Raw genomic sequence first — 72,089 nt, 5'->3', positions numbered from 1 at the left:
TTCATGAATAAAAAATTCATATTTTTCAATTATGGCTTTTAATAGTTCAAAACTTGGTCAGAATGTTTTAAATTACATTTAGAAATTTTTTTAACCTTCGGAGGGTAGAAAGGTGTAGCGAGAAAGTGGGAAGGAAATATCGAATATTTACAAATATACCTTAGTGGGGTATCAAATAAAAGAGCATGACGTGTACATTACAAAACTGTTATCCAACGCAAGGAAATGTGGAGGGAGGGGTGCAAGTGGGGATGTTGCCCAGCAAAGCGGGTAGTTCCCAGCTAGTACAATATATAATAGGTACCTGTGTACATACTATACAATGTTTCTAACATAATTTGCGTCCTCACGGGTAAATAGTGAGGCTTACATAAAACTGTTTCAAATAAAAGTTGTTTATTCTTTGATAATCAACAATTTTTACATTTAAACTTTTGTTATATCTCTAGCCATTTACAAGATAACCTAAGTTCCAATTGACCTATACTGCTCATTCACGCTATTAAAATTTCAGCTTGATATCTCTTTTCGTTTTTGAGTATCGTGTCGACATATTGCATATTTAGTCTTTTTGTTGCAGCTTAGCTTGGCCTGACTCTTGCAAGATTCTTTTTCAAAAAAAAGTACACAAGCCATCTTTGAATTTTGAATTTTAAAGGCCCTAGAACTCTTATATAGAGAAAAAATTTATATTTGTTATGTTTTCGCCTTAATTGGTAATTTGTTTGTTACTGCCAATTCGGCTGAAATGAAATTGTAGAGATATTTAATTCAAATAATTAGAACAATTAGCCTCGTTATGGCGAGCCTTGGTATAAATCTTGGTATACAATAAAACTTAAATTTTTTATGTTTTTCCGTATTTAATATTATTCAAATTAAGAATTCAAGTTCAAATAATCTTATTTATTATATTTATCTAGCCAGTTTTCTGTCCCATGGCGATATATTCCATATTTTTCTATAAAATTCCATGATAAAAAAGTACAACTTCTCTTAAAGAATTTTAAATCTCAAATCCGCCATACCAAATAAACTAAGAGTATTTAATTTTGAATAGGCGAACTTGTTTCGAATGTAACAGTTTTTAATTATGTTCTCCTAATACTGAATGCAACAACTAGCAAACTAAAAAGTAATGTTTATTAGGAGAATATATATATTTCAAATTGAACTATTTTTAAAACATGTTCTCTATGATAAAAAGAGATAATAAACAAAAAGTTGAAAAAATATTGCGCAACAGGTCTCGCAAAACTGTGCCCAATTGCTTTGATCTCGGGTACCAACTGAAAAAGTACCCCAAAATATGTTTTAAGAAGATTTATTAGGATTAAAAAAATATTTTTTGTATTCATTGAAATTGATCAGATCTAAGAACTTCGTCTGATATTCTGAGAAAGATCCCGTGAGATAGGAGGCCGCTTTCCAATGTATATTTAAATTATAAGGATTTACCCGTATCTTCATAATACAGATAAATGTACATCGATCCATCTGTTGTACCTATACAATTCTTCTTACCTTGAATATGATTTCCATGCCTCCTTTTTAAATATGTAGGTACAGGTATATCGCGGTGGCATGCAAATGATTATGTTAAGATGATGATTCTATATGTATGTCTACATTAAACCGCCACCCGCAGTCACAAAATATAACAAGCTGTTGTGCATAAGACCTTCCTGGAACAATACCATCAACTTTCTGGGCCAGTATATTATTGCTTTGATTGAAGTTTTATTTTTTTCTACAACTTCGCTTATGATAAATATTTCCGTTTATTACTGGAAACTTATGCTAAAAATTTATTTATTAATTATAAACCCTTCTGCAATCTCTGTAATTGGCCAAAAGCCTTCTCCCAATCGAATCCATTCAGTTTCGTACCTATATGGAAAACTGCTACCTTCCACCCTCAATTGCAGTCAGATTATCTTTCCAAAGTCAAGTTGGCGATCTTTTTTTGTTTTGTATAAGAAATTCAAAGAGGACGGAATTTTCCCAATAATTTGCTAACTGACGAAGTATGTGACCTACTTAAAATAGAAATAGTAGTACTTATTTAAATTTTATAAAATTTAAGAAGTATTCAAAGTATACTATTTTTTATTCTGGAGACGAAAAGTTTAACCTTTCTATCACAAAGGTAATAATACGTTCACATAGAATTATTGTGTACAAAATAATATTTAGACTCTGCTTGTCTGCCTTCGCCTCTCTGTGTTTAAATTCGTTGGTATTTATTATAAATTTGCATTTGTATGCTTTTTTAGGAACATTTTGTGTACCAAAAATTGTATTATTTGTTTGCGACTTTTTTTGTTCTTAAACTTCTCCCCAACACATACAGTTTTTTTTATTCAAAGAAGGAGTTATCTGTTAAGAACGAAGTTTACAGTTTTTTTTGTTGTAAACAAAGTTGTAATAATTGCTACATTTTATCATCTCATGAGCTTTCTAATTGTGGTCGAAGTGTTGAAAACATTCAATGTTTTAAGAGCTAACTGTTCCCCTTCTCTTAGACACTTTTTTAGCGTCCTGATTTTAGCTATTAATATTAGAAGAGTCACTAGATAAATATCTTGAATGCGTCTATACAATCATATTAAGCACAAAAAGAAAAAAATTATACTCTAAAATTAATAAGTACTTTTATCACCAATATGTCAACTAAATTAACCCTTATTAACCCCAGAACTAAAAATAAAGGGGGTGTTATAAGTTTGACCGCTATGTGTGTCTGTCTGTCTGTCTGTGGCATAGTAGCGCCTGAACCGATTTTGATTGAATAATAATTTAATGGAGAGTGTTCTTAGCTATATTTCAAGTGCAAATTTAGGGCCCGAAAAAACTGAAAATTGGCGATGATCTTCCAAATCGGTTCGGTTTGGAAATTTAATGGTGAGTGTTCTTAGATATGTTTCAAATGCGAGTTTATGGTTCCGTACCTAAAAAATTTGTAGATTTCTAAACGGTTTATATAGTTTTCACTAAATTGCATTATTTCTTCGCGAACGGTCATCTTCTCTTGCGTGGCATAGTGGATCATTTATCACACGCAGCACTTTAGACTGAAAACACTGTTAAATCTCAATGCTGCTAACACTTGCAGTATTCTACAATTGAATACCGTATGCCTATTTAGATTTTAAAATGCTTTTATACTCGAAAAACGTATTTTTCAGCGACCATTTAGAGTTAAGATTTAGCAACCAGAAGTATGATATTGACACAAAAGTTTTTTTTGCTCTTGAAAAATGGGTCAAAAGGAATAAAAGTCTCCATTTCTCGATTTATCCTGATATATACTGGATCTATACCAGCAGACGTTTTAGTCACAATTTTTATGTAACTATTTATCACAAATGTTAAACATTCAAAGATTTGCAAATCGATAGAATCTAGATTCGTTACAAATTAACAGCTAATTGTAAAAAAGAAGAAGTTTTAAAACATATTATGATCCATTATTTATTACCTGCGTTTTTGTTTATAAATAACTCGTAAATATTCTATATTTACTGCAATCGAAAATAAAAAACGAAGGTTTGGAAAATTTTAAAATAAAACGATTACTAAGACAAAAAATTCAGCACTTAATTGAAAATATTAGTAGTAAGGTCAAATTTAATGATGACCTCTGAACAAAATGACTTCATTTGGTACAGTAGTTTTTCAACAACATACAACAACAAAAAACAAAAAGGTTAACACCCAAAAAATTGGTATACATATAATGAATGGAAATACATAAATAAGTTATCGAAATATTTAATGACACCCACGCAGACAAAATCATACCTATATATTATTAGTAATCACAATATTCTTGTATTAATAAATAATTTTCAATGTCAAGTTAATAATTGGTGACTATACTCTCAAAGTAGAAGTGATTTTGAACAATATATAAAAAAAAAAAAAAAACTATTTATAAACTTTTTAAATACTATAGGGTGCTTTAAAAAGTAGGATGATCGTCTGTGATTCAAACTGAGACCCTTTCGTATGTATTATGGTTAAAAAATAGTTATAGTTAATTAATTAATTATTCTTATTGTTGAATTTTTGTTTCCTCTATGTTTCCATTAAAATTAGTCTAACATTCTGCTGTAAATTTAGAGAACATTTTGAAATCTTCTAGAATATTCTGATTAATCTCGTAAACTTCGGTTCTAATATACAGCTGCTTCGCTAGCTGGATTCTTTCCTTTAATAACTTGTCTGTCTCTCCAAACTTCAACTTGGTCTTTAAGAAAAATGAAGGGCTACCATGCTGTTTAGGTGATGGAGGTTTGTTGCGTGATTTACAAAATTATTTTTTGAATTATTTATTCAGTTATCTTCTTATTTGAATGACGTTCTTATTTGGCTATTAATTTTTGTAGAGAAAAGAGGTAAGCCCTTTGATCAAAAGTTTGTCTACTTCCACCTACTTTTAAAACTTTACTTTTTACTAAATCTACCGCTCCTTATTACTTGAAAAATCATTGTGTTTGATTAAATGAACACTCTATATAGATAAATATGCATGGATATGGTTTGAAAATATATAATCCGTACACCTAACAATACAATTCATAACTTCGTCGGCAAAAATGATAATTGGATGGATGAAGTTACTTCATAACATATAATTTTCATATATACTCGTATACTGAGCCCTATCATGGTGTGTTTTTGGTTGATAGAAAGGAGTATTCACATACATTCATTCATGCAAGTATAGAGGCAATATTAAATATAATGGACCTTTAAAATACTTCAAAGTTGTAAACAAAAACTGATTTTATGTAAAAACAAATCTCAACAAAAAGTTTCTAATCGTTAAATTTGTTATTTACTGTGATACAGAATGTTCGATTTACATCTAGGGATATAAATATCACGAGTATGACAGAGTACATGCGTTAAGCAAATGAGCAACATGGGTAAATTGGGTCTTGGGTCCGTAGGACTCATCTTGTAAACCGTTAGAAATAGAACAAATGTTTAAACATAAAAAAATGTTCCTTATAAAAAAATTAACAAGTTTTGGGTTGGAACATTTTTTCGTAAACATCACTGTTTACCCGCGAGGGTGCAAATTAGGCGCAAATTGTAGTATTGTATGCTAATATCAGTTATGTATGTGTGACATGAATGTATGTGTAATGTGACAGATTAATCAACACTTCCTATACAAGGCATTTCAACAATCACTCAATTGTTAGTATTCACTTGTTTAATGTATGTTGCTATTTTCAAAGTATAAAATTCCTAATTTAAACATGAGCAAAATTTGAAAAGCAAAAAAGACTTTTATATTCAAATTTGTTTATTTCCATAAGTTTACTAAACTATGAAAGGCATGCAAAAATTTAGCTGAAACTTGAAACTGTTTCGATAAAATCAGGTATAAAATGAAAAAGAATCGGATCATCTATTTGGGAAGTGGAAGAAGATGTTTAAAACTTTTTGATGTTGAACAAGATATCATGAATGAAAAACATGAGTCATAATATAACGCATTTACTATAAATACATGTATAAAACCTACTTGTATATAGGTATATAAAACGTGATTAAAGTTCTGTTAATCTGGAGCGGCTGATCAGAACCTAACCAAAACAAAGCGCTTACGTTATTATTATTATTATATTTATTAACATGAATGTTATACGATGAACGGATTGTTATGTTGCTTTCATACATATTACTCCCATCAAATTAGATGAAATTCCCTATGATTTACTGAAGTTTTGGAGGCAGCCATGCTACCTATGAAGTTTTAGCTTTTAATCTGTAGAATAAAAGTTTTCATATGCGCAGAAAAAGAGGATAATTTCTAATTTCGAAAAAAACAATTTTCCACGTTTTCTACAATTTTTTGCTCGAAAAATATGCATTTTAGAGAAAAAATAGTAATTTTTAGAGATTAAAGCCAAAGTTCTCGGGTGTAAATTTCCGCTCGATTTGTAGGTATGTATAAACTTTTTCTTATATTTCATATATTTAAAAAAAATCTACATCAATGTACAATTTTTGTGGTTTTTGATTTGTCTTAAAAACTGTGCATTTTAGGGAAAGAATACTTGTAGTAAAAGTTCTTAAGCATAAAATTTCCTATCGATCTATATATTTTAATTGTTCTCAATCTCTCGCATTTTCGGAAAAATCGATAATTAAATAAATATATACAATTCATACATACTATATTTTTCCCTAAAGTGTATGATTTAATAAATTCTAAAACACTGTGGAAAAATGGGAAAAAATCGTATTTAAATATCGATTTTTCCGAAAAGGAGAAATATTGGTAACAATCAAACTGTATTTCAATCGGGAGGAAATTTTATACCTTACAATTTTATCAGCGATTTTTTCCCTAAAATGCACAGGTTTTTTAGGTACAGTTTTAAGATAATTTGAAAAATAAGAAAAAGTTTATGTAAACAAACCGATCGGAACTTGCGCCCGATAACCTACAGAGCTATTTTTTCGCTTAAATGCAATAGTTTCTGAATAAATTGCTAAAAATTGAGGAAAATCATTGATTTACCAAAATCACCCTGCAGATATGAAAATTTTTTTTCTACAGATAGAAAGTTAAAACTTGACATAAGTGGTATTGCTGCCTCTAATTTTTCACCTAATTTGATGGGAGTATATCCAATTCACATAATATTATAGCCTTTACTTCTATACCTATATAATATGGTAGGTTAGGCTTTTTTTTTTACTTTTTTTATAATTTAATTTCACTTTTTTTTCTGTTTTTACTAAAGTAAAAAATTGTTATTGTTTTAAAAATAAGTATGTTTTTTCTTTTTTTAATTAAATTTTTGTATATATATATGCCTTGGAGTTTCAAGTTAAGTAGTACATGAATGTATTTTTATTTTATTGGTTTCGAAAAAAGTTAATTTTCTCACGATGCATAATTTTTTTGGGTATTACTTTTAGAGAAATATTATCATTTTACTTAGGAGATTTGAGATTCTGGGTTTTCGACTCGTCCCAAAATATTTAAACTTAGAGCCCGCTAAACTTAATTTTCGTCAATTCTGAAAGATTAGAATGATGCCTACTACAATATGGCTTGATTCTACGTATTTATGACCTATTTTTCTATTGCCCTACTGACAAAGGAAACTTAAAAATAATTTGTTTTCCATTAATTCAATAACCTGTCTTGATTATCGTAAAAGTACTTCGAAACCGGTTGCGCTATAAATTTTGAGTGATTTGTACAAGCTTATACATAGAAAATGTAGATTTTAAGTTAAAAATTGTAAATTTTGTATAAGGTTATAAACAATACAGGATAAGGCTATGTACCAGATAGCATATCGGGTAAAATTAATGGCATATGGGCAAAATTTGATGGCTTTGTTGAGTGTATACAGAGCTTAATTTCCTCCTTCAAGACGTGGGTAATCGTTGGTTTGCACAAACCACAGATTAAAAAAATTCCCAACTAAAAAGTGAATTATCCTTTAATTATAACCAATCTGATCTAATCGCCTTGACTTTTTTAATATATTTATATATTTTCACGGATGACTTTAAATCACGGTTCCTGCTACCAGTTTGTAAAAAATTGTTTAATTGTCAATTATTAAAAAATTATTTTCAAAAATATAGATCAACAAGAAAGTGTTCTATATTTTGTACCTAAATCTAAACTTTTTGAAACGTGCTTCATTTCCGCCCAAAACTCTAAGACTTACAAATATATTTATTTCTCCATTTAATTAGTTTATTAAGTAAAATTTACAAAATTTAAAAAACCCTCGAGAAATTTTTCGGCTATGGATTCGGCTATGGAACCCAGAACTCGAACTGGAAACGTATCTTAGAACACTCTTTATTAAATTACCCTTCTTCAAACTGAACCGATTTTGAAGATCATTGCCTATATTTTAGTAGTTTCGGGTACGAAACCCTAAACTGGTACTTGAAATATAGCTAAAAAATTCATCCGTTTAGGCGCTACGATGTCACAGACACACACACAGACACACAGGCAGGCAGATAGACAAGACAGACACACATAGAAGTCAAACTATTATCACCCCTTTTTTGGTTTCGGGGGTTAAAAAGCTAGTAAATCATTTTGTATATTATTGAAGTATTCCATAAATATTTTAATAATTATATGGTATTTGTATAAAATTTAATTGATAATTATTTTTCATTTGGTTAAATAATGCATAATTAAATAGTAGATACAATTCATAATGTATATAAAAACTAACTGTTAATTAAATCAAGGAAGTTATGTTTTTTATTTTTAAATTAAATTATTCTAAATATCGATAATATAATTTTAAGTGATTATATGTTATTAGATAATTATATTTTAAATTACATAGATATAGTTTTTACACTTCTATGCAATCGCTTCTGTAGCATCTGAACACGCAATAATATTAGATACAATATTATCGATTCTAATATATATTGAAATACGGACGCGTTAAGAATTTATTAATGACTTGTTTCGTTAATGGGCTTATTTTGTTAACTTATTTTGGGTCATTTATTGATTTTAAAGTATACATTTTGAGATGAGTCTGTTTTTACTTAAAATAATCTTGACTCATTAACTAAAAAGTTGTCCTAAACTTATTCTCTTAATTCCGAAAAGTCCCTTCAATTTGAGTATGTTATTTAAAAAATTTTAAGGTCATGTCAAAACATTTTTTCGTTTATAAAATGAAAACAATAATTTTCTATTGGGAAGTAATGAAGCAATGTCTACGAGATATTGCTCACTGCCATATAATTTACAGGAATGGATAATATGGCAGTGTGGCCATTTTGATAGACGGGGAGGGAGAAATAATATTAGTAGTAAAAATTGAGAAAAATTTCTGCTTTTTATCAAATAAGCTTCTTAATCATTTCACAAACCCATTCTCCCCTTTTCTAAACGCCCGAAAAGGGATAACATGATAGTTGATATTGATTGATTGATATGTCCGGCAAGGGAAGGGGGGATATTTAGGGAACTTATTTGGCAAGGAGCAGAAAATTTTGTCATATTATACTCATTTTTTTTTTCACCTCCCCCTCCATCTCGAAAATGGCCGCTATGCTATATATATGTCCTATAAAAGAAAATGCTCCACATCGCCTCAGGGTTTTATTAACTAAGCGGCAGAAAGTAAGGGTTCATGGATTTTTTGACGCACCATATCCTAGAATATTAATAGCTTCAAATGGTCGTGTAAAAGATTTTCGAAAAAACTTCAAAATAAATAATAAAATTGTTTTGGCTTATTATACTTTTTTAATTTATTTAAAATAATGCAAACACTGAAATTCAACACTTTTTTTAAAGAGTATTTCAACAATTAACTCAGTTAATTGTTTGTTATCATTGACTTTTACCTATTGCTAACAGAAAAACATTTGCAATGTTTGGCAAACTAATCATCAATAAGTCAATCTGTTTTGGTTTGAAGTGATGAGAAAAAACAAATTATGGGCATCTTATTTATAATATCTTATCCGGAAATGTGTTAAGGAAGAAGGTGTAAATGGCATAAGAGGAGACTGCGATATAATGCTTCATATTTCGTTTAAGATGCTTTTAAATGTGTTTATGTCCAAACAATCTTAATATACCTACTCGCTGCGTGCATGAGTTTTATTTTATATCAGAAGTTTCCATGGTAATAACAAACTATTTTATTAATATAATTTTACGGATGGACATATTAGTCTATGGTTTGTATATGTATATGGTTTACATTGAAAATTTAATTCTATTTTCTAACAAAGTTATAATATTAATTTATATTTCAAAAATGTGCAATTTCGTATTTTTATTTTACAATTTATAATGCAACAAGTTTACTTAATTATTATTATTCAATAGTTTTTATTCGACATTTTTATTTGTCATAATTTAAATAAAACGTGTAAGTTGTTACAATTTTCATAATAGAGAAGCGCTGCGATCAATTCAGTTATTCTTTCCATCTATTTTGCACAAAACGAATCCAAGTGATATTTGGCTATGGCTTTATGATAGTGTCGTTATTTATTCAACGGATTTTCTAGTTCGTTCAAATCAAACATTATACATTAATTAATATAACTAGATAAACCTGATCGCAGATCAGACCACCACCATCATTAATTATTAATTTAAAACTTTTGATTACTATTAATATAATTTTGCGCCACTCATTCATCGTTATTCACACTATTAAGTACTTTGTTCATGATTGTCTTATAAAGCTCATAATATTTTTATTTAATGAACTATAAAAAAATTAGTTCCGAAGCTGTGGTAGGTTAACTTCGTTTAATTTTCCAGACCTTAGATAGACTTTAGATACGTATCATAGTGTTAATTCATTCCACCATGGATTTGATTACATGCTTTAATCAAAGTTCCCTACGAACTCACTTAATTAGAATATATGAAAGTCCGCCGATTCCAGGCGGAGTTGAGTAGTTTTCATTTGAATTGGCAAATAATTATTAATTTAGCCATTTTTGAATATTTTTAAAACTCCCCAACTGGATTAAGGCACGTACTGATTTATACAAGTTGTATTTTTAAAGGAACTATGTATTTTTTCTATGAAAAAAAATATTTCGTATAAAAATTGATTAAGTTGAGGGCGAAAATATATTACACAAATCTTTTTTTCCTAGAGGCTATCGAAATGTTTTAGTTACCACAATAGCCACGTCATTTTAGCATTTCAAATGGAATTTGTTGTACCTCGAACTATTAGCCCAATTTTTTTAAACGTCCAGAAACTTTAGCCATTGATATTGACTGCAAAGGCCAATTATTGGAATTAAATACTGAGGTGATTTTCGAAAATATTCAACAAAATTTAATCTGTTCCTCTTTCTGAGGTAATTCTCCCGCTGATCTAAAACAGTATTATTCTATAAATATTCAACAAAATGGGTAAAAAAAATATACTTGAGAGTATATCTACTTTATATTTTTGGGGGCTTTTTGGTGTTACTGTTCTTCCTCTCTTTTGTGGTAATTCACCCCCCCCCCGCTTGCCCAAAAAAGTATACGCTGGAGTTTTTGGGGTCGTTCATCACGATTCCGATGCCAGAATGTCGATATACTTCTGCTTTTCGTGGAGAAATTCGCCCCCCGTTGGCTCAAAAAATCATAATTCTGTAAATATTCAACAAATCGATTAAGAAGTTAGAATTCCGGTATATTCCTCCCCTCTTACGTAAATGACAAGTTCTGATTAATTATTATATAAAAAACTTTTTAGCGGCACATTCTGGCCAAACTTTCTAACGGCACCAAGTTAGATGTAGATTTGGATCTATGGAGCTTTCAGAACATTTAAAAAGAAATTGCTCAATAGGTTGAGGTACAAAATAAATTGCTCATTTTAGACGAAATAAGTCTACAGCTCCGGTACTAAATGTGCTTCAACTTATTAACTTATTATATTATAGTTGTAGACTGCTTTAACAAATATAGTGTTGATGTTGTCTATCTATCTACTGGAGTAAATCTAAGCAAAAAAAGGCTGTTATATGGATTAAAAGTTCGAGCAACGAAACTTTGGGGTTTTTCTTTTCACATCAAAATAAGTATTTTTTGAAATTTTTTACTTTCCCGGAGTGGTGCAACATGTTTAAAAAACAAAATGGCGTCAAAAATGGAATTTTTTTCAGAAATTTTATCATTTTTATTTTATATTCGCAAAAGGAGGCATCGGTGCATATCCAAATTTGGTAGGTTTGTAGTCCATGTTAAGAACTACTCCTCATAATTTTTTGGTGGGGTTTCGTCCCTTCCCCTCCCAGTTATATATATATGTATACATACATATGGTAAAACAGTTCATTTGACTATAACTTGAAAAATATTCGATTGATTTTAATGAAACTAATATCAATAGTAGGTTTTATTACTTACAACTTTCGGTTAAAATTTTAGCGAAATCCGTTAAATAGTTCGGCCAAAATTTCCAATTTAGGAAATTGTTTAAAATGGCTGCCATTTTATGCCATTTTGTCCTACGAGGTTAAATTTTTTTTTAAATTGTAGCATTTTTTATTATCTTTCGATTTTATAATAAGTGGCTTACCCGTAAAATGACTCCTTGATCCATATTTTTGCGAAAAACGGAAAATTTAGCACTTTCTGGAAATAATTGTTTGGGGGGTGTATGGACTGGCTTTGGGGGGTGTTTTTTGCTTTGGCATGAGAAAAATATTTTTAAAAGAGGTCTATATGGTTTAAAGCAAAATTTTTAAGTTTTAACCCCCGCGCTGTAAGGGGGAAGGGGTGTATGAAATAAATGTGTCTTAAAAGATTTTAAAAAGAGGTCAAAATAGCTTAAAATGCTAAAGTAACCCAAAATTTTAGATGCTTTTATTAATATAGCACTTTTTACAACATCCACCCCTTCCCCTCCCGCTTTCATATTTTTTGCAAATTCAAAATTTTTATGACGTATAAAGAGGTTTTGGGGGTCGCTGATCTCGAACTTTTGGCCCAAATAAGTACACACCCTAAAAATATTACAATTGTTTTTGATAATCTATTGCAAAATTCGAGATCAGCGACCCCAAAAACCCCTTTATACGTCATAAAAATTTTGAATTTGCAAAAAATATGAAAGCGGGAGGGGAAGGGGTGGATGTTGTAAAAAGTGCTTTATTAATAAAAGCATCTAAAATTTTGGGTTACTTTAGCATTTTAAGCTATTTTGACCTCTTTTTAAAATCTTTTAAGACACATTTATTTCATACACCCTTCCCCCTTACAGCGCGGGGGTTAAAACTTAAAAATTTTGCTTTAAACCATATAGACCTCTTTTAAAAATATTTTTCTCATGCCAAAGCAAAAAACACCCCCCAAAGCCAGTCCATACACCCCCCAAACAATTATTTCCAGAAAGTGCTAAATTTTCCGTTTTTCGCAAAAATATGGATCAAGGAGTCATTTTACGGGTAAGCCACTTATTATAAAATCGAAAGATAATAAAAAATGCTACAATTTAAAAAAAAATTTAACCTCGTAGGACAAAATGGCATAAAATGGCAGCCATTTTAAACAATTTCCTAAATTGGAAATTTTGGCCGAACTATTTAACGGATTTCGCTAAAATTTTAACCGAAAGTTGTAAGTAATAAAACCTACTATTGATATTAGTTTCATTAAAATCAATCGAATATTTTTCAAGTTATAGTCAAATGAACTGTTTTACCATATGTATGTATACATATATATATAACTAGGAGGGGAAGGGACGAAACCCCACCAAAAAATTATGAGGAGTAGTTCTTAACATGGACCTCAAACCTACCAAATTTGGATATGCACCGATGCCTCCTTTTGCGAATATAAAATAAAAATGATAAAATTTCTGAAAAAAATTTCATTTTTGACGCCATTTTGTTTTTTAAACATGTTGCACCACTCCGGGAAAGTAAAAAATTTCAAAAAATACTTATTTTGATGTGAAAAGAAAAACCCCAAAGTTTCGTTGCTCGAACTTTTAATCCATACACAAGGCGTAATTTCACTCTACTAATCTGTTGATATGTGTTGATGTCTGTAGTGACCACTTAATTATCTGCAATGTTATTAAGTGCCTGGAATAGTTATCTATGATGATATATCTAATAATTATATATTTTTATACACGGTGTTTCTTTGTGAAGGTGAACATTATACATGTGTTTATTAACATACATTAGGAAGATAAGATCACAACCGCTATGAATTTTAGGAATGCACATTTATTTTACGAAAAGGAAAGTTGTTGAGCTTTGTCTGGTGTCTAGATTATCCAATTGCAGTTTATTTTTGAATTGATAATTTAATTTTTTAACTTAGTATATGAAGATATTGTAATGGGCCGGATTTTCGTAACCGAAATTTTCAACATATCTTAACGTTTCATGGTTAGGACAAGGCTTTGACATACATTTTTTTCGTCGTCGATATCGTGCAAACAAAAAATGATATCGACTTTGTTGAGGTGTTGACCGAAGCGTATTAACAGAAATATGATCAAAAATGAATTTCATAACATTGATCATTCATCGTTTCGAGTTGGGCGAGTTTTTAAAAAATTTCTTTCTTGATCGATATTCCGCGAACAAAAAATGATATCTATTTCAGCATTTTCAATCATATTGGCACTTAACATTTAGTCAATTTTCAGCGATGGGCCAATCTAGATATCAAAACGAATCTTGGCTGTATTGTGTTTCCTAGATATCTATTTCAGCATTTTCAATCATATATTGGCACTTAACATTTATTCGATTTTCAGCGATGGGTCAATCATGATATCAAAACGAATCTTGGATGTATTGTGTTTAACATACATTTGTTTGCTAATTTTTCATTTTTCTTACCAATTCGCCACATATACAAAAGCATTTTTCCAGACCTATGTGTTATAGTTTCCGAAATCCTACCTTAAATTAACAGACACTTCATCGATTTTTTATCATATTCTTTGAAATAATTTTAAGACTTTTTTCTTACAATAAAAAATATGTTGCCTATTTTAAGTACTTTCTATATGTAAACAATTCAGGATCGATCACGATTGAAGTTTGGGTACCATATATAAGTCTAAATGTAATTTCTAGAAAGAGCCAAACGGAATTATACACGATTAAAACATTCAATAAATAAAAATGTTTGCTCGATATACACTATATTCAATTTTCATTAAACACGATGTATAAATAAGAGCAAAAAAAATTTTAGTGCGTATGTATAATTAATTATTTGACGCATTGTGTGTCCATCACAAGTCAGTCATCTAATGATTAACGAACTGTTACTGTTTTTTTGTTAGTATTTGAATTGTTTTATTAGTGGGTGTTAACTCCACATTTCAGAGATTATTAATTGAATAAAATAATGAATTCATCTTACATAAAATTGTTAAGAGTTAAATTAAATATTATGTTATTATTATTTTTATTAATATATGTATAATTTAAATTATACGTATAAAACACGATATATTTATGGTCCGCAGCTCGTTAGAAGGGCCCTTTTATTTAACGTAGTTACATTAATTTTTAATTTGTTTTTTGATAATTGTCTGACTTTGAAAGAAAATTTTTTGATTCTTCAATACTTTATTTTAAAAACATTAATGGAAGAGCCAGAAAAAAAAAATTCGTTGAATTTACTGAAGCTGATAATTTGAGGATTGGTTATAGTAGTTGTGAACGATAGAACAGGGGCCAGATATATGATATCGAAACGGTTAAGTTTTACGTGGTACTAAAATGAATTTACTAAAGCTGAAAATTGTAATACAAATTGTATATTGCATATAAATAACAGTTATGATTGTCAGTTATGTGTTAAAACAGGGCTGGTGAGTCCCTTATTTATGAACAATAAATACATCATATTCATTTATGATTTTCGTAGTATTTAAATGAATTTATTAAAGCTGAAAATTGTTATACAACTTGAATATTGCATATAGACAACAGTTATGACAGTTACATTATTTGAGTAGTCTGTCATTCATATAGTCAAAGGTTTGGTAGGGCTTCAATATTATAATCTACTTCTTTGAAATAGTCTTGTAAATTTTTCTTTCAAAAATTGCACGAATTGAGTTTATCATAAGAAAAAAATTTGGATAGATTTACGAAAAAAAGTCAGTCAGTTAAACAGAAGAACAGCCCTACCAAACCTTTGACAATATGAATGACAGACTACTCAAATATACTTGTTACATGTTGACCGATATTATGATGATATTGATGAAAGACATGAATGATTACAAGTCTGTATCCACATAGCTTACATATAGCCGCAGTAACGAAGCAATGAAGTTTGAAAAATTTGAACAGTAAATTGGATTTGAATGCGGTTTTTGGCATGCGATTCGTTAGAACATCAGGAAATTTTGTGATCTAAATTAAAATAAATTGAAAATATGCAATTTGGATAAATAATATGCTTTTTATAATTGCAATTAACCGTAAATATACTAACGGTATTGATCTCCTCAATTTGGGTACCCAGGGAATCAGGTACCTGGTGCCCCATTCTGTCGCGATATTCGTGTTCCGCGAAGCCAAAAACATCCGGGTAATGAGCTTGGACCGATTATATAAGGAATTTCTCGAAAACTCCAGGAAGCGACGGAGATACCATATACTCTGTACACTTGGTAGGTACCTTGAAAACCAATTCTGACGTGATATTCGTGTTCAGAGACATCTAAAACACCCGAGTAGCAAGTTAAGAATCCGACTTACTGTTCAAATTTCTCGAATTTTGACAGATTTTAGTGTTTTGTTTCTGCGACTAATAATTTACAGATGTGTTGCACCAACAATACAATAAAAATTATTCAACTAAATGATTAACATTCTTTTGACATTTGTCACACCCATTATAGCTAGGCATATACGTTAATACGTTATTATTATAGAATATGTACTTATAAACAAACAAACACAATAATATATATTATTATAGCTAATTTTTATAATAATTAATGATATTTATAATATTAATTGTATTATATACAATTTAATTTTTACAACTATATTTATATATACATATAAAGAACGATACGAGTATGAAGTTTCAAGATAACAAACCATAATCTCAAAAATAATAGTTTGCAACTAGCTGAACTAAAAGGTAGGAAATAATTTCTTTAAAATCAAACAAATCATTTTATGGTGAAAAAATTGTTCGTGCTAAATTTCAATTAAAACAAGTGAAAACAAACAATTGACTGAGTTAATTGTTGAAATACCATGCATAGTCAGTGTTGATTTCTTTATCACATTACACATACAAACATGTGACACATAACTGATAATCAAGTATAGTACATATTATAAAATTTCCGCCTAATTGGCGCCCTGACGAGTAAACAGTGATGTTTACAAAAAAATATTTCAAACAAAAGTTGTTTAATTTTTGATAAGGAACATTTTTTACATTTAAACTTTTGTTCTATCTCTAACGGTTTACAAGATGGGTCCTACCCAAGATCCAATTGACATATGATGCTCATTTTACTTGACCTCACTTTTTACGTCCTGAGTACGCTGTAAAAATTTCAGCTCCATATCTTTTTTCGTTTTTGAGTTATCGTGTCCACAGACGGACGGACGGACGGACAATCGGAAATGGACTAATTAGGTGATTTTATGAACACCTATGATAAAATTTTTTCCTAGCATCATTATTTTTAAGCGTTACAAACTTGGGACTAAACTTAATATACTATGTATATTTCATATATACATGGTATAATAAAGTAAAAGTCATTATCAAATATCTTAAAAAGAATCCCACGCTTTTTTACGATAAATATTTTTTTCTACCTTTTAGTTCAGCTAGTTTCAAAAGCGTGTTTTTTAGTTTATTTTAACCATTATTTATTTTGTATTTTTTAGTTTTTAGACTGTTATTTATTTATCAAATATTCAATATACATATGGTGGGAGCGCAAATAAATGTATATATTTTCATATATGGAAATCGTAATTAATGAAAATCCTGATCAGGATAATCAAATAAAGTTATTCAATAATTGTATTGTCTTCGATTTTTGATAAGTATGATAAATTCCGAGCTAATCCGACGTTTTGAAGGGGGTAAAAATCATGTTCCAATTTTCCGTTACATACTAACATACTAACATAAGTATAAAGCTAATGAAATCGTATTCAAAAAAGCAAGTATCTCATTAGACATCAATGTGAACCTACGGACTGGTCTAGATATTTCATCAACCTATTTTGTGTAACGACCTAGTGATTGCGTTTCTAGTGGATGTGTGCATATTCGAAAAATGCGATTGTTTCTTTGTCTGCAAAATATTACCTTAACAAGGCTTGTTGTTTCTACTTTTAAACATTTGTGTAAAATGAAATTCATAGTATTTGGTTTAATTAATCTTATATTTCAGATCCCCGAATTATATGTGTCTATTACATTTTGACGATCAACGCAGGGACAGACTTGTTTACAAGCAAAATTGTTCGAATAGAGAGATTATTTATTAATATTTTTGGCATGTTATCTGCGCTTCCACCATCAAAGATTTTTACTTAATCGTTAACCCAGACAATTATTAAATTACTGTATTGTCATCGATCCTTGATAAGTGTACGAAGTTTCAATTCAATTCGACGTTTTGAACTGGGTGAAAACGTAGATACATAGATACATGGCTGCATACCAAGCTAATAAAAGCGAGTTACTTTTGTTACTTTAATTGTTACTTTTTTGAAGTTTTTTGATAATGTTTATTGTTCCAAGATTTCATATTCTTGCCAAAGCTTACTAATAAAACTACAGAGAAGTTATGTGATGTATTCAATATATTTTTCATTTTAGTGCTTAACTGCCTTTTATAAATCATGTTTCTAATGAAATTATGTAATAAATCTAATACTACTTACAGAGTGTAGAACTTTTAATTTTCAATTTTTTTACTTTTGATTCGGATTAGAAGTTAAGTGAAAGGTTGACAAAGCATGATACAACTATTTCATTAAACTTAAAGCTTAAATTTTTTTATTTCACAATCATCGCTGTTACAAAAAATACTAAACGATACGAATAAAATTAAACTTCATGAAAATTGTTAAGTGCATTAAGTTTATTTCCACGTAAAGTTATCGAAAAGTACCGAAATAAAGGTATCGTATAATTATCGAGCTAGCTTTAATAATAATACTGATACACTTGGACAGATGTGTGAATAACTTTCTGTTGTAAAGTAATATTTTCGAATTAATTGCCACTCTGTATTTATTTTATACCGTTTCTTAATTCTTTTTAAGTAATTATAAAATATTTTTCTGCAAAATACATTCCTGCATTATTATTTTATTACGAATGTTAATTTTCTTGAAAATTGAGATAAAATGGCATATTGAAATAAAACATACATATTACCATGCACAAATGGTACTTTATATTGTGAGATACAAGGAAATTTTGTTTTATGTTTTTGAGACTTTACTTACTTACCAACAATCCATGATTAACGCTGATTATATTATGTTTCGAAAACAAACCCACAATGAAAATCTACACATAGTCTTCAGCCTACCTGCATTCTGACAACATACTTTAGTTTTAATAAAAACACTGTCCGGTGGATAGAAATATCTATCGATTAGATTTGATTAGAGATACTACTCGTAACCCTATATATTTTCTAAACTTCACTATTTCTATGCATCCATAACTGTTTTTCTTTGTTTGTCGGTATCTTCTTCTTTCATACCAAAATGGAGAAACGTGTTGAGGTGATATTTTCAAGGAAATTTAATATACCTTTTAGTGCGTTTAATAATTCAGTTTCATTTTTTATCTACCATTAAATCTGTAAAAGTTGTTATTAAATTAAAGTTTGTATTAAATTTTTTATGTTTATTAAAAACTCTTAATACCTGTCAATTTTTTTTACTACTGACTATAATAAAACTTAAATTTCTATTTACCTTTCAAATTTTCGATTAAAAAAGCAAAACTTATGTAACTTAAGGTCATTGGTAGAAGAATATGGGAATAACACATTAATGATGAGTAAGAAAGTATTAAAATCTCCTAATGATTAGCTATATATTATGTTTATTAATAATGGAAAAGATAATTTTTGCATGAAGTGTATAATTTAGTATTTAAATAAATGAGGATTTGACTATAAAATTTTGTTTTAACACTTGCTGATAGCCTCAATTGAATAAATATTACATAAAACTACAAAAAAAAACTTTTTAAATTATAAAATAACAAATTGATTTTATCTCTATGTCACCATATTTAAACAGAATTATGTTTTGCCAAATTTTGCACTGCAAATATTTAGTAAGCTATTTGATTGCATTCCTTCAGTTTATTTATTTGATTACAATTAAAAACAAGTGAAAATAAACAATTGACTGAGTTATTTGTTGAAATACCATGTATAGACAGTGTTTGATTACTCTGTCACATTACACATACATCCATGTCACACATATATAACTGATATAAACATATCATACTATACATAGTATACAATTTGCGCATTATTTTCGCTCTCATGGGTAAACAGTGATGTTTACGAAAAAATGTTTCAAAAAAAAGCTTTTTATACTTTTGTTCTATCTCTAACGGTTTACAAGGTGGGTCTTACGGACCCAAGACCCAATTGACCTATGTTGCTCATTAACGAACTCGATCCTATCTGTTACGTCCTTAGCACGCTATAAAAATTTCAGCTTGATATCTCTTTTGGTTTTGAGTAATCGCGATGACAGACGGACAGAGTACAGACGACAGACAGATAGACAACCGGTAATGGACTTATTAAGTGATTTTTTGAACTCCTAACCAAAATTTTGTTCACAGTTTCAATATTTTTAAGCATTACAAACTTGCTACTAAAATTAGTATACCTTGGTATATTTCATATAAATGGTATAACAACTATTTATGGGTGTATGTTATAACAGCACTTTTCTATTTCTTACGATTTAAAGCATGCGCTTGTGGTCTATTATGAATGCTCATGGAATCTGAGATTGAGAAATGAAGTTGATTTTAATTTTTAGTTAATCGTTTCAATTTATTTATCTAGACTTAATTAAGCATTCATGTTTATGTACTCTACCGTTTCATTTTATTTGTGAAAGAATGAAAACAATCGATTTTAAATTATAAATCACAAATTTTAAAGAGCTGGTTTCCTTGTGTACTTGTTCAGAAGTTCAGGAAGATTTCCAGCATTAAAAAGAAAAGGGTGTGTCAATATTATGTAATACTAGAGTGATACCTACCCGCTTCACTGGGTTGAAAAGTAAAGATTCTTACAGATCGCTTATTTTCTTTCTATAACACTCGAAATTATGGTAAGGATTGTTTTACACAGATAAAATATATGTATGGTTTTCTATTTTTTTAATGTATAGTTGTCGTAATTATCCATTGAGTATATCAGAATAGATGCCCGTGAAATATTTTATATTGACTATTTTTACAGAAATCTGTAATTTATAGTAATTAAATTAATTTAAAAAAAATTTTTTTTTATTAATATAGCTTTATAAATTATATCTCATGTGTTATTGAACAACATGTATCAAACAAACAAACAAACATGCTTACTTTCGCATTTATAATATATAGAGATAGAGATTTATAAATAATAAAATGATAAGACTTACAAGAAATCTACCGAATAAGAGACCGAAACTAAGATGAAGGAGATAAGTGTGTAAAAGCAAAATTGAGACTAAATACGAAAGACCAACACCAAAACGTACATAGTTCTGGTTTTTGTCTTACTTCTCTTCATCACTATGAGAGCTTGTATTAAAATTAAAAGAACAGCGTTAATTCAAAATTCTTAAGAAATGTAAATAATTTGCATTCTTTGCTAAAGAAACTAACCATTTATTTATTTTTTCCTTAAAATATAAAAATACATTTGTTATTGCGCTTGTTATTATGCAATTAAAATATCTGTGTGGGTTTTTCTTGTTAAATATCGATGATACCATTAAAAACCTATTTGTATTAAATATACCTGGAAAATAATTTTTGTTATGTTTTTTATTATTATTAAATTACTTTTTTATTTTATTTAATATAATCAATATTTAATAACTTAATTTCAGATATGTATATAATAATTCTGTAACGTCTATTTGATTTGCGTTTCACATAGAACTTGGGCTACGAAAATCGAAAATTTTATATGCAAAAGTATTAGCTTTACTATAGCAAAGAACCCCACCATATTGGATAGGAAAATAGCTTTCTGTGAAACTTTTTCTAACCCACACTAAAATGTTCTTTGGATCATTCTTATCAAAAGCTCTCACAGCCACGAAAATTTTTAATTAGTAGTTTTCGGACTGCGGGCGATTAAAGCTACACATATAGTTTTAGTATATATGAAAATGGCTTTCTGTGAAAAATTTTCAAACTACTCCCAAAATTTTCTTCTGATCGTTCTGATCAAAAACTCTCACGAAACTTTTTAACGAGTACTTTTCCAGCTACGGACGATCAAAGCTACATACATATATATATATTATATTTAGAGTACCTATATGACCAGGAAATCGCTTTCTGTGAAACTTTTTCAAACTGCCCAAAAAAATGTTCTTTGATCGCCCGTCGCTCGAAAACTACCCTTCAATAAATTTTGTGGCCGTAAGAGCTTTTGATCAGAATGATCCAAGAATCATTTCAGGGTGGGTTAGAAAAAGTTTCACGAAAAGCGATTTTCCTATCTACTATTGCGGAGTCCTTTAACCGGCGTAGAGCTCTGTACAGCTGTAGTAGGCGTTTGAAAGATTTATAGGTCGTTCAAACTGAAATGAGACTGTTTGAGAGAGAGTGTACTTGTATACATCAATAATCCTCTTCATTAGATTTAATTCCAGTTTCAATGATCTATAGCTCTTTAGCATATTCAGGAGTTGGTTTAGCATATATTTGCGGGTTTGGTAATTAATATTATTGGCTGGCATATACCAGTACTTTAATCGCATTAAAATCCTAATTAATTAGTCCTAAATTTATTTCAATTTAATTCACTATGAGCAAGATCGATTGTCTGGAATAAGCAAGCGCGTAGGTACTTGCTAATAGGAATAAAATACGACATTAAAAATGAACAACTGCAAATATTTAAGCTATTGTCAAAACAGTATAAAAAACTTCTGCAAAGCTTCTATACTCCCATTATAGAAAGTAATTGTAAAATCAACAAATTCAATTTGTAATTATTAAAAAATAATTTTGTATAAAATTTGTTAAACATGTTACGAATCTAAATAATGAAGATAATCAAAACTAAGATTTAGTCAACATTTCTAAAACTAAAAAATGTTTCTTTTATTAGATATCGAAATCCACTGATATAACTCTTTTGGCTTAGACAAGATCAAATAATCTATATTGTTTAATCAAACAACATGGGAATTTGAATTTCGGCACCTAATTGCTCATAAATTCTCGCTTTGATAATTGCGAGGTCAAATAAAAGATTCTTTCTTTCTATCGGCTTTAATATTTATTCAACTTTATTCAACAAAACGAGAGTTTTTTTATTAGATAAGATTGTTTTTATCCAATCTTTTACCCAGTGTACTTAACGTACAAACCACGTATTTCAGATAGTTTGGCTTTTGGGTCATTTCACGTAAGTGAAATTCATTCTTAGAATTTTCGTTTCTTCGGAGAACAATACTCAGGATTATTTCAGATACATATTCTATAAAATTCCTTTACTTCTTGTAGTTTTCTTTCATTTTCAGCTTCAATAGATTAGATATATTAACTTTGATTACAACCGAACCATAGTTTTTTTGACAAATCACCACTGAATAAAACTGCGTAAAAACTTACAACAAATATTCAATAAATGTGAAATTAATTATTGTCAAATAGAGGTTTTTTTCTACAATAATTACATGCGTATTTTACTATACATCTGCTCAAGTAATATATCTTTCATAATATGTGTACTTTAGAGGGAACGGGGGGCAGAGAAATGTGCGATTTTACATAAAATTATACATAAAAAATAGCATTTAAAAAAGTACATAAATTGTGTTTTCAAGAGAATTATAAATTGTAATTTTTTAACTAAATTAAGTAATAGTAAGTATTTTTTAATTGTTTTATGGTTGTTATGAACAAAATTTGATTAAATGACAAGCTTACAAAAAATTGACTGTCAATAATGTCAATTTAATACATAATAAGAAATTCTTAGTAAACATTTTTGTTTTTGGTTTTCGAGAAAAAGGATTAAATTTACTAGTTTAAGATGGGTTATTACATTGTTTTATAGGAGATCGACGCAAAACACTAATTTAAGGCTAATATATCGAAACCTGGAAATGACACCTTGACAAAAAACTATCATACTATTTATTAAAGTTTTTTAAACAGAGGTGCTTCAAAAAAACTTCAAAAACCTTCATGATTCAAACACAAAATGTAATAAATTTAAAATAATTTTATTACGCTTGACAACGTTGCACATGTGTGAAGATAGGCCATTGCATTGTTAAGAAATAATTTTATTAAATAATTATATAATTGTAATTTTTTATTAATTTAAATAGAAAATAATTTATGTTTAATAAATATAAAACTTTTCACGAAATTAAAAATTTCAAATACATTTTTGGGATATGTTATCATGAACTGATCGTAAAATGGGGTTAAGGGTTATTGTCTCCCAATGTCCGCAAATTTTAATTTTTTTATACTTATTAAAGATATTACAATTACCATACAAATTTCTCTCTCCCCTAGTAATAATCTTTTCAGGTTTAATTCACCAGAAAAAGTGGCATATTGTTGGATCCTAATTGGATTAATTGGATTAATTTATAACTCAAATAAGTTTATTTCTTTAAAAATTTCCCTTTTAGTATTTTATGATGGGAAAAATTAAAAACGAAAAATTTTATGGCTTTCTGTTCAACAGCGTTTTTAAAATTACACATTTCTCTGCCCACATTGTATACGTATAATATAGTAGTATAAGTTTGGGTCATTTCACTTTGTAGAACTCTGGGTATGAAACTAGTTGACCTTCCAGTCTTCCGTTCATTCCGAATGCCAAGTTCTCACGTAAATTACAAATATATATATTATATTATTAAATATTTAATTGATAAACAAATATTTACTGGAATTCGTACCTAATAATTTTTTTTTACTTGTTTGATCCTTTGCTTAATTTTTTAAATTAAAATTTTTCTTTATGAAAAAATTATTATTTTTTAATTTATTGATGTCTAAAATTTTACCTGCTTTATTGGTATTTACTAAAGCAGATATGGCTAGCAGGGTTCATACTTTCGAGCCATAAAACAAAGAATGTTATCAGAAATTCCGCAAAATTAAGGATAACAATCAAAATAAAAACCGAATATGGATATTACAATCAAAATAAAAACCGAATATGGATATTACAATCAAAATATTATATATTATCAGCTTAATGCCGGGTAAAAATAGAATCATGACGACGAAATAGGGATAGCTTAAAGTAGCCTTGTCCTCATTGTAATATTATTATGATAAAAGAAGGAAATCAGATGCCAAACTTAATAGTATATAGAGTATAGTCTTTTCATCACAGTGGGAAGCTCCAAATTTGGCATGGCATCAATAATAGAGAAAAAAGTGTCATGGATACCAGGTAGGAACTATGTCCTTTTTGCTGAACACTCGCATCGTATTTTGCGAATGCGAATGTTAGAAAATATGCGGATATTTGGCACCATCACTAGTAACCACAAGACCATGAACTCCAGGGTTGGTTGGTGTCGGACAATTTTTTTTCGGGTCACCATATGGAACGCGATAAGGAACATGGTTCCAATACGATTTAAAATACTCTAAATAAATAGTGACAAATCATCTAATTTTTTTTGAATATTGCCGAGGTGCATTTACTTATTTGAATAGGTAGGATCCGCCATATAAAGACCCCCCCCCTCCACTCCGCAACAAAAAGGGGATACATTAAAATAAGAAGAATCAGAAGTTTAGTCATATAAAAACCGATATGGATTAAATTTAGTAGAACAGAATCTACGTGGTATTGAAAATAATTTAGGTGACCGTTATAACACGAGCAATTTTTTTTACTTGACCTGAAATGGCATAGTCTACATTTCTAGATTTTTGTTACTAGATCTAACCCATTAAAATAGTTTTATCGAACCCATTAGAATAGTTTTATAGATGGATTCTTTATTGACATTAATTATTTTTTTAATTTATCCCACGGAGAGCAGGAAATTATTTGTGTTTTCTGTGGACTAGGTTTTTTTTAATGAATATTTGCTCTTCAAAGCAGTTTTTTTTTTTTTTTTATACATACGTAGGTACGTTTTTAAATCTTTTACAATTTTATTATAAATATACAGGTGTTTGAAACCTTTATGAAATTTTTATATGAATAACAATATTTTAATGTTTCCGTATACAAAGTGGCCTTATAATAATAAAGTAAAGGTTGAATACGTTTACTTTTTTTGCAAATTGTGTTTTTGAATGGCATTGCATGTTTTGAAGTTATAAATAAGGAGGTATAGACTAAATGAATATAAATTTTAAGGAACATATGACGTTTTCAAATAAAACGTGATTTCTGAAGTTGGAATAATACTAACTTTCACAAATCAAATTGATCTGTCCTGAAAAATTATTCTTACTATCTTCAGTTACTGTTAAATAATTAAATGGTTTCAAAAATAGCTTTATTGAATTAAGGATATTGAAAATCCGAAACCATGTAAATTCTCTCAATTGAATGTGATTTAGCCTTTTTAAGATAGATGGCAAATAACGTGGGTGTGTTTTCTGAAACTAGGTTAATTGCCGTCTATGAAACGATGTTAAGGATGTTGTCTATGGTTATAATTGGATATTATAATTGAATTAAATCGATTAACCGTCTCTAACTCGAGATAAATTTAATTAAAGGTCAGATAATTAACATTTAGAGCATATAAGAGGATCTGTTTTCAATTAGAGTATTAGTGGTTGAAGAGAGATATCTGTATTGTAAATAGAATTTGGTATACAATATATTGTGTACCAAAGTTAAAAATAACACATTATTTATCGACAGGAATCTCTTTCCGAGCATATAAACATGTATCTCTTACCGAGCCTTTTTTTCTAATACTCTAGGGAGACAAACAACTTAAGCAATATTTGGCTTCGGTTGGTTACTGCTTTGCCGCTTGTCGTCACTTGCAGCAACGACGGAGCCGAGCCCAAAGAAAATTAAAGCTTTTAATATAATTAATAATTATGTACATAATAAACTTCAAGTAGGTTTAACATTTACATTCATGCATGGCTGTAATTTAACAATCTAAGTACAGTTAAAATCGATTATAATGACATGGAACCTATACGTATATGTAAATTTTTATACTAATGTCGCAAATGGTCACACTAACCGAGACACGCAAAAATTTGACATGACATGGTAACATGACATACGCAACATGACATGATTGACATGACATGACATGGTAAATTGGATACGCAAAAATATAAAGTGTATTGTCACTTAACTCTGTTGGATTTTATTCTTAGTTGTTTATAAATACATTTACAACTTTTCAATTTTCATAAAACTTTTTTAAATGTGCTTAGCTTAAACTTTCGAGAAAAACCTTGCTTCCCAAATCTTAACACTAACAACGACTATCTAAGAGTTTAACTGCTTTAGTATAATAGTAATACAAAAAAAGTTGATTTACTGTCTTTAATCAATAAATTCCTTCGCATCCGCCTATTTAAAGTATCACTCAATATTAAGACATTATTTTTCATTCATAAATTATAATCGAAAAGATTAAATCGATAATTAAAAGTAAAAAATTTTTGAAAAAAACTAAATTTTTATCAATGTCAATCGAACCGGTTTCTAAGATGAATCTTAAGTGTAGACGAACTCAAATAGATTTTTTTTTGTCTTTCAAGTATACAGATATCTATTCATTTAAATTTTTATGACACCTTCAATAAAGTCAGCTGAATGTGTTTTTATAACAGTGATATTTGCAAATATATTCAATTCATTACGTATAAAAAGGCGAAAAGAAGAAGAAACCTAAGTTGTTTAATAAAAATATTTATAAAAATGTTTAAACAATTATAAATTATTACATAAAATAAATATCTTTGTTAAATAATTACTTTTTATAACAATTATAAATTTCTACGTAAAAATATATTTTTAAATTTATCCATAAATGATAGAAGATGATGATAATATGTTGAAAATAATTTATATAAAAATTTTATCAATTATTGATATCTAAACAAATAGGTTCAAAAAAATAAAGCTTAGCTACGATAATTGCATTGATGGTTCATAGATTAGTCTGATGACACATCAGTGTTTAATTTAACGTCCATTGCAAAAAATGTTCGTTTTTACAAAAACATGACCTAAAATGGACAACATTCATTACTATTTTAACGGACCTGGGTTCGAAAAAAAGGTCAAAGTACTTACTACAATCTTATATATTGTAATTAGAAATAATCTGTAGAATTTTTGATTGATCGCTGATGTTAACAAATCTCTAAACTAATTATAGTTTATTAAATATGGTGGAATCGCAAATAAATCTGTACCACACAGCATGACACAATTCTGTATTACACAATTTGTACACTGTAGAATTTAATTGCATTTTCATCATTTGTCTGTTTTTACAAAATTGTTATATTTGTAAATGAAAAAAATGCATCTATTCTCTATTCTAAATATAAAAATTTTTTTCCAGAAAATTCTGTAATACTTTAGACAAAAGTGTTGAATGTTCACCTCGAGAATAAAAATTACATAAAAATGATCGAGAGACTACTTTTCTCAAATAAAGCAAAAAGTATGCTACAGCTAAGGAAAAGATTAAAAAAAAATTTTTTCTCGAGTTTCTAGCATCCAAATTGGTTGAGATATTTGTATAAAATTGCAATATTTTTAAATGTAATAAAGCATCTATTCAAACCATAGCTATTTTTTTCAGGCAAGTATTTTACGCGAAGTATTTTTTCATGACATTCTTTATATAAGCTGTTATTGTGTTCGCCGAAATCTCAAAAATAATATTTTGATTGATAAATGGTAAGTAATCTGGTAGTCTAATTTGGACCCCACTTCCTGTTTTAATTAGTACGTACACAAAAGAATTTTTTTTTCACAAAATTATGTAATACTTTAGGCAAAAGTGTTGAATGTTCACCTTGAGAATAATAATTACGTAAAAAAGATGGAAAATTTACATCGAGAGACTAGTTTTCTCAAATAATGCTTATTGTCTTTATTATTTGTGCCAATAAAATTAATACAAAATTTAAATTTTTTATACAAAGAGGCAGGCTATGCGAGCCATTGTGTATAAATAATATGTATTTGTAAAATACATAAAAGTTCGTTTTATTTGTTTATTGAAAGGAAACTGAATAAGATTTACACACCTTTACAATCAAAGCACACTTGTAGGTGTATGTCAATGCATGTCAATCAGATCACGTACACAAAAGACACGTGGCTAGTGAATTTTAAAATATAATCATTTTATTTGTGGTTAAGTGAATAAAAGTCTTGAAGTATTTGACTTTTAGTGATCGACCTCATAACTTATTGAAGTTAATTAGCAATGTTTATTATTAGTATACCCTGTTTATATGAATTTTATATCAATGTATACCAGTTTCAGTAAGTTTATCATGCTTAGAAATATTGATGATGCGAACAATATTTTGGTTGAGGGCTTCATAAAATCACTTACTTAGTCCATTTCCGGTTAACCGTTCGTCAGTCTGTCCGCCCGTTAACATGAATTGGATCTTGGGTCTATAGGACCCATATTGTAAACCATTAGAGATAGTAAAAACTTTCTAAAAAGCTAAAAAATGTTTTTATACAAAAATAAACAAATTTTGTTTGAAAATATTTTTCGCATACGACATTGTTTACCCCTGAGTGTGTAAATTAGGACGAAACTTTGGTAACCATTTTCTCCAAAGATAGGGAGTTGAAAATTTTCAGATATCTTCAACCACTAGTCTTGTGAAAGGTTCTCGGAAAACAAAAAAAGAAAATACTTTCGAAAATCTTCGAGTTTTTCGGTAGTCAAAAAAAGGGCGCCATAATTGTGTTGTTTTATAAACCTTTCTAATTTATTAAAAATACACAATTAATTCAGTCAATTGTTTGTTTTTCATTTGTTTTTCTATAATTTTGATGAATATGTTCATTTTCATAATACTTATGGATTGATATGAAATACAAATTTTGTATTTTTGAAGAAATGTCAGATTTTAAATGGAATATTATTTTGATTAAGATTAAATCAGAATATAAGGTAATCTGACACACACTTATTTAGCAGTTGAACCCATAATTTTGAAATTCCATTCCCAGAACAAATCACGGAACGATTTAAGGCATCGTTTCGAAAATAGGTACCCAATCGACAGACAAACTGATTTTCTCGGTATGATTATGATTTTTTTAAGGACTGTCTCCTTAAAAACTGCCAATAATCGATAATAATTTTTATTATCCGATTTCGATAAAACCCAGCAAAAACCCCGAAAATTCTATAAACCAGGTAATTTGTCGATTGGACTAGTAGTTTCTGAGATACCAGCTGTTCTCATACCTAGAACTAAACGTGAAGCGATTTAGACGATATTTTGACAACTTAAGTTATTTTATTTGATCAATGAATGAACCCAATTGGTTTTTTCTCCAAAATTACTTCATATAATATTTGATGATTTTACTAAATTCCAAAATTTTTTCTTATTTTTTCAAAAATGCCCTTTTTGTAAACACCAATGTAAAAGTTCGTAAAAATCTGATTTTGAATGATGAGGTGAAACTAATTACTTTCTATCAGAATTAAATAATATATTAACATTTGTTACTTTCGACTAAAAAATAAAAAGGTGTAACTGTTAATATTGTAAATCTAGGTTAGATATTTTTCATTCGTGAGTAAAAGTGAAATGAAAATAAAATTAAAAGTTAATAAATCTATAACGGATTTTATTTTTAACGTTGCTTTTATTTTCAATGACTATTGCCTCAGGTAATCATAGTTTCCTACTTGAATATATTAACCATACAAAAATTCGTTGTATAATAAAATTTGTATTTGTATAAGAGACTATATAAGAACGATCTTCACCCACCTGACAACTACTATGTGAGGCCTATTTTTTATGAAATTTTATTGATTTTTAAACATGCCTATCATAGTTTTTATACTGAAAAGTGTTCATGGCTATTTTTAATTAAAGAAATTTAAAACAATTTTTTTCATTAACGGTTTTTTTAGGCAAGCCTATACCATTATTTTCGTAATTAAATTATCTTTTTTCTGATACTAATTTCCATTGGTTAACAGATCAGTGTAGATAGCTATATTGACTTACCTCTTAATATGGTATGAACAGATCTAAACCAATCTGTTAACCAATCGAAACTAGTATCAGAAGAATCTCTTTAGGGGATGAATTTCAAAAATTCCTTTCCTACACGACAGACAATTTCGATTTTTAGCCCAATTTCCTAGATCATTTGTTTGTATTATATAAATACGTATTTTGACTACCAAATAGTCATCATCAGTATTAATTAGCTAATCGTAATTACTCTTATTGCACAGCCGGCAAATTAGCAAGTTCATACTGAGGATGACTACTTAGTAGTCGAAATATATATAATACAATAAATTGATCTAGATTGAAATTGGAGCAAAAATAAAAAGACACCTATAGTGTAGAATAAATATCCTCTCGAAATTTCAAACCTCTATCATTAGCGATTTATACTGGGCGTCGATGTATCAGTCGTGCCATTGCCTTCCCTCTAGATTATTTACCCTCCCTAAAAAGTTCCTGATTTTAAATAATATATAAAAAGAAACATTAAAAAAATCATCAAAATCGGGGCTGCTTTTGAAGATTTCCGAGTAATAACATTCACAGATGCGACTGCTCGTGTATTTGTGACAAATATTTTACGAAGAAGTAATATTTCAATTCTCTGTACGTTCCGATTATTATTATTATTTTTTTAAATTATTGATTAATAGATTAGTAGATGTATTCTTGAGAGAGTTTTTGATAGATTGATCGTTTTATTTTCTTAACTAGACATAACTTGAGGGGAAATATCAATAAAAAATTACCTATTATTTAGTTTTATTGTAAATTTCGCAATTTGACGTACGTCTTCGTAATTATTTTTTTTGTCTCAATCATATTATATCAAAAGGGTACCCCTTTAATTATTTGACACCTAAAGGCAGTAATGGGTAATAATAGCATTCAAATATTTAATTAAATTTATTTATAATTTAAAATATTAATTGGAAGTGAATAAATTAACTTCGAGCTCTTGTTTAATTGGTTGAATTGTTTGTATGGAACAAAATTTCCATACTGTTAGGGTACCAATAGTTTTAATAGAATTTGATATATAAATATTGTGACCTCGAGAACTTTTTTACAATAGTACCGGAATACAGGGTGGCCCGTGACTCGATGGTCATAGCTTAAGAGTGTATTCTCTGAACAATTTTTAGTCGAAAGTGCCTTTTCGTCTTGTCCAAAACAGAAAACTTTTGTTCAAAACCCAATAGCTAAGCAGTTAGAGGGCACTGTTAAATTTAACTAATAAAGTAAATACATTGTCGAGTAAAGTAGTTATATGTTTAATTATTTAAAAATTCGCATACAAGAAATTTGCCATAATTGGTGTAATTCTGCACATTTTCGTTTTTTATTCAACTTTCTATCATTAAAATTGGCTGAGTTATGCCACGTTTTACGATACTTAAGTACTTTTTTATAGTTAATATACTATTATTGTAGGTAGATATTAGTACTTATCGTAAAAAGTGGAATATCTCCAATTTGGATGCTACAAAGTTGAATTAAAATGGCTGGAAGATGACGCTCTTAAGCTATGGCCATCGAGTCACGAGCCACCCTGTATTTAAGTAAAATTACTTAACACGTGCCAAAGCATACCTTCAATATAATAATAAGTTCCGATGCAAACAAAAGCCGAAATTATAACAGAGTGAAATCGATTAAAAAGCGGCAACTTGTAAATTACTCAGCAATGAACTTTGATTGGCTACACAGACAAATTAACCTTAACTATCTCGATACAAAAATGCACGTACCTCCAGGGTAAATGTGCGTTAAAAAAATTTGAGACATTCGAAATATTGAGCTTTTATTTAATAAATGTCAATTCAATTAACAAAAACAAAATATACAAATGGTTTAAGGATTTTTATATATTTTAGAACCCGAAAATTGAAATCATTTGACTTATTGAGGTAGTAGATCAGAATCACATTAAAGTTTTTTATATATACGTTCTAGGGAAATAAAACTTAACATTAAGACAGATAGCAAGATAAAGCTTTCACAGCTTTAGGGTAACTATTTCAAGCTTGAAATACTAGGTTTCAAGCTTGATTTACCTGGAATCGAGAAACAGTAACAAAAAAAGGTTATGTACTAATTATATACTTGTGAATATTGGCTATTTACGATTCGAACATTCTACAATATTTTTAATGAGACAATCGCCAATTTGTTGTATAAATAGACCTCAACGATTTTTTAAATTCCAGCTACAATGTAACACGTGCTTAGAACACCAATAAAAAATTATCAAAATATTATCTTACAAAAAAACCCACTTCAAACAAAAAAATTTCAGTCAAGCATGCATCAATCTGAGATTTAAGGACCATGTAGCTGTTTTTTTTTTGCTAATTGCTGAATTATTTCTTTATTATATTTTCTGCAATGCTGCTTTTGCCCAAATGCTTTCGCAGTTAGTGAATATGTTGCTAATTTTTTGAATAGATTTATTACCAATAAGCATTTGTTTAAGAAAGTTTCCAGATTAGCCTCAATAATTTGAAGATATATGCTGCAATGAGATTCAATTTTTACTGCTCTCCAACCCTTTTCCTGAAGGTTTTATTTGAAATTAAGGATACTATCTTTGCAGTAGAATTTATTATGCTCACTAGAGTGATACCCACAAGCTTCGCTGGGTTTAAAAGTAAGGATTGATAAAGATTGCTCTCGCTTATCCCCTTTCTATAACACTCGAAATAATGGTAAGAATTGCTTTACACAGGTAAAATATATGTATAGGTTTCTATTTTTAAAAAAAATATATAATAGTAATTATTCATTGAGTATATCAGAGAAGATGGCCGTGAAATATTGACTAGTTTTACAGAATTTATGGTAATGTCAAATGACTACTTTTACAGAAATCTGTAATTTATGGTCAAATTAAATTAAATTATTTTATTTTTTTATTTTTTTTACATATATCTTTATAAATTATAGTTCATGTGTTATTCTGATATATCAGCTATATTGCTGTACAGTTTCATTAAAAACCATTCGTTAGTTTAAGCGTAAAAGCGTAACATACAAACAAACAAACAAACAAACAAACATGCTTACTTTTGCATTTATAATATATAGAGATGTGTGTTTTCCAATTTTTATCGAATAGAAGTTTGCAGATTGTGTATTTGGATGAGGAACCCTAATATATTGCAACATAAAAACAATGACAACGCAAAACATTTAAGTTTATATGTTAACCCTTTACTGTTATCGTGGAGTCGTACATGCAGCATGGGCTACACAGTAAAAAATAATTCCTGGATTGAAGTAACACGATTACTGATTTTGTTTTAAAAACAAGTAAATATTTCTTAATTCCAAAAAATTTAAGTATTCAAATGTTTTAAAAATTTTTTTCTACCATCCTAAGCAGTTATTTTTTGAAATTTGCAGTTCGGCAGTATTACATTTTAAAACATTTGCTTTAAAAACATTTATGTTCGTACATTGCTGCTACAGAAAGCCACCTATTAAATCTGATTAAATCCTGGATTCTAGACTAGATCCCGAATTATGAATTTGAGTCTCTGCAACACATTTGTAGCAGTTGCCAATAATTCCAAAAATCAACTTGTTTACCTTATCGTCTTGTGTAAGTAATTATTAAAGAGTCATTACTCGCTTTCAGTACCGAAATTATCCGTTAGTAGCAGATATTTTGTGAGGGCGACAAAAATTTTTTAATACTAATTACAGCTGTAAATTTAACAACACTCATTAAGGGTTAAAACAGAAAGCAAGATTAATCGACCAAGAATTTCATAAATATAAAGCTAGTTAATATTATAATATACATTTTTATAAAAATTAATATTCTAGACTTTTATTTACTAAACACGATAAATGCCTGTAGCAATTTAATAAACATATCGAAAGATCTTCATCATTACAAATTGAAGGATAATGAGTTTTTTAACTCTTTTGCTTTATTTAAATAATATAATATTTAATGTCATCATAGTATAATAATTGTTGTTAAATGTAGGGAGACCATGTTTAAAATAAAACATTTTTCACTAGTGACCTATTAGTTTAATCTTATTATTTGAAGTTAGGTTAGGTTATATTGGCTGTCCACGAAGGACACACTTAGGTCATAGAGCCCATTGTGATACCATATATGTGTTTTATCACATTTTCTGCGGATAATATCATTTATCAGCTCCTCAATTTCAGAGGCTGAGTGCACCTCCTTCATGCATATACCAAGCTCACCACAAATATTAATTAAATTAATTTTACCTACCAGGGTATACCGCGGACGGAATTGGCTACGCCTTAACGAACTGAGCTACCAGAGCTACTTATTAGTCTAATTCTAGTTACATTTTGCGAAACCATTCGTAAGTTAGAGGATAATTACAAAAGATTCTTCATAGGAATTATACTCTGTCAGAGCGAGCGATTTTAACAGAAATAATGAACGGGAAGAATAAGGTCTGTTCTTCGGAATATCCAAATTAGAAGTAGTTGTTCTTAATTAAGCTTGTGAAATTTAATGCTGTCGGCATTATTCAGGCTAACAAAGCTTATTTTGAGTATTTAAAACTGTCATTTCATTATATCTTTTAAAATTGCCCTGTCATTGCAGTTTTTCTTATGACCGCTTTATTTGACCCTTTTTTAATTCCCATTATGTAATCGAATCGGCTTTGTATTTTGGTTCTTAGTAAATCAAAAGACTACTCTAACATATATTTTCCAAAAAATCTTAAAAAGCCTGCAAAATATAAAAATAATGATTTTTCACCAATTTTCTAGGAAAAAACCTTTAAAAAAGGCTAATAAATCATAAAGAGATGTTACCGAGATAAGCATGTTTTTTTTGGTCTGTGTCACGATCGAATCATTATTAAGAAAGGGTATTTTTATTCAATCAATTTTTAACTCCTTTATCATGATAGCATCCTGCTGCATTTTCACTTTTAATGGTAATAAACCTTATTAGAACGTCACGAAAAATGATCTATTCTCATTGAAATTTGATAGGTAAGTTCTTCTAGAAGCGGTTGCGTTTATTACGTTTACTGGTGATTTGGAATTTCTGATTGTAAAATTATTTTAAACGTTTTCATATCATTTTATCATTGTGTCTGTAGTTTTAATTAATATGGTTTTGTTTTTAGATTGAACTTGTAATGTATGTATGTTTGTTCCGGTAGCAATCCTTCAACTCAATTTTGAAGCAGATACCTTCCTTCAATCGATTGAGCTGAAATTTTGGATGACATCGAATTTTTTAATAAGCATATCCCAATTATCCCATAGCTTCCACCATATTTGATACATGCCTTTTTTAGTTTTAAATTAAGAATAAAAATTCTTTTTAAAGAGCTTTTATTTTACTTAAAACTAGAAAATAATTATTTCTATGAGTCACTCCTACAATACTATTTTAATAAATTGAAGGCCTCTAGCTTTTAAAAATAGTCATGTATGAGGGACTCATAAAAATAATTGTTCTTTACTTTTTAGTACAATACAAATGCCCTTTAACAAATTTTTTTACTTAAATTTTTTATAAAAGTAATTTTAATTTTCCAGACAGACATTTGGTTGCTTTACTAGCGTTTGCAGCGTTAGTTAATGTAACAATTATCAGGTGCTAGATACCTACGTAATTTACTCCTACGTAATTTACTCCTACATGGATTCAATAAGGAAAGAAAGATCCGAAATTCAATTTTATAAGATAAATTCTCGAAAAAGCTGTCAGCTTTCGTACAATCAGGTCCAGGATATAATTAATTTTGCTCCGGTCTACCTTATACATAAAATGAAGGATGTACGTGTCTGCGTACGTGTATGTGCGTATTCACAGAATGTATATATGTTATGAATATTATATTTTTGGCAATTATTAACTTTTAAGGTCGTTTTTATAATATATAGGTAAAACTTGTTACACAATACCTTTGTTATATTAAAGGCATGCGAAATATAATAATACATAATAATTTTATTACAAAGACATCGTATGTGTGTTTAGTTAATAGACCGCGAGCCCACAATGTAAATTTCTATGAATCTTTTGGTTTGCGTTTTCATTGATGCTTGAAGATTCCTGACTATCGCTTTAATGGAAATCGTGTTTGTCCGAGATTTTTTTTTTCAGTTTTTAGAGTTTGTATGCTGTTATTTTTTGTAAAAGAGAAGTCATTATGAAATGCATCCTTTTCCAACCTAATAATTTCTTTTAGTTTAGTTACGTCATAAAACATAAAAATCTAAATATTAACGCATCACTTGGGCCGCAGGTAAGGCCTTTTTTATCAAGTTTCAGGGAATCAGAGAGAATCATGTTTTCTATTTCTTTGTGGGCTCGCTGTCTATAATATGAGTGAATGCATACATTAACTAGAATTTTAATTAGATACCTCTCATCTATTCAATTATTTCGTTTTATAAATGCAAAAGGTGTTTTTTTAATAGTCCACTTCGTGGAATATCATTTATAGTACAGTTAAAGATGTTACAAATAAAGAAAAATGAAAGACACCTCTCGAATTTTGCTAAAACCTCATGGAATTTTTTTCTTAGGTGTCAAATATAATGAGTAAAGCATGAGTAAGTTATGCAAGTGTTTCTATTTGTTAATAAAAAATACATTATTAATTCAACAATAATTGTTTTCTTACAAAAATTAATAAATAGGCAACTTGAATTACGTATACGTTATACATGTATAATAGTTTTCGATTATTTGACAAACACTTAACACATTTGATTGTTTTCTCACAATCTATAAAGAAAAAATATACTCCAGATCCCCCAGACTTTCTTTTAGGGATGAAGTGCAGATATCGACATAGTACAAATAAAGGTGTTATTGTCAAAAATGTATTTTTCCTCAATGGAGCTATGTATAAGCAATATATTAGCATTATAGCAGTAGACTGGAAATATTCCAAACTGACAGTCTCTTACGGCTGTTGTTATCAGAATTATAAGCGCAGATTTATATTCAACCTGCTATTAAGGTCAGCCATTCTTTATCACTGCCTTGAAATAAAATGTAAAATCTGTGGACATCAATTTATTTATTGATATCTTCTGCCACGTCTGTATTTATGTACATTTCCGATATTACCTTATATTTCCCTTGATTTATTTACCATATCATTTTCTTCTTCTTGGCATTTTTAGCTCCCAAGAAGGTCCTCGGGGCTTACAACCCTCTTTGCTACCCTATATCATTTTCAAAACAAGAACTAAATAATATGTAAGATATTCCATTAACAATTCTAATAAAAATTAATACAAATAAACTTAAACTTAAAGAAACCCCACCTTTTTATAACAAAACTAATATTCTTATGACCGTCAAAGAATCAAAGGAAGCAATAAATTCTAAGTAAAATAATTGGTAATTTAGTGAATGGTTTATGATAGTAAAAAAAAATTTACTCACACACAACGTACCGGTAGACTTATAGACTGACTAAAGCTATATAGCCCTAGGGTCAGTGGTAGTGTTTGAAATATTTTCAGAACGGCTGGATATTTGAGAGTCTGCTGTATACTGTCAAATTTCCAATTTTTCTTCCAAAATTTCAATACTCTGTATCTAGATAATTACACTTTTCTTGTTATGTATATAGAAAAGTCATTATTTTAAGGTAATTATCATTTACTGAAGTTATGCTGTTGTAACTTACACCACCCAGTAATAGACCGTGGGACACAATAGTTTTTTTTTTAAATGATGAATACATACTTGAAACTTTGTGAGTAGATTTCTCTTGACGAGTCTACTAAACTTTCGCCTACTATATTTTTCGAGAAGGTTGCATTTTCAAGTGAGCATGTTGACGTCATATTTGAGTTATCGTTTCGAAAAAACGCAGCAGGTAATTTGTCGGACACTATGGCACCTTGATAACATTAATAATTTTTGAACAATTCCCCAAGAGTGCACCATGTACTTATTCAAAAACAAAAAGAAGGCATAAGTATGGCATAAGATGTACGTAGGTACGGCATGTTCCAGGTGGTATACAAGATCATCAGTGCAGTATTTTTTTCGGACAAAATATTTTATTGTTTACTAGTTATTAATATTCAAATAGTTATTAATCAAGTGGTCATTTTTCAGAACGATAACTCAAATACAACTTCATGCTCATTTGAAAATACAGCCGTTTACCGTGGTACTAGTCCGTGGTGTCCCACTTCCACGGTCTATAAATATTGTTCGACACATTGTAATTTGCAATTTTCAAGATGTCAGGCAACGAAAATCTCATTCTTTTAATTTTCGGACCAAATTATTTATGAATTTTTTATTCAATTATTTTCTGATCTTGTTTGTAATGACTGACAGTCATTAGATGTTTTAAACTTTCAAAGTTATTGCAAATTCCCAAGCACCCCGAAAAGAATTTCCGGGTATGAAATATCGTAAAAGAAAAAGTCCAGATGTTCGGAAATGACTTTAGTGCTTTGTCTAGCCCTAGAACTATTATTAAACGAATTAGTTCTTGTGAAAAAGATTCAAAAACATTTGTCTTCTTTAGCACACGAACTGAATCTAAACACTTTATTGATATAATATGCAAATTAACAACCTATACTCCTATACGTATGATGTGTTTGCAATGTATATTAACACGAAACAATTTTAGAATCTTTAATTTAAAGAATGTTGCGAATTAATTTTTTTATATTCAATTAGTTCCTTCTTCAGTTATTATTCATATCTTCGTCTAACACTTGTCTATGCTTCTTATACCATGTATATATGAAATATGTCAAAGTATACTAAGTTTAGTCACAAGTTTGAAATGCTTAAAAATATTGATGTTACGAACAAAATTTTGGTGTAGGTGTAGTTAAAATCCATTTTCGTTTGTCTTTTCATCTGTCCGTCTGTCTGTCTGTCTGACAACTCGATAACTCAAAAACGATAAAAAATATCAAGCTGAAATTTAAATAATGTGCTCATTACATAAAAAGTGAAATCTAGTTCGTAAATAAGCAACATTGGTCAATTGGGTCTTGGATCCGTAGGACCCATCTTGTAAAACTTCGGAGATAGAACAACTTTGGTTTGTAACATTTTTTCGTCAACATCACTGTTTACCCGTGAAAGCGCAAATTAGGTGCAAATTTTATAGTATGTATTATATGGGATTATCAGGTATGTGTCTATGATATGTATGTATATATAGCTCTCTAAGAGTGGCTATCATTTTGACTTACATCACGTAAAAAAAAAACGATTGCGTTATCAACACTGTCTATACATGGTATTTCAATAAATAACTCAGTCAACTGTTTGTTTTTACTTGTTTCAACTAATATCAAGTTCAAAACAAGATATGTTTTTCTATTTTTTGCGTCGAATATTCCAAGCTTCTCATCGTGTATACATCACCGTCAATATTTCTTACAACTTAGGCCTCTTTGTACAATACCTATTTATGTTAGTAAGCTTTCGAAAGATGGTATGTTCTCCTCGGATAGGTATATTTATAGCCGCGCTTAGTAGCTGGTGCATGGTGTTACAAAAGCCAATATCATTATTGGATCATCTTTGCCTTGTATATTTAAATGTTTTACGTATTAGTACTATTTATTATAGGTCGGTAATTGTAGTTCAAAGTCATTGACACAGGCGAATGTCCTCTATATCCCTTGACAACCTTTGGATAAAACATTTTTCTGTAGCTACCGTGTCTTTCGATTAAATGCAATAATGACATATTTTTAATTTGCATTTCCTCCGAAAGCTGACGATTTTCGAAAAAATGGAAGAGAGAAAATAATTGACAATAGACATTTCTCTGAACTAATCTGAATCTAAATGGAACAAGCGAAAACAAACAATTGACTGAGTTAATTGTTGAAATACCATGTATAGACAGTGTTGATTACGGAATCGTTTGCATTTTCACATCATATAAGTAAAGAGAGATAGTCAGCCATACATACATGCATATCACACACATAACATTCCCAAGTAAACAGTGATGTTTTCGAAAAAATGTTTCAAATAAAAGTTGTTACATTTAAATTTCGATCTATCTCTAACGGTTTACAAGATGAAGACTCAGTTGACCTATTTTTGTCAGTTGACCTCATTTACGAACCCGACCTCACATTTTACGTTTAGAGCACGCTGTAAAAATTTCAACTTGATATCTATTTTCGTTTATGTTGTCAGACGGAGAGACAGACAGACAACTAGAAATAAACTAATTAGGTGATTTTATGAAGACCCTATACCAAAATTTATTAATGGCTTTAATATTTTTACGCGTTAAAAACTTGGGACTAAACTTAGTATACCTTGATGTATTTCATATACATGGTATAAAAACGGTTGTGATTTATTATGAGATTTATTAGCATTGTATACGCATTTTTCATGTGATACAGCCTCTAATTAAAGTAATTACTTAATCAAATTCTAGTTAACTTATTAATAATAATATTATTTTTTGTCTTGTTTTATACATGATTAACAAACAATAATCACGTCTGTTTAACATGTGTATAACAACTATATTAGATTTAGAAGAACAAAAAAAACTATTTTGGCCTCATTCATAATTAATATCTCTGTTGTGTTAACTCTGTGGTTACATTGGTATCCGCATTTTATTACAATGATTAATACATAATAATTTTAGTAACGCCATATTTTTAATTATATATTATTATACATTTTAATTGAAATTAATTTTTACAATCAGCAAAATTACATACAAATTAACCATTAAATTGTAAGTATCTATAGAAAAAAATTATTTATAATTGGTTCGGGATGTACGCGGAAATAATTTGGGTAAGGTGGCTGTGGCTTTAAAGCCACTCAAAGCTATCGCTCTAAAATCATCGATTTCTTGCGCAAATAGATTCACGTAATTTGATGTAAAGTAAAATAGATAGCTAACTATCTGTCAATATTTCGCGATATAACCATTCCCTGATAGTGAGCTTTTAAAACGAAGTCTTTTACGAATAATGCTGTATAATAATTTTAAAGATATAGTATAAATAATAACAATATTGATTCGGGAGAAGTACGGGAAAATCTGCGTCAGATGCTTGCGACGAAACATTGATATCAGTCACAGTCATTGATATCAAGCATCTCACGCAGATTTTCCCGTACTTCTCTCGAATCAATATCGTTATTGTTTATACTATATCTTTAAAATTATTATACAGCATTATTCGTAAAAGACTTCGTTTTAAAAGCTATAACAAGATTTACTTATCAATATCATTAAAACTGTCAATAAAATCAACCTCCCTCGTAGCTTAGTAAAACTAATTGTAAGTTCGTATTGTCAGTCACACTAACTTAAGTCTTAGAATTTTCCACAACCTCACAATGAAACAAACTTTATTTTAAAATTTAAAACGCGTGAGTGTTCTTTTTTATTAACCCTCTTCTTCATTCTTTTTAAAATTCATTTCTAGATTACAAATTAAATTATTTGTACTCTTTAATCTATATTTCAAAAAAGCGCATTATCATAGATTTTTGAGATGATAATTTTTGGATCTAATATAGAAACAAAGTTAGCGCTCCCGACTTTGCCGCCTCACCTCAACGATTCCAATTTCTAGTTCATATTGTAAATCCGACTTCCATAATGATATCAGAGTTTTGTTTTACAAGTTAATCTTCTTAAATTTAATATGTATGACATGCATTTATGCAACCTTAGTAGAATCCGCCTAATTTCATATTTTCCAAGCCCACATATTCTAACGGCAATCACTGACAAAAATAATTAACTAAATTTTATAAAGCTGCAAAATATATCTTTGTAATATTGATATAATTTATATAGCATCTCAAATGAATTGTAAAAATTAAAATACGTTAAATAACCGTTATTAGTTAGAATTTGTATGAATGTATTAGAAGAGACAATGTATGTACAATTTAAATGTCTGTACAATATTTTAATTCATTATTTATTGAAACAACTGGATTCTACATTTTTTTATTATTATTTTTGTAACGTTTTTTTTTATTATTATTTATTTTTGTTTGATTAGATCTTTTTTTTAAATTTAAACAACCAACGAAGAAAAGTTTCTTAAAAAATTTAGAATAAAATTACACTTAATTCAGTTTGAGCTATTTGAGTGAAAAGGCAAGAATTTACCAAGAAACATCGTAAAATTGACTTCCAAAGTGAAAGTTGCAGAAAAAGTGAAAAATTTAAGAACAATTTGCTTGATGTAAGAAAATTTACAATGAAAATTCGTGAATCTGCTGTGAATTCCCTCAAAATTTCTTTATGAATTTTTGTATACCAGGCTCAGTTGCTTCATTTCCACCCTATATTTTTTCTTAATCTTTCTCAGAGTTTGTGTAACGCAGCACTAGAAGTATATTTTCAATATTTTCCAACGTTGTTCAAATGTAAACCGATACATTTTCTTGCACAAGATGGTTTTAAACTTTGGCTCTGTGTTGTGAAGATTATTTTTTAATTTGAAAAATTGTTAACAACTGTAGAGATACTTAATGAACGCTGTTTGGAAAACGTTTGCCTAGTTCTGCATTTTGCGAATGTATGCATGGTCTTATAGAAATATGTTCATTAAATTTAATCAAAATTTCTTTGCATATACTTCTTCACCATTTATGCAATCTATTTAAATTATTTTTGACATTTTTATGAGCAAATTACTTACAACCAGCTTAGTATTTAAAAAAAGAAGCAAAACTGTCTTGTTCATTGAATTCGTTTCATATGCAGGTGATGAATTTCATAAGAATTAATTTTGATACATATTCAAATCATATGGATATAAGATTTAGGAGCATAACGCCATGGGTCCAACTACTCCTAGGCAAACATTCATAACCAAGACCACGAAAAAGTTAAAATAAAAGACTTTTCATGGAGAAAGTTTTCAGAGCGTTTGAGAATACTTTTTGCCCATTTTAAACTCTATAAACATGGACACAACATTTATCCCACAGGAAAGTATTTCTACACACTCTGTCATAAAGAGGAGGGAGCTGGATTACACTTTCTGTGTGCATGTGAGAGTCTTTCTCTCAGTACAAAAGCTCTTACAAGATTTAAATTAGGGAAAGGTGTCCTATGGTGATCCCTCTATGAGAAAATGTAATTTATAGCCAAACTATTCATGCCAATATGCAATATTGACATGTAAATTTCTTTTGATAAGTACATATTTTTAGAACTATTCAATATTTCTCAAAAGAAGTCGTTTTACTGACCTTTAACAATAGGTGGTTAAAATGATCCCATTGCATGTTTTACTAAACAGATCAGAAAAATGTTGATTGTTCTTGTACTTTGCTAACGATTAGTTTGAAAACACAAAAAGCGCGTAAAATCATCTAAATCAACAAATTCAAGACCCGCCGCATAATGGGGGATCATTTTACTAGTTATAATTTTACACACAAAATGGGAATAATTTTTGCATAAAAAAGGGGATCATTTTACCCGAAACGACATATTTGAATATCGTCATAAAAAAGACCTTAAAATTTACTATACGCATATCAAAATGACCTTATTGAAACTTATTAAATATGCAGTATAATTAATATTTTTACTACGAAACACAAAACAGCTTATACATTGCTATAAGTCTTTGTTGAACGTGGAAGCCATCTATCGATAAATATACTATATGGCTTTAATGGTTCACTTAAAACAATGAGGTTCATTTTACCCTGAGGGCTCATTATAAAGCACTTTCTTTTACTCCTAATTCAATTCTATACGATTTATGTGGATGTAAAAAATCTAAATGGCAACACCAACTCTATTCTCTTCCATTCAATATAATTTAAATAAATAATTACTATATTATATTATGATTATATGTATAATTAAAAGTGCATTCACTTTTATATATTTTTAGAAAAACCATACTTGTACGGTAGGTATTGTAAGGTGATATACTAGTTAGTCTAGCTAAGTTGTTGAATGATAAAGTCATTTAAATATTAAATAATAAATGTTTTCAGACAAATCACATTCAATATGTCACATGAATTCTATACTGTAATAAAATATATGATAAATTTATTAATGAAACATAGTAGCAGAAAGTATTATTTTAATATTCAAACAGGTGATGTCCTGTTTGTGAAAAAGTATCAATTTTTATCACTTTATAAGGTAGTGTTAATAATGGTAAACAACTAGTGGAAATCTCAACAGTGCTGTCAAATCATATCGATTAAAAGTTACCCTTTAAATAATTGTAGATCCGATAAAAAATATGTTTATTTCCATTTGTGCTAAAAAAATTTCAAAATTAGTTTAGAAAAAAATATTTTTAAATTTGTGAAATTATGACATTCATTCATGATACAAGTCATTGATATTGAATATTTGTTACTTTTTAACATATTCATTTCAACAGGTGACCACTAGAATCAATTCCTTGGAGATTCCATACTATATTTCATCCTTAATATTCTTGAATTTCAAACAGGTTGAAGCTCAAGTTTACTATCATGGAAAATTAAAATTTATGGTGAAAAATGCCATATAAGACGATACCTTCGACGTAAAAACTTAATCGATAGAATTAAAAGTTGCAAAAAAACAAAAATTTCCTGTTTAATTAAAAATTAATTTTCAATGAAAACTTATTTTATTATATCAATTTTAATTGTGGCGCGCCATTCAATATTTTGCTGGAACCCAGACAAGTTACTTGCTTTCAAAATTTTTGTCCTAAACGACAACATTTATAATTTTTAGCCGCTCTGAAATAACGACACGACTAGCCCTTAGACCTTAGGAGCTTTTAAGTTAAAAAATCTGATAATGCCCGCTCGAAATTATAACCGCTATAATATTTAAATAATATACTGGTCCTCTTTGCACAAAAAGCCTAAAGTTTCTCCATCGAATTCCCAAGATTGATGAGTTCAACTTTTGGAGCCAAAAATTTTATACCAAATGTCTGCAGGTCAAATAACAGTGATACCCTAGTTAAATGAAGGTGATAATTCAATCTAGAGTGGCCTGTCAAGAGTCGTATCACCTTTCTCAACTGTGTTCTAGTGAGTCTCAATCGAGCATAGTTGAATGCTGTAAATAACCACAGGTAAATTCGCTACAATTTAAGAGTGCTTTCATTTTTTTAGAGAAGCAAGTTTTACTAATATTTGGCAATCTGTAATTGTTACAAACAACATTCTGATCCCACAAATAAGTATTGCTGATTCTTCTCATTACGTCATTGCATCAATATATTATAAAAAGTGTCAATTATAATAAATATAAAAATTCAATGCCATTCTCATATTTAAGTAGTTTTATTGGTTATTAATTAGGTAGTTTCATATTGATTAATTAATTATTTCTTGATTTCTTTTAATTGTAAAAAACAAATTTTTTTAATTCAGAATACATCTCGTTTTTTCTTTGCAATACTTCGATTTTTTAATTATTATGCTAAAAATTATAAATAAATATTTCTTTAATATTTTTTGAACGCAAGGCCTTCAAATTAAAGCTATAATTTGTACAAGCACGCGCTGTTTTGTAATTTTGTTAATTTTTTTTGTTGTCATACGATTCTAGAATGTTAAAAATTTATACAAAAATAAAATTTCCCATTTTAATTAATTAAATAAATTACATTTTGGGGATTCACGGAGATTAAAAACTATAAAATAAAATGGCTTATTGAATGAATATACCAGGAATAAACCCAAAACTTCTCTCTAGATTTTTTTCAAAACCTGAATTATCAAATAATTTAACCTAATACAAGTTCTTGCATCACTTCCATATTACAAAAGAAGTTTTTGTGATTATAAGAAAGCATTCTTGGACGACTATAGAATCCAGGACCACTAAAGGCGTCCGAGAATGTGCTTTTTGTAACGGACATGGCAGTCAGTTTACTATTAATTATCCAAGTAATTAACGGTGAGTATGGCCTACCTAAATGGTTTGTTATATTAATGAAGGCTGGTTTTAAAACCACTTGAAACTCCAAAATTTGCTTGAATTACGGATTTCAAAATAATTGACTATTCACGTTTCCGAATCCGTACTTGCCTACGTAGACAAGAGAATAATTTTCTTAAAAACTACAAACCTGTATCCTCGATTTATTATAATTTTAATGGGTATAAAAACTATTAAAATGATTTTGATCGCATTCAGTGTCAATATTTTTCACCGATTTTAATAATCATTATTTTTAGTGTCTTTTGAAAACTGCGAAAATTATCCTCTTTCATTTTCAAGAAATCTTAACTAAGCGTCAAACCAAGTATTAAATCCGTCCAACACATTGCTTAAGGTCAAAATAAGTTAAGGCTATGTACTTAGGTTATTAAAAATTTGTGTAGGATCGATTTACTAGCTACGTATGGTTAATGGTACGTTTACAAAATAATTGAAAATATCTATATGCTGTGGGTTTTCCCAATGTACAATTATATTCCATCGACACTTTTTGGGTTCTCCGATTTACAGAGTCGTAAGTGTAATCCAAATAAGAAAAAAATTTACACCTTACTTCAATTGTTAAATCAAATCAGTTTGTTTAAGCCTTTATATGAAACAATATTACTTTTATATGAAACACAAAAATAAACAATGGTAATTAAATTAAAATAGAAAATTTCAAAAAATAGTGATCTATTTTTATCGAAAAAAATTCAATTGATGTCAATAAATATTGTCCGTATTTATAGATAAAAAAAAGTTTCATTTGTAAGAATACGGTACCGAAATTTTAAGTGCCGGGTGCCAGTTTATAAGCTTCATCCTCTTTTTTAATCTTAGGATGCCGAATTTTGAAAAATAAAAAATACATATTTAATCATTTTTATTATAGATTATTTTAAAACAAAAATATTTTTTAGTTCGATGGTTCTGACACAGACTTTTCCCTTGATAGACTTGACAGAACTTCCTAGAAATTTAATCCTATACTTTTATGCGATTAGAGGACGTTCTGGAAGGCAGCCTGTAAGATCATATAGAGTATAAAACTCTGAGTAAAAAAAGGTATCTTTGGTTTTTCAATCGCGATGCATCATTAAGAAAATATAAAATAAAAAACCTTAAATTTTGTAGAACATATTAACTACAATTTATCTTTTTTTAAAATTTTAAATTTTAAAATAATATTCAGAGATTGAAGACATTTCTATTTGTAATAACTGAATGCGGTCATTGCAAAACACCTTTGAGTTATTATTCTACACAATGCTTCCACCAGAATCAAATTTTTTATGCGTATTTCTGATTCTAATTTTTTGTCAGGCAAAGAATGTCTTCTCAATATTAGATTTCCAGAAGTACTTCATTAATCAAATACGGAAGTATTACATGCTTAGAAACACACATTTCTCGCTACCCAAAATTTCCTCATATGGAAATCATTTCTTAGTAATATTATTAAAGAATTAAATTAGTTTTTTCTCGAAGCATAAGAAATTATAAAAATGTTCTAAATTTCAGTGTTTCTAAAGTATTGGAATTCAAAGTCCGAAGAAAAATTTAATAAAACATATTCATAACAAAATAAAACAATTCTAGAGAAAAAATAATTTCAAACAAAACATCACTGAAGAAGTCCACCTGTCTAACGTTAGTTATTCTGGCCATATGTACATGAACACGATTACTTAAAAGCAAAAGAAGACAATTCGCTATAATTGAAAACCAAAATCGGTCATTGAAATTAAATTGTAAAAGCAATAGCACTGTGCATGAGTTTTATTGGAGGCGTTTCCATGGTAACGAAACACTACTTTATTAATATAATTGTATGGATTGCATTTATGGCTAACATTGAAAATGTAATATTATTGTCTGACAATTTTAAATAAGTAATTATGATAATTTGCATTTAAAAAATTAATATTTGTGCAATTTGGTCTCTTATTTTCACAATTTTTAATGCAACAATTGTTATTTTTCAATAACTTTAATTTGACATTTATTATAACATTTACATGTAAAGAATTGCAAATTAGTCATAACAGCCTCCTTTAATGCCAAAATATTACACTTAAAGCGCTGGCGTCGATTTAATTGTCCTTACGATAGCTACGATGACTACGCACACAACGAATACATACTGTGCCCTGAATTGCTTCATTTTATACTTAGTCGATTATTTCACATACCAATAGTTGGATATAGAATATTCTTCAATTGTTTTTTAACAATATAGCAGTAGTTATTATTAAAAAAAAAAACAAACATGTTACTTATGTGTGGAATAAAAGCTTAGTTCAAGGATGGTCATTTGTAGGAATTTCACATAATGTTATTTTATTATATTCAATTTTATATTGAGTGCGAAATTTATTCATGATTAATTAGTAGTATTAAAGTTTAAACTATCATTCTTTTAGTGTTAAGGTAGTTTTATAGAATGACTGCGGCGCTATCAAGTTTATTTATATACATTACATATAGTTTCATAACCAGTATAATTCAATTTCATCAATTCGAAATTTCGTTAATTCAGATTATTTTGTTCTTAATATACTTAAGCCGTTGTATAGCAAAAACCGCAATGATAGATTTTATAATCATATAAACAATACTTTCTAGAATGGCTACCAGTTACTACGAATGTATGGTTTCGAATATTTATATTGACGATCGATTAAGTTCTCGATAAATAGAATAATTGTTCAATAGCGCAAGGTCCTTGACGAGTATTTGATTAAAATTCAGAAAGTTACAAACTGCTCTTTTAAATGTCTTCAGAAAGCTACAAACTGAGATTTTTTGGACTTGTTAGTAACATCTTTTACAAAAAATTTCAAGTTCCTACATAATAAAGTTCTTTTATTTTCTTAAATAGAAAGTAGCTTATGGACTTTGAACGTTGACTGCTAGTAGCCAGTAGCCCTTAGCGACGTCGATCTGATCTGTTTTTTAGAAAATTTATTCGGGAGGTAAAAATTCCACCCTTTGTTTCCGATTAAACCAAGTTCTTTTACCTAGTAATAAATAGTTCATCAAATATTACGTTCAAATTTGTTCCCAAAAACATATTTTAAATATTTAATACTTGAGATTCGTGTCAATGCAAAGCTACAGACATGGTTTTCTTGATTTTTTAACAGTTCATGAACCTTAAACTGTATAAAATGGACAAAACAAATTATTTGGAAACAGCATTTAATCGATATGAAAAATCTATTGAACTCACTTCTAAACAAGCCGTAGGTAGGGCTTGGTGCGAAATCGATATCATATTTCTGGTAATACGCTTCGATCGACACTTCAACGAAGTCGATATCATTTTTTGTTCGCGCGATATCGACGACGAAAATAGAAAAAATTGTCTACGGACGTACGTATGTACGTACACACACTCCGACACACACTTTTAGGACACACAGACAACTTTCTTGGAATACAAATGTTTGTACTGAAAAAATCCTTTATCCTTTAACCCTTAATTAAGTATACTGATCTGGAAAAGATTAAACGTTTTCAAAGTATGGTTTTCAATTTCTGGAGATGAGCCGAATGACCTAAAAAAAATAGAAAATAATAATCTAAATTCAAACAAGATTCAGCGATCTTTTATACTAAACTCAGACATGCTATACAAACATATGCTAAACGTTTCATATGTGCTACAATATAGTACACTCTTTTCGGCTCAGTCGTAGATGGCTGAAAGTTAAAAAATCAAAAAATCGATGTTTTGAGGGCTCTATGAATTGGTTCTCGAAGCTCAATGTAATCATAGTAATGAATAAATTAATTTAAAAAATGTTAAAGTTAAATTATTTACAATCAATTATCTCAAAACGTGAAATAATATACCTCACACATTGAAATTCATCTTCATCTTGATTCGTTTGCAATTATTTTTATTTTCATATTTATATAAGCTCGTCTACTCCATGCTCTTCTGTCCTACAAGATTTAAATATTAATAGATACCTGTTGAAATTTCAAGACAAGATTTTTGTTTCTTTTATGTTTCTCAACGAATTATGTATTTTTTATTAACATGGTTTCGGTGTTACAATTTTCTAATAACATATTTGCCTAAACGTTTTTAAAAAAACTGCGTTATGCATTTTTTTAATTACCGATTTTATATTATCTAATTTCTAAATTAATAAAGTTTGTCTAAGTTCCAAAAGAAGTTACGAATTTTTATTCCTAAAATTTGACCTTAAATATCTTGATTCATTAGGCTCCGACTCATGCTCAGAAAAATGGTATTCTTGGCTCAAGTCTATTTAAAGAGAAACGAAAGTCAAAAAAAGGTTGACGATTGTAAAAGGTAGGAATGAGCTACGAATGATAAAAATCTTTTCATTCGTTTGAAGATTATTAGCTCTTTACTTTGTTATTCCATGAATTAAATTTCTGCCTTGATAATTTAAAAATATGTTATATTAGAATAGGGGTTCGCTTATAATTTTTAACACACTTACAATCAGACAGGGAACGTTCAAAAAAGTTGTTAGTTTTATATGTTTATATAAGAATATGTTTCTGTTAATTAAAAATATAAACTTTTTGTAAATTTAATAATTAATATTTTGTTGAACAGAGTTCGCCTATTCAGGCGAAAGAAAATAAATTTACAAGGATTAGTAATACCGACAATCAATTTCATTGTTTTCATTTCAATATCCTATACCAGTGAAGCTTTGTTCCATACTATGGGTCGGGACAAAGAGGAATGATTATCGATCAAAAAATCAACCGGGCGTTGGACCACTACTTTTTTTCTGACAGTGAGAGATGCACAATTTAAAATTTAGGAAGCTTATAATGAGGGCGTCCAATTCTTCTTAAAGCCGGGCAAAAAGACGATAAATTAACGAGACGTGGTAGTAAATTTTTAACATCAGTGTTGCAATTCTCTCTTTCTCCTCTGACTCTCCTCCTCTTTCCTCTGCGTCAGCGAATTTGGTAACCACTAGACTATTTTCTATTTCTTTCCGTAGGCACGATTTTCACAATTCAGTTGATTTTTGTTTTTGTATCAATTTCGCCATGATACCGTTTAAAACTCGTTGGAATTGCGCTCAATTCTTTTCAATTTCAATTCACATTATCTTGCACACCAATGATGCTTTAAGTATTGCGAATATGGGGTACTAACTACAACACGGTATTTTATCGAATCTTGATCTTACAAAAAATCTTGATCTTACAAAATAACCAAATTGACAAAAATTGTTTTTTGTTGTTATACTTTATTTGAACATAACAGAACCAACTGTATGTGAATAGGACTGACAGGCCGTGAAGGTTGACCAAAAAGGTCGGTACCTCATTATATAATTAAATTTTTGGAACAGAATACCAAAAGTAAAATTCTTCGGTGATATTAGAGCACGATTTGTTATAAGTAATATACAGAGGTTTTGCTGTATTCCAACGGTAGATAAACGAATAATTTGATTGATTACTTATTTATTCATTAGTTTAATATTAGAATATCAAAATCTTAATGTATGTTTTATTTGTTATCTTTAATAAATATGAATCATTATTTGTATGGTATGAAAAAAACCCTGAATTGTAAGCCGCTTTATTTTAGCAAAACACGCTTGCGCAAGAATTTCTTTAGTGTTCTTAATTCTCGTAGCAAGCAAATGTATCAGCTTTTGGATATATTACGATTTGGATGTATTACTACAATTTTTGAATTTTCGAGTATTTTCAAAGGAAGCGTTGAATAATATTTTTTGGTTTCTTTTTGAAATTATTCGTTAGTATGGCTCTAAATATAATTTGGTATAAAATACAATTTATATCACGATCAAAAATAATTAATACGCCTGAGAAATATAATTAAATAAAGAATACAAACTATACTTTATTCATAGAGGTATCAACAATATCAATCATGCTAGCTGGCAAGATGGATTTTTAGATCCGTTTGGATATGTCGGATCGTAGTTTTTATGATTGTATTCATTTATTAGGTACATCTATTTTGCATTTCATTATGATATCTTCAATTTGAAAACATTTAATATATTTGATGATTTTGGAGGAAGAATATTCTTCCAGATCAGTTTCCGAAATTTTGTAGAGATATATTAATATATGATATATACAGGATGATCTTTTGACTGTATCGACCTTTGTTTTCGAAAATGAAATGGAATATAACGAACAGGAAACACGTTTCTGCTAGTAAGGGGAAATTAAAGTATAGAAGTTATTTAGTTTATTTTAAGAAGGCTTTATCACGGTCAAACATTTGTCAACTTTGTTTTTAACACGCTTTGATTAGTTTCATATGTATGTTAGTATATTAGTATGTTGGTTAGTTTATAACGGAAACTTTGAACATCTTTTTGACCACCTTCGAAACTTCAGATTAGCTCGAAATTTGGCATACTTCTCAAGAACCTATGAGAATATAATAATTAAATAACTTTATTTGATTTTCTTGATCAGGATTTTCTGGATTTACGATTTCAATATCTGAAAATATATACATTTATTTGCGCTCCCACCATATTTATACTGAGTTCTTGATAAATAAATAATAGTCTAAAAAGGTAGAAAATAATTTCTTTAAATTAAAAAAAATCATTTTATCGTAAAAAAGCGTGGGGTGTGCTTATGATATTTTATAATGACTTATTATTTCCAATTTCCGTAACTGTGTGGTGATTTATAATTTTATATTTTTAAATACATGGTCACTGAAAAATTAATTAGTAAAAAAAACATTCCTTTTTCAAATCAAGTATAGTTTAAATCGAAGCCACAATAAATAAAAATAAAAAATTGTTTTAAAAACTGATTAATCGTCATTGAATCCAAATTACGAGATTAAATTATTATTTAAAATAAATTATATGGCTTTTTTTTTGTGAAGTACAATACCAAAAAAGTAAAATTTATATTTTATCATGGCAATTATATTACATATTAACCATACGAGTACATATTGTCATGTTCAGTTAAGATTATCTGTAATTTACACACCTTAAACAGAAGAAATTGTATTATAAAATGCGAATGCTGTTCAATGTTGTAGTGAACTTTTAGTTTATTGAGAGACAAGGAGTATATAAAATATATATAAAGGTATGCGAATGTCAAAGGGTGAAATTCGTAATCCTTATACCGTCTAGACAAAAACAAAATGTTTAAATTCTTCTAAATTATTTACAGTTAATTAAAGAGAATTGGAAAAAATACACTTGTACTAGGAGTTGAGTCCAAAACCCTCGACACTCACATTAAAGTGTGTTTTCTGACACTCACATTAAATTTCTGAGCCAGTGGTTATGGTATGATGAAAGGAAATGATGGTCACTACACCGATAGTCGGGTGCGTAATCGAAGGGTTTACCGACATCTGCTTCTTTTAATCAACTTCTATCATGGCATACTTTTTAACTTCCAAACTTATTAATTGGAAAATTAAAGTGTGATGATTTTCAAGAATGGCCGAAGAAAAATGAGTAGCTAGTAAGAAACAAAATTATATTTGTAAGAAATTCTTTTAATTTTCTTGCAATAAGACCCCGACTACCAGCGTTGAGAGTGTCGTGACAGTATTGTGTCAGTGTTTTAAAGTTTATTTGGTAAAGTTTTGTAAGATTGGCCGATTGCATCTTTTGGTGGTGACATACATAAATATATATTATATACACTGTTTTGTTACCGACAATACGTGAGAATATGCAGAATGGCTACGTCAAAATCATGTGTGCTCATATCAAAGTCAAAATAGCCGGTCGTCCCTATAATACAACAACAAATATACATTTTACCCTGTAGCAGCTAGGCCTGAGAGTTGCAACCAACACACATACAAACAAGCTAAAAACTCCATCTATTTTGTTTGTTGCAAAAAAAAAAAAAGATGTTGTTTTTTAAATAATATGTTAACAGATTCGATAATCATGAAACAATTTGTAAGGTAATTTTTTTAAGATATAAAGTTTTTCATTTTTAGTTTCACATTATTAACGATAATTGTCAAAAATGTCTGTGAACGAATTCATTTTGCTCTATTTAGTACACTTCATACAAAAAATAAGTATAAGACCATATAAATTTGCAATCGAGATATAGTTCAGAACGTATACGGAGTACACTATGTGCTTGACAATTTTTTTATGTAATATGTTAGTAATGCAAGTTGTATATGTACTCGGTATATTCGTTGCAAAGCAGGAAAATTCAAAAATTATATTTAGAAAATGAATTCAAGTAGTAGATCCAAAGTCATCTTTAACCTTTTGGAGGCGCTGGTCACATAGTAATAACGGGTTTCGAGAACTCACTCTTTTTTCTATGCATATGATCACGTCATTACTGGCATACAGAAAAGAGGAAGGCTCACTCTTTGTGTTGGAGTGTATAAACAAATTGATATATTAAAAAAGGTTTGCGTATTTTGATAGTTGCCAGTCTTTCAATGTTCAATTGAACGTCATTAAATTATATAAAACTAATAAAAGAAACTTAGTAGTTCAGTTGGTTAAAGCGTAACCAATTTCGTTTTTGGTATGCCAAGGGTAGAGGGTTCGATTCCTGCCATCACAACAACAATTAATTTAATAAATAGTTGTGATGGGCTGGAGTAGTGCATGAAAATTAAATTTTAAAATTGTAGGTACCATTTTAAATATATGAGCATTTTGAAAATAAATAAAAATTATGTAATAAGCTGCACTTCCAATTGGATTTTAAAGCTTATATATTTATTTTTATGTACTTTCATGTATTATGCTTAAGTTCTTTGTGAAGTTTGAATGATTAAACATAAAGATCCATTTAAAACTTCTTATTATTCCTTTGTATATGTAGATAAAAACATCGTAGATCAACGTTTTCTGGTCCATTTCTCTTTTGGAATTAGACAACATCTACTTTTTGAAATGTTAACCCAAATATATGACAAGTAACTTAGTTTTTTTATTTAAAAAAATTGTTTTAACTTTCTATCAATTTGGCAAATGATGGTTCGCTGGTCAACACTTTTTAGTTAAATGATTAAAGCCTCCTTGAAACTTCGAGAGTGGATTTCTTTCGGTGAGTCTACCTCTACTAAACTTTCTCAAGTTGAAAACCGTTAGCTTTGATTTCTCTACCATAGTGCTTTAATCTGAGAAAATGTATTGCTTGATTTTCAAAATCAACGATCAGGACCGATATGTGAGAATATAAAATTGATATTCATAAATATTTTTTGAATGGTTATATAATTAAACCATGCGAGTTTCTTATAGTTTATTGTGGTCTAATAAACGTGATTCAATAATAATTGTCAGAAAACTATAAAACTGAAAATAGTGTAGTAAAAAATTTTTTCGTTCAACAAAAATCAATTAATAGTTTTAAAACGACGTTATAAATAGTTCAAAAAAAATCTCAATAAATTCAAATCTAAACAAATATAAGCATATTGGAAAAAAAGCACTTAAGATGAATATTATGTACCTGTTATAACAGACAAAATCAATCACACAAGGTTACAATTTACAGTGAAACATTTCAAAACAAAAATATTGATAGATTTGGTTCTAAAATTATTTAGTTAAATAAACCCTTCTTACTTTAAACTTCTTATATTAACACTCTGAAGAGTCATTTAATCGATGAGCAATTTATTCGACGAGCAATTTTTTTTAAAATAATTGTCGTTAAAAATCCTTATTGTCGTATGAATGATGACCGATGTTTTCGATCTAAAAAAGAAATTGATTAGCAATTTGTTAATGAAGCTTGTAAATTTTACATAACTATCTACAAATTAAAGAAGCTTTCGGTTCAAAGGAGTTTGAGGGGAAGGGGTTAAATACTTGTTGAATTCGATTGTACGAACGAGTTAATGTCGTTTCAACTGGACAGTGAAAATACACTACACATTGACCTTAATAATTGATTTATCGAAAGATAAATTTGGTGAACAAATGTTATCTTCATTGGTGTAGTGCAATTTGAAGCCACTAGCTTTATTGTTTAAGGGCTACCGGAGTATTTGGTTTCCCCCAACAAGTCAGAAGAGAGCAAGTTAATATTGAAATATTTGGAATAATGACAGAAATTCGTAGTAATTTGGTCAAAATTTAGTATTGAATGAGACGTTGGAGTAGACATGAAATCAATCTCAAACTGGTATCGAATGTACTTTAATGTGCACCCTTTTTGTACTTACATCAAGTTACCAAGTAGCTAGATTGAGCCACATTGTGTATAATGGGTCAATAATGCAGCAAAATTTTCAGTTTTTATCGTTGTATTTAATTACCAAATTATCTATCTCACTTATTTTAATTTTATTAAAAAATGCACATTTGATATTGGGTTGGGTTTAATAAAAATTATAAAAGTGAGATAGATAATATGATAATTAAATGAAACGATAAAGATATATTATCTTTTTAAGTGCTTTGTCATTGGATAAAATTGATTTGGTTAACTATCTCGGAAATGAGGATTCTGATCAAAATTTGGTAAATAATTTTATCGTTCGCTTTTATAAACTAATTTAGGAAGTTCAGAGTTCTACAGGCAATTATAGAACATCCTCTATAAACACAATATAAACAAAAACTGATGAGACGAGGATTGACTGTAATAGTCTAGAAAAAATAGTGGCAAGTCATTGTTGGTGCTTTATGTGGAAAAGAATATGATCTATTGTCATAAGAAAGGAATAAGTTATATAAACACAACATTAAAAAAAATTGAAGAATTCCATTTTACTGTGGCTGTTGTTCTTACTTTATGGGGGATGAAGTAAGCGGTTTTTTTTATTATTATTTACACCTATATCACCAAACAAAGGTATCCTGCATTAGGGTGTGTTTAACTTTATTATTTATAAGAGAAATATATTGACCGACAAACAAAAATGATAATTATGCTAACTATCATTTACCTTCGAAGAATTTATATTGCATCCACCATCTATCTTCAATGTTATATTTTGTGCCTTTTGGATATTTCCCATGTATGCTGTAACTTAACTTGGCCATAACTTTTTTTATTTTTGTTTAAAACACAAACCATTCCGATATTAAATAAATATGGATATATACGATACTTTAAATATATATTGAGTGTTAAAAAATTTGCTCCATAACTTACTTTAGAAAAATAATTGAATTCTGTTTTCAAAATAAATAAATACTATTTTAAAAACAAAGATATTTTTTATAATGAAAACGGTAAGAAATAATAAATTTCAAAATTACCAAAGTAGAAATGTACCTATCTAAATATCTTACTCTTCCAAGCGCTTCCACCATCATTAGCAATTAATTCATTTCCAGGTGCTTACACAACTTTGAATATCCTCTGACTGAATTTATCCTCTTATTGATAAGTTTTTCTTTTCACATGTTCAGAATCAAAATTAATGAGTGGCCGAATTTTAGTCCCATCAAAGTCACTTCTTCTGTGAAATAAAATTTCTTTTCATTTTTCTTACAATGGTTTCTAAACCATGGGTCGATGGCTGAGTTGATTCTCTATTTTCTGCTGCATAGATATCATAGGCGCTGTTTAATAATCTGACTAAATTTATATTTTCTTCTTTATTCGCAATATTAGAGCAATTCGCAGAATCAGTGTTTGTAATCTTTAATTATATTGTATATTTGGTCATTTTCTACCATATTAAGCACTTCCTTAAACTGTAAAAATGTTGAAGATATCTTTCAGAATAATTGGCATAGTTTCGATGCACCCCATACATCTTGTGCTATGTGTGATCATTGTCTTTTAATAGTATAATTATGATATTAACATTATTTTATAGTTTTTAATCATTAAATCAAAAAACCAAAAAAGATTTTGATTGTTTTACATAATATTTATTACTACAGTTATAATAATTTTTATTTTATTTTTGGTGGTTAAAATTTTAATTTTTATGTTATTCTGTTGTCCTTAATAAAAAATTTATCTAGAATATTCTGTATTTATGGGTTAAGGTGGTAATCTTTTAAGTTATATACTTAAACCACATAATATATCAGACAGATTACTCCCTAATTTATAGTTTTAAAATTAAGATAGATACCAAAATAAACCTATTTTATTATTAACGTACTAAAAAGCAAAAATAATTAAATAGGTGATAAATTGTGGCGCTTGTTATGTATATTTATTTGAGAAAATAATTGCTTTAACGTCAAAACATTGTCTGCTATTTAAAGTTGCTTAATTAATTTTTTGCTTTTTAAAATATGTTATTTGGCAGATTCTGATACCACGCAATTTAACTCTCATTTTAAACTTTTGCAAATTTCACTTGATATTTTTATTTCATCTTTTACTAATAATATTTTAATTTATAAAAATCTTGCCAAAATGTATTTATTTTGTGATGAATTTCCATCTCGCGGGTCAACTCATCTCCGAGTATTACAACTTCATTCATAATTTAGAAAAATATGCGTAATCAATATCCTCCTACCTCTATCGTATACCTACCCCATTCATAAAGTTTAAAAATATTGCAACGATTTTCCGTAAGTTCTATAGAATAGAAACATCACTGAATGAGTTCTTTGAAACTGGGATACATTTTCTGTTAATTTCAATATTTGGCATGCTAAATATACAGTTTGCCGCATTTATTTATAAGAATATCGATTCAAAATTTTGCACATACAGGGTGATGGGTCACATGTTTTTTAGATACTTAACCGATATCAAAACTTTAAATTCAGCTTACTCATATCAATGCTTCCGTATCCTCTGTACATATGAAAGTGACTGTAATTTTCATGGTACATAATAGAGCATTTCATCGATTTGCTTTTGATTCGAACAGTTGTCAAAAAATTATTCAACCTAAGAAAGTAAAATATATTTAGCGCTTTTTGACAAGGATATAAAATATGTCTTTACTTGATTGAAAACAGTCCGAAACAAAAAAGAATCATTTGTAAATGAAAAGCCCTACTTCTCTTTTCCATGTTCTATTTTTGTTAGTTCCACAGAAGTCTTAGATTCCAGATTCAATTTCTTTGTTTTCTAGAAAAATGTTTTCCACGATATATAATAATATAACATATTTGTATGTTTCAATCCACAAACATGCTCATTTATAGCGATAATTGGAGATTTTTAAACTGAAATTAAGGAAAATCTATGAATTTTATGAAAACGGTTACGGTTTGTATGATAGAATTTCAGAATTTAAATTAAGAATAATCAATAAATGATTCGTAAATAATTCTTTTGAAACAATAACCATAGAAATTTCTTATAATATCTCAATCACTTTTTAATTAACAAATGGATTTCTATTAATAAAAAAAATAATTAAAAATCATAGTGTTAAAGGTTATTTTGAATATTTTATTCTAAATAATCATTGCCTATGTTGTAGATCATAATTTATCATAGATCAATGTTTTTCTGTGTAACTCAGCATGATTTTCACAAAGAATACAGAGCAGTGATTATGAATATTTTTTAAGTTTGTCTATTTCTAATAATATAACAATATAGGATATCGAAAAACAATCAAATGATAATTAATCTATCCAAACAATATTTAAAGTTAATAATAATACATAATAATATTTAGATTACAATGGAAAACATTTCTTAAATACTGGAGTAAATCTAAGCAAAAAAAGGCTGTTTTATGGATTAAAAGTTCGAGCAGCGAAACTTTGGGGTTTTTCTTTTCACATCAAAATAAGTATTTTTTGAAATTTTTTACTTTCCCGGAGTGGTGCAACATGTTTAAAAAACAAAATAGCGTCAAAAATGAAATTTTTTTCAGAAATTTTATCATTTTTATTTTATATTCGCAAAAGGAGACATCGGTGCATATCCAAATTTGGTAGGTTTGTAGTCCATGTTAAGAACTACGCCTCATAATTTTTTGGTGGGGTTTCGTCCCTTCCCCTCCCAGTTATATATATACGTATACATACATATGGTAAAACAGTTCATTTGACTATAACTTGAAAAATATTCGATTGATTTTAATGAAACTAATATCAATAGTAGGTTTTATTACTTACAAATTTCGGTTAAAATTTTAGCGAAATCCGTTAAATAATTCAGCCAAAATTTCCAATTTAGGGAATTGTTTAAAATGGCTGCCATTTTATGCCATTTTGTCCTATGAGGTTGGGAAGTAAAAAATTTCAAAAAATACTTATTTTGATGTGAAAAGAAAAACCCCAAAGTTTCACTGCTCGAACTTTTAATCCATACACAAGGCGCAATTTCACTCTACTAAAATATCTATCGTACGAGTTCATTCATTTAAATGGCGCTATGGTTTGAAATAAAAATATATTTACAGTTTCAGAACTACATAGACCAAACTAATAAAAGACGGTTACGAAGATACTTGCTCTCAGGAACTCATCGGTCGGTGGTATCCTTAAAAACTGGCCTTAAAGTAAGTTTTAGAATTAAGTATGTTTTTTTATTATATTTTTAAATTAAAACCAAAAAATTTCATGAATAAGATATATAAGTTTGGAGTTTGCTATCAAAATGAATTGCATTCAAAGACGAGTTTAAATGATAATTTAAATAAAACCTGCTGAAAATTTTCTGTGATGAAACAAGAAATTGAGCTGCAAAACAATCATGAATTTCTAAATACCATACGATCGGATCGCAAAAAATACCTAAAAAAAATTAATCTTCCCAAATTACTGCATAAATTTTTATTCGTGCGTGAAAATACTTAGACAGCTGCGGTTGATGTATCTCAATTGGCATTACAGCCGTGTTTTATAGTTAGATTGGGTTAGGTTATAGTGGCTGTCTACGGCTAAAATACACTTAGATCATAATGTTTGTTGTGGGACCCAATTAATAAAGATAGCTGATTTCCAACCACTACCCTATGAACCATCTGAACCTAATAATTTTAAAAGTATTTTTAGTTCAAACCGTAGAAGTGTTCAAAGAATGGTAGACCCAAGTGAGTCAATTTTCTAATAACAAGAGAATGACAATGACAAAGAAGTTGAGTCATCATCTCTTCTCTCTCTTTGTCTTGGCAGCTGCTGCAGTAGTGCTTGCCAGTGCCTAGTGATAGCTACAATGATATTGCTTATTGAGGCCCTTGGAAGTGAGATAATATCTTTAGAGCGCATAAAATTGTACCCTGACCAGATCTTTAAAACAGTACCGCAAGTACGCTTTTCCACCTACTTCAATTTTCATATCAGGTTCATGTTGTCATGTATCGATAATTTTGAGAGAAGATCGAAGTTTAGTGCTAGCTTTAGCAGATAGACAGAGTTAAGGGATTTTGTCGCTGCTTAACTGTCAATGAAAATAGTAATGTCAGCGCAAGTTTAATTGTTGACTCTTATCCAGTCAAATATCTCATTTGTTGCTATCACTTCCGCTTAATGGACGCTTTAGTAATCTGGAAGTTGAAATGATAAGTTCTGGATTTTTAGAATAAACTGCATAACACACTGTAACGTAGATCTATCCCAGCTTTTATAGCTTAGATTCATAAGACCATACTCTTTAGTTCAAGCAAGTCGTCGTCCAATTTCTGTGTGTTTTAGAGAACTTCTCATTAATAATGTACGTCTATTTTAAAGTACAGTTCCATGATAACTTCCCATGGCCTCAAATTATTTCAAATTAAACAATGTATTTTTATATACTTACCAGTTTAACATTTTTGAACGCCAATTACCTATTGACTGCAATAACCTATTGAAGTATAGACCAGGCAACTTTATATCAGTAACATAAAATTTATGGTTATTAAAACAGGCTAATTTGTGCCTACATCGATTTTTCCAAGAAGATAACTAATACTGCTAAAAAATATAACCATTTAACCAAAATTTTATAATATGTGTATTTACTGTTAAAAATACCGACTTTAATAAAAAAAAATTTTTTCTTTGTATGTAAGTCATTTAATAATTACAACCCTTATTTAAGGGTTTGCCAATATGGGTTTTATTATGGTTTTTAAATTGTAATTGTAGGGAAAGTTAAATTTTTATTATTATACGATCTAAATTGCAGATTTTGTAGCTACCATTAATTTTTACAGTGGTTTTGACCTATTTTATAAAAAATGAAAGTTTATTACAGGTGTCATTTGTTATTCAAACAGAAGGTTTTTTTTTGCAAAGATATTTTTGAAATTCATTCATAAATTTCTAAACTAGAAAGGGGATGTTGTCAATAAAATATCCTAAATAAATAGTTTAAAATAAAATGAAAATTATTTGTAGTCCACTTGTCAATGATTTTTGGTTACAAAGTTGATGGTGTGTTTTGAAAATCGATCTTTATCCAATAACCAATAATTGTTTAAAATATTTTTTAAACAAATAATTTCGTTCAATTAACAAATTCACTAGTACACAGGTATCTTAATTTTGTGTATAAAAGGTGTTTTTTTTTTCATAAGTGATCCTAGACTATACACATTTACACAGTTTGTACGCTTTATCTCACTTAAAGATGTACGACCGCCAGGGCAATTTTGGAAAAATGGCTTGATTTTTTTTATATGAAGTTGGACAAAGTCAAAATCAATTTTGAAAATTTTATGGGGGGTGTCCGATTATTTAAATAAATAGATGAATTCAAAAGTTGGCAAAATTCATCATCAAAGTTGAAAATAAATTAAAAATAATTTCAACCACAAGTCTAAACTTGACTTGGTGTTCGTTCTACCTTAAACTTCAATACATATATTTAAAAATATAAGATCTGTCATGATGATTTAATCGAGGCTGGTTCATGATTGCCAGTCCTTGTCGATTATTTAATCAAGTCTTGGTTTGCCATTTTTGGCCCAAACTTTGGAAAGGGCTTATAAATCAAGCAAGGTCTCGTCCACATTTAGTCAACCGATTTGTTCTTAATGTCACTAGTAAACTATAGGACCAAACAGGTTTCTCATTTTCCGTATTTGACAGTTTTGTGTTACAATACCAAAGTTAAATACGAAAATATCTCACGTAGCGTTAGTTTATACATGAGTTAAAAGTGAGCATCAGTTAATTCAAACCTTTTTCCTAAAATACTTAAGTTACAGAAATTAATGATAAGAATAAATTTATCTTTAATCTTTTAAAAAAAGCAAAACTAGTTCTCCCAATTATTTGTTAGAAATATGAATTATTTAAAACAATTATTATTGTGGTGAGATTATAGTAAATAGCGGCAAAAAATGTAACTTTAACATGAACCTTTAGCTGAATTGAACAAGGGAATTATAACGAAGATTCACAGCAGGGTAGAGAGATACACACGGATACACCTTACGGCAAAATTGTGCTTTATATCACTAACAATAATAATATGATTAAATGTACAGTTTATTTCAAACAGTTTGAATTCTATTTATGTACGCAGTTGTAACGTCTATTATTGTACGTAGGTGTTTTTTGGAACAATGTTCCTTATCGCACGTTATGAATTGCAGAGTCAGTGTTGATTTCTTTATTAAATTACACATACAAACAAGTGACACATACATAACTGATAATCAAGTATAGTACATATTATAAAATTTCCGCCTAAATGGCGCCCTCACGGGTAAACAGTGATGTGAAAAAATGTTTCAAACAAAAGTTGCTTAATTTTTGATAAGAAACATTTTTTACATTTAAACTTTTGTTCTATCTCTAACGGTTTACAAGATGGGTCCTACGGACCCAAGACCCAATTGACCTATGCTGCTCATTTACGAACTTGACCTCACTTTTTACGTCCTGAGTACGCTGTAAAAATTTCAGCTCGATATCTTTTTTCGTTTTTGAGTTATCGTGTCCACAGACGGACAACCGGAAATGGACTAATTAGGTGATTTTATGAACACCTATGACAAAATTAAATTCCTAGCATCATTATTTTTAAGCGTTACAAACTTGGGACTAAACTTAATATACTATGTATATTTCATATATACTTGGTATTAAAATTGTTATCTTTTAGGCTTGTTTTTATTTAACCTAAGAAAATACGCTTGTTGACTTGTGGACCTTTTATCGTGATCTTTTAATTCATATAATAGAAAACTAATAAAATTGTTTAATAATTGTCATAAAAAATTGTAATAATATTAAGGTAATGTCATATCTGATTTTAACCAAGATTTCAAATTCAATTAGCAACTGATCGAGGAGTTTTTAGGGTCCGTCTCTTTCAAAGAAGAATAAAAATTTTGAATAACTTTTCCTTTTAAATGAACAAAGCTCCAGATGCGCAGCTACAAAAGAAAAAAATGAAAGAAACTTTGCACTTGACCTATTTTTTAAAACTAAATTTAGGTTATTTGAAACGAACTATAAAATAAAACTTATTATAAAATAAATTTATTAAAAAACTTTTTTTGATATATGCTACATGGAATTTCAACGGATCTATTTACATGATATGCATGATTTTTGTATAAAAAAATATATTATCTTAACAAATATATTTACCTAAGTACAAAATATCGGATCAAGCTACATAATTAATAGTTAAGAGTAATCTGAAAGAATTCAAATCGAAGGGTATTTTAAATTTATTGTTTATTTTTTTTTTTATAAAAGTACCTAAATTTATATTAGTCAAGTATATTCGATTTTAATATCTTCTAGAAACATTTATGAAACTTTTCATTTCACTCACTATTACACTTGTGTGAAAACCGCTCAAAATGAGATATTGTTATTTAATTTCTAAAATGATCCCTATAGGTCAAGTAGACCTGAGTCATGGATATATTTTATCGCAATCAATAAAATTCGTAATATGTCCATCTCCTCAAGAATCTACGATCAAAAATACGTTCTTTAGTTAACACTTTAATTAAAATCCTTGAAAATCGACCAATCCTTGAATATTTTAATCCTTTAAGTTTTTAAAGTTGTTTATGCTAAGCACTGGGAGGATTGATAAAAGTAAATTTGTTAATTAAGACAAAAACGCAAAAATCTTTAAACGCGACTCGAGTGTCAAATTAATGGAAATTTTGGAAATTTTTTGAGTTTATATTTAAAAAAAAGTTATTGATAACACAATATGCAGGAAAAAAAGAATAATGGCTAGAAACATTTTTCCCAATCACAAAAGTTTTTTGTAAATATCTTTATTAAGAATTAATGATTTAAAGAAATTATTAATCATTTCTACCTTTTAATGACAGTCAAAGACACACACAAAAAAAAGAAAGAAAATCAATATTCATTAATAATGTTTAAACCGAAATTCAAAATGATATTTCAAACTGGTTATAAGATGGTTTGGCTATCTTGTATGAAAAAAAAACACAACCCGTTCATTTAAAAACCAAATTCCTTTTATTAAATTATTATTATTAAACTGATTGATTAAATAATTACAAATTTAACCTGTTTTGTGATTGCAATTAAATAATTCTCTTGTAATAATGAATTTTAACTAATGTGTTCTTATTATTATTATTATTAATATCATATTTTTAATCAACAATCAATATTTTTAATGTTTTATGACTGAAAATTTATTTATGTAATTAAATTTAACATTTAATTTTGTTTAAATATGCGATTTCATTTAATTATATGTCGTGAGAATAAAATTAATCATTTTATTTAAACTTTTCATTAATTTCATTGGTGCTGTGTGCGGCATTGTAAAGCTTTTCTCAATGCTTTATGAATCTTACAGTAATATCTGTCTAGCTGTTTTCCGTTCGATTTATTGGATAATTCTATTACATTTCTACACTGCGCGGAGGTCTTCGATCTGACCTCGACCTTCGATCGCATTAAATTTATTGTTCAAAACAAACTTTGTAGCCATACCAATGTTGCTAGAATAGCTCTTAATTATACACTAAAGTATTCTAGCAAACAAAAACAAAAAATACTCATAAAACAATTGTAGAAAAGTTGAGAATGTCCCTGTAGAAACATCGGGAAAGTCAATGCAACAAAGAAAGTATGATGGTGTAACATGGTAGAAGATCTCTAAAATTGATGTCTTAAAAGCTGCTTTTAAAGAAAGCTCTGCGCTTACGATCACCAAACATATAGGTTCCCGGTACACCATTCAAACTGCTTATTCTTATCGAAATTTCAAATTCTGTTACAAAATCTAACTCCTGTAAATATGTATCCGTAATATATGATCCGCTTTAAAATCAAACTTTTCATTACCAAAACTGTAAAATATTATATCCATAAGCTACTGAAAACTTGTTTTAAAAGTACATAAATACATTCCTATATATTATAAATGTGAAAGTAAGGTTGTTTGTTTCCTTGTTTGATGCGCTTTCACAGAATGAATGAAAACAGATGTCCTTAAATTGTATCTCCTTTACCCTGTTTGTTTCATATTAATTTATTTACTTTTTAATGATCTTTGCCAGTTATTTAAGGACAGAAACATTGACAAAGCCGCGAGTAATAGCTTGTATATACATAATTATTCATGCATATACCGTCGAAACTTTGTTAATCGGTCAAACACTTTGTAAAGTATGTATTTATTTGCGGTTTGTCAAATTAAATAGTGTGTATACAAATTTGTGTACAATCAACCATCAAAGACTGACCAAATTAATTCAACACAATAAAACTCGACCCAGTCTAAATTGTTTAGCTTCAGTTACTTTAGTTATATTGATTTTCGTAGTCGGAAGCTCAGGAGTTCGCTCTACCAGCGCTTGTATTGTTTTTTCCATAAACTTTTAATTTCTATTTTGTGGCGTATTTTCGTAGAGCAGTCGTACATCAAACTTTCTCCACACTAAAATTATAACCCCCTATAATTTATTATATTATGTTGAAAAATTATTTTCTAAAATTAATAAAATTTTAACAGTTAAACTATTTACGATTAAATGAAATTGTTCTAACAACAAAAACGAATCTAACACACACATGCCACTTAAATATATTTTTTGCGCTTTAATATTCCGGTCATTGTAGCTAACCACAAATTTGTTAGATGTTTGGTGAGGAAAAAAACAGAAGAAGTACCTACCACATGTCAATTTTTTAAATATTATTGCAAAAAAATTAAAACTAAATGTTTACCACACATATGGTTCTAAAAAAATTTTATTATTTAGACAACAGTCATTGAGAGTGAAAAGCTAATGACCTGAGACACTATGAAGATATGAATTTTTTTTACGTACTAATTTCAAAAATTGAAATAATCATTATTTTTTACTTTGGTATAGTTGTACTTACCAAAAATGATTCAATCTGAAGTGTATTATAATATTTTGTTAGTAACTAAATTTGTATGTACTGGATTATTGAACCAATATCATTTCGATTAGACCGTGGGACACCACGGGTTTTTTAAATTATAAATGCGTACTTGAAACATCGTGAGTAACTTCCTTTTGTTGAATCTACCATAGTTTCCTCTACGATTTTTTACGAAAAGACTGCGTTTTGAGTAAGTTGACTTCATATTAGAGTTATTGTTCTGAAAAAACGCAGCATTGATTTGGTATATATTGATCATACTTGTTTGATAAAAATAAAATAAAAAACAAGTTAAAACAAACAATTGACTGAGTTAATTGTTGAAATACCATTTTTAGACAGTGTTGATGATCCAATGGTTGGTTTTTTTACGTAATTTAAATAAAGAAAGATATCCACTCTTACATAGCCAGACACATCTAACTGATATTCCCATATAATAAAACAGCGATATTTACGAAAAAATGTTTCAAACAAAAGTTTTTAAGTCTTTTATAAGGAACATTTTTACATTTAAACGTTGTTCGATCTCTAACGGTTTACAAGATGGGTCCTACGATATCTCTTTTCGTTTTTGAGTTATCGTGTTGACAGACAGACGGACAGACAACCGAAAATGGTCTTATTAAGTGATTTTATGACCTGTACCAGAATTTTGTTGGTAGCATCAATATTTTCAAGCGTTACAAACTTGGAACTTAACTTAATATACCTTGATATATTTCACATACATGGTAAAATATTTTATGGCATCGTAAAAAAAGAGGATGCTGTAACTGTAAGTGGATACATGGAATTAATCTCAATGACTATCCGATTTTGATTAATTTTATTATCAGTTGCTTTCATTTAGGTATGTTTTTGTTATACTAAAATTTGTGTCATTGAAAATATATAAGTATATTAATAGTTTCCAGAAAAAATAAGGAACTTTTAATTCACATAGGTTCAATTTTATTGAAAGAAATGGTACAATTTAATTACTTTACAATTAACTCCGAAGTATAATATAATTATTACCCACTCACGTATAATTACAATAAAATGTCAGCCACCAAAATTATTACAGACTTAGCTCGGTTCAGTCATTAAATCTAGTAAGAAAATTTTATTATAAAAATCAGGGTCATGTGGATAATTATAAATTATTTTTGTCTCTTTTATGATTTTTTACCATAAAAATCATCAAATAAAATTAATAGTATTTTATAGTTCCGAGTTAAAGATTTTGATTTTTTGTGTTTACAAGAATTGATTATAGTAAACTCTCCCTAATAACACAAAGGCTATCATTTTTTTTGAAAAAATTATTTTAAAATTTTTTGCTCACCGTACTTAGAAAAATGCCGGAAAAGTATATGAATGATATTCTTAATGATATTATCTAATAATTTAATGGCACGCTGATTTAAAAAACTAAAAGATGCGCTTTATTGTAATAAGGCGCTAAACATGTAAAAATGAAATATATCATAGTATATTAAGTTTAGTCCCAAGTTTGTAGCGCTTAAAAACATTGATGCTATGAAAAAAATTTTGGTATTGGTGTTCATAAATTCACCTTATTAGTTCATTTCTGTCCGTCTTTTTACAGCGTGTTCAGGACATAAAAAGTGTCGAGGTCGAATTCGTAAATGAGCAATATAAGTCAATTGGGTCTTCTTGTAAACTGTTAGAGATAGAACAAAAGTTTAAATATAAAAAATGTTTCTTATAAATAATAAATAAACAGCTTTTTTTGAAACATTTTTTTGTAAAAATCACTGTTAATCCACGAGCCCGCAAATTAGGTGCAAATTTTATAGTATGGGAATATTAGTTATGTTTGTGTGGCTATCTAAGCGTGGATATGTTTCTTTATTTACGTGACGTCAGAAAACAAACGATTGCGTCGTCAACACTGTCCATACATGGTATTTCAACAACTTACTCAGTCAATTGTTTGTTTTCACTTGTTAATTTTCTCATAATTCTATCATTAGCGATATAGGCTGGGCGTCAATGTATCATCATCCGGGGCATTGCGTTTCCCCCCTCCAGATTATTTCCCCGTCTGAGAGGATTCTGATTTTAAAAAATATATTAAAAAAAACATTTAAACAAAAATCATGAAATCGGGGCTGTTATTGAGGACTCTCTAACAAAGGCTATTTTATAGAACTATATAGAAATTTAAAAATAGAATTGGACAGAAATATATTAACAGGGCGGGTTTACTATTTGGCCCGTTTTTGAACCAATATATATATATATTTTCTACTAATTTAATTTAATTTGTATTGACCTTGTCATTTTAAATTACGTTATTTGTAAAAAATGCAGACATCAAAATGAACGTGGTCAAATTCTCGATTATATATTAGACATTTTGTCTGTAAATGTTGATTTCTTAGAATTTGTTTTGTTTTTATATAATATCATAAGTAGAAAATCATTAAAAAATAAGTCTAATAAAAAGAAATATTTTTTTAAAAGTATGTTTTATTTATCTAAATTATTGCAATGTACACTGAAATGTACAAAATAATTTTAATTCTAATGTAAAGTTTAATGAAAAATGGAATGGGAGTTCTGCATACATTTTCGTAATTTGTTCACCCAACAGCCGTTTAACATCTCCCATAATTTTAATTATGAACATTATATTTATGACTTACATAATTTAAATCTTTTTATTATAAATATATTTTAAATATAATGCCTAACAAAAAAACCTAACCATAAATTGAAATTACTTTATTTTTTATTTAAGTACTTTTGTTTTTTCAATATTACACTTTAACTGAATAATGAATATACTTATGCTCGTTAATAATCTTCCCGTTACCTCCACCATTCAAGTTAAAACCCTATTTTTATATTGTCATCGGTTCTTAATGAAAAGTTTTTTAAAAATAATTTAATTTGAAGTCGATAGAGCCTGCTATTTAAATGCCGGTTTATTAAATTCATATGAAACAATTTATGTCGGAAAAGCTTTTGTGGAAGATTACTCCCAAAATGAATTTGATGGTGTTCTACATTTTCCATTTTGAAGCAGTCTAGTTCAAAAAATTGGTTGAAAGAATTGTAGAACACATGATTTCGTAATTCGCTAATTACAATTGTTTCGCAAACTAACAAAATACTGGTGTTAAAATTTCTGTCAAATAAGCCTATTTTGAAGGTAATTAAATTAATCTTAATAATTTATAATCTAGGATATGGCGCATCAAATAATCCATGAAGCCTACCTTTCTGTCGCGTGATAAACAAGCTCCTGAGTGAATGTAAGCTCCTGGAGTTAGGATTCAAGGGTTTTTGTCCGTGCCTTATCCTAAACTATAAATATTTATATACTGTCTTTAAGGTTGTATCTTGGATTTTAAGGATTATTGATATAACTTTTGTTGAAAAACCATGCAAGAACAAATCTCATAAAAGAAACAGATTCAAAATATCTTCAATTGATTGCTATCGGTTTTTTAAGGACTCATAATAATCGACGGAAGTAATTTTCATCTAGACTGGCGTCTTTGTAATACATCGAAGGATATTTATTACCCGAAGTAGTTATTATTTTATAAATTAAAATCAATAAATAATAAGTTACGTAAAAATATCCACTAGCAAATCAAAGGATAATAATTTGTCAGTGGTTTTCCAATATCCAATGTAATTTATAGTTATTATTATTATTTTTTATTTTATTTTTTAAATTTAAGAATATATTTTGAAATGCTCATAAATAACTTCCATAATTATATATTGAATGAAATCATACAATTTGTTTTTTATTAAAGCTTAGACCACGGTAGGTACGTGTTAGTGATAGTTTTAATTGATTGTCCGATACAATTCTGTATGTGATAAAAACATATTGTGATATTCAGCTTCATACGTACTCGGAGAGTGACAGAAAATGGTTTACGAATTTTAAATATAAACGACATACGCACATTTAGAAGAAAGTAAGTGAAAAGA

The sequence above is a fragment of the Chrysoperla carnea genome, chromosome 2 (assembly GCF_905475395.1).
Source record: "Chrysoperla carnea chromosome 2, inChrCarn1.1, whole genome shotgun sequence".
In the NCBI taxonomy this organism is placed as follows: domain Eukaryota; kingdom Metazoa; phylum Arthropoda; class Insecta; order Neuroptera; family Chrysopidae; genus Chrysoperla; species Chrysoperla carnea.
This window is presented reverse-complemented; position numbering follows the sequence as displayed.